The 71,048-nt window shown below is 42.4% G+C and overlaps 3 protein-coding genes and 3 long non-coding RNA genes across 8 annotated transcripts in view; 1 reads left to right on the forward strand and 5 right to left on the reverse strand.

Moving 5' to 3' along the window:
• LOC148673327 (uncharacterized) overlaps nucleotides 1-4,155 on the forward strand; it is a 6,264-nt gene extending 2,109 nt beyond the window's left edge. Inside the window, exons 1-2 of the long non-coding RNA XR_015936001.1 lie at nucleotides 1-346; nucleotides 692-4,155. The exon at nucleotides 1-346 is cut by the window's left edge and continues 2,109 nt beyond it. This is a non-coding gene — a long non-coding RNA (uncharacterized LOC148673327). The remainder of the gene's footprint in view (nucleotides 347-691) is intronic.
• A 6,791-nt stretch (nucleotides 4,156-10,946) lies between these two features.
• LOC148673328 (TOG array regulator of axonemal microtubules protein 1-like) lies at nucleotides 10,947-14,500 on the reverse strand. The gene is made up of 4 exons (XM_088629696.1): nucleotides 13,375-14,500; nucleotides 12,629-12,778; nucleotides 12,468-12,520; nucleotides 10,947-11,208 (listed from the first exon to the last, which is right to left on the reverse strand). The coding sequence occupies exons 1-3, from the start codon at nucleotides 13,578-13,580 to the stop codon at nucleotides 12,475-12,477; spliced, it is 402 nt and encodes a 133-aa protein (XP_088485822.1). The 5' UTR covers nucleotides 13,581-14,500; the 3' UTR covers nucleotides 10,947-11,208; nucleotides 12,468-12,474.
• Nucleotides 14,501-19,581: 5,081 nt separating this feature from the next.
• LOC148673329 (uncharacterized) lies at nucleotides 19,582-25,066 on the reverse strand. Its single transcript, XM_088630811.1, has 6 exons — nucleotides 24,958-25,066; nucleotides 22,460-22,571; nucleotides 21,459-21,561; nucleotides 20,944-21,044; nucleotides 20,420-20,569; nucleotides 19,582-19,757 (listed from the first exon to the last, which is right to left on the reverse strand). The coding sequence occupies exons 2-6, from the start codon at nucleotides 22,569-22,571 to the stop codon at nucleotides 19,582-19,584; spliced, it is 642 nt and encodes a 213-aa protein (XP_088486937.1). The 5' UTR covers nucleotides 24,958-25,066.
• A 1,116-nt stretch (nucleotides 25,067-26,182) lies between these two features.
• LOC148673330 (ribosome-releasing factor 2, mitochondrial-like) lies at nucleotides 26,183-28,884 on the reverse strand. Its single transcript, XM_088630844.1, has 4 exons — nucleotides 28,735-28,884; nucleotides 28,142-28,327; nucleotides 26,977-27,092; nucleotides 26,183-26,343 (listed from the first exon to the last, which is right to left on the reverse strand). Exons 1-4 carry the CDS (start codon nucleotides 28,856-28,858, stop codon nucleotides 26,215-26,217), a joined length of 555 nt encoding a protein of 184 aa, XP_088486970.1. The 5' UTR covers nucleotides 28,859-28,884; the 3' UTR covers nucleotides 26,183-26,214.
• Nucleotides 28,885-33,633: 4,749 nt separating this feature from the next.
• Nucleotides 33,634-35,059, reverse strand: LOC148673331 (uncharacterized). 2 transcript variants are annotated; one of them, XR_015936205.1, is made up of 3 exons: nucleotides 35,032-35,059; nucleotides 34,436-34,488; nucleotides 33,634-33,789 (listed from the first exon to the last, which is right to left on the reverse strand). It is a non-coding gene; the product is annotated as an uncharacterized LOC148673331 (long non-coding RNA). The 2 variants fall into 2 exon arrangements; XR_015936204.1 differs by lacking the exon at nucleotides 35,032-35,059 and adding an exon at nucleotides 34,597-34,846.
• Nucleotides 35,060-43,763: 8,704 nt separating this feature from the next.
• Nucleotides 43,764-47,018, reverse strand: LOC148673332 (uncharacterized). Of its 2 annotated transcripts, none has more exons than XR_015936206.1 (2): nucleotides 46,335-47,018; nucleotides 43,764-43,938 (listed from the first exon to the last, which is right to left on the reverse strand). It is a non-coding gene; the product is annotated as an uncharacterized LOC148673332 (long non-coding RNA). The 2 variants fall into 2 exon arrangements; XR_015936207.1 differs by lacking the exon at nucleotides 43,764-43,938 and adding an exon at nucleotides 44,641-44,711.
• Between the last annotated feature and the right edge of the window lie 24,030 nt (nucleotides 47,019-71,048).

Below are 71,048 nucleotides of genomic sequence, written 5' to 3' on the forward strand. Positions count from 1 at the left end.
GGCTTCAACTGACTGTGATCACTCAGTATGTTGATGGTATTCTGAGTGCTTCCCCTGACGAGGAAACCCACAAGTCTGAGTTGCTTCAGGTTTAGAGTGTCTAATATTAAGCAGTTATGATAAGGCCCTTTTGTGTCTAGCATTGTGTAATTTTAACAGGGCCTGGGTGCAATGTTTTTACGGGGTGAGCACAACTTTTAACAGATCTAATTAAGGGGGAAGTGCAGTACAAGGACAGGATTGCCTTGGTTCCAGCAGCAAAAGCCGCCTGTAATAATTTGAAACAAGCTCTCTTACAGGTGCTGAGACTGGGGTTTCCTCAGATGGACCAACCATTCCTTTGTATGTAAGTGTGGAAAATGGGTTCTGGGCAGCTGTGCTGACGCAGGAGCATGGAGGTAGGCACCATCCGGTGGGATACTATTATACCATTAGATGCTGTAGCCAAAGGGTGGGGGAGCGTGAAAATTTAAGAAAATGTAATACTGTTTACTGAAGGGTCTGGCGCATGAGGGAGAACAGAGAACAGGCTGAGCTGTTGCAACAGAATTCGAGGTGCTAACGACCGGAAAATGCCCCTCCACTGCCTCTGCGCAGCAAGCCAGTTTAGAGCACTGATGGAAGATTGTAAAAAGAAAGATGTTAAAGGGTTACTGTATATGTATATAATCTATGTATTTGTTGCATGTAGGCCACAATTCTGGATGGCTATGGAAAAATAGGATTCTCTCACCACGGCAGGGACTCCAGTTAAGAATACTGGGTTTGTCTCTGATCTCATTTGTAGTTTTACAGCTGCCAACTGAAGTAGCTGTAGTAAGGTGTAAATGACACAATAAATAATCCTGGGTCTGAGTCTGAGACCCCTGTGAAACCTCTATTGGGGAAAAGGGAGAATTCAGGTTGAGGCCTCTAATAGATGTGGTTAGAAAAAATGTGAAAAGAATGTGGGGTTGCATGATGATGGGATGTGGGGCCGTCAGCACACCAGATGCCCTGCATGCCCTCACAGCCTAATGCCATTTTGTAGCCAGAAATTCATGCTGGCGGATACCCAGGTGTATGACAAAGATGATCCCGTGGTGCGGACTGCCCTGCCCCTTGGATACTGATCTAGGGGCATACTACACTGGGAAGGTGTGCCAGGTTGTAATCGCATCACTAGGGGTGAGGTGGAAGTTACATTGCCCCCATCACCCACAGTCTGAAAGACCAACTAGGGAAATATCAACCGAAGGAACACCGTGAGTAGATGCTCTACCTGTGGTCCTGTGCAGTTTGAGGGCTGAAGCAAATGGAATTGTGAGACTGAGATCCCATTTGAGATAATCACGGGCAGCCAAAGAAACTCCCTGGAGGGCCAAGTTTGGCTAACGGACTGTTGAATTTACTGACTCTCTATTACAGTATTGTAGGTTTGTTAATTGAAGCATTGCACAGGGCTCGTGAACAGGTGCCGGACGCTTGGGGACCTCCAGTACAGGGAAGACATGACCGGATACTTGGCGAGTGGGTGTGGGTGAAGAAGAGATACCCTGCCAGACGTTGCAACCCTGCTGGGAGGGACCATAACAAGTGCCACTAACTACTGACTCTGCCATCTGAGCGACAGGATGAGATCGCTGGATCCACGCATTGCACTGTCACCGAGCCACTGCACCAGAGACTGAGTGAACAGAAAGAATAATGTTGTTACTGTTTCTGTGTCTGATGCTTCGTAAGGTGAACCAACAGTGTGCTTGTTAGGCCTGAGGAGCATTACTGGGGAATATGTATCAATACATTCCTGGTGTTGTCATATCTATCAGCCAAAAATGATAATCAGAGTTGGGTCAATATTGCTATTCCAAGATCCTGACGATAGATCTCCACATGGCTGAGGTCTGCGTTTGGGTCCTGGGATAGGACTTTATTTATTTGTAGGATTAGGATTGTTTTAAATGTATAATTGTAACTATCACTTGTACAAAAACATCAATCACATCTTGTTGTAACCGTGGAACGCACAATGTCATGGTAATGCATGCCCGTACATCTAGAAAGGAAAGATCTGCCCTGACATTGTATGTGTAAAAAATAGGCAGTACTGACGTATGCCATATTTTATAAGGGGGGAATGAAGTAAGAAACAAGATGTGAAGACGAGGTTTATTTTAAGTCCTTTCTGCATGAAGATTAGACTTCTAAGGCTGGAGTTTATGGCAGGAAGGGCGTTAACTGATAAGGATTCCAGATGCGAGCTAGGAAACTCCCTGGGGACTTAATCCCTGAACATTTGGCCAAAAGGCTGTAAACTGGCCAAACACATGACCTCCCCCCTTTACTATAATAACGAGTGACATCAGAAGTGGCAAGGAAGGGCTATATAAACTAAAAGTTTGTACCGACACTTGGAACAATACTTCTGTTTTGTTGTTTCTTGCGGGAAACAAGACTTCGGCTTTATTGTTCCTTGCATGCAGTAAACTCTTCTGTTTAACTTCATCTCGGGATCCAGAACCGTATTCTTTCTGTTAAAACACTACCTAGAAACATTTGGTTTAACCCATTTGGTTAGTAGGCAGCCAGCCTCCTGGCCAAAAGACAAGCAGTCTCGAACCCCAGTCATTTGAGTGAACTGAGGGGTAGCTGCAAGGTGGAGGTTTTAACAAGTTCTTTGGAAAATCCTTGAACAATTAAATACATTTTACAGTCACTGCCTGTGAAAACTGCCTAATACAGCATTAGAACAGAATAAGATGCTTGGAATAAAAGTTAAATTAATATAAAATACAGTTATATACTGTATACAGAGTACATATGCTGATGAAGACAATTACTAATTATGTTTGATGGTTCTTGATGTCTAAATTGTTTTTGATGTCTTGATGTGAAGCTAAAAGCTTTGGCAGAACGAAATGAAGTTCTATACAGTGAAAAAGAAAAAGCAAAAGAAGAAATAGAACGTCTCAAGAACGAATTAGGGAAATGCAGTAATGTGAATGTAACACCTAATTTATATCCAGATCTGAGACCTTTAAAAGGCAAAAATGAGGACTGGGACAGATATCCCGACTGGCCGTATCCAGAAGGGGGGTCGGATTGGGAAGACACTTCATATGATAGAGATAGAGACGGGTCCTGGCAACCCCCAGATCATAACGTTTTTACAGGGAAAAGACAAGAGTCTCCGAGCCCAGTTAGGGGTATAAGCAGGGCTGAGAGATCTAGTAGTGAAAGATCAGAAGACAAAGACGGTTACAAATCCAAACCTGAGGATATAGACCGATGGGCTAAAGAAGTGCCTCACCCTAAGTCAGGCATGCAGCAAACCTGGAGTGCACTTCAAGAATGAAAGGATACATATGGGATTAGACCTATAGAAGCGGCAATGATTTTGAGAAGAGTTGGTGAAAGAAAGGCAGGGCAGTTAAAACAGGTGTGTGAAAGAAAGAACCTGGGAGAAGGGTGGGAATTAGTGTGGAGATTTTTGAAAGAACATTACCCACCGAAAACTGATTGGAGAAAAGTAACAGCATGTCAGCAGAAGGAAAGTGAGGATGTTTCAGATTTTACAGAAAGGTTTATAATTCTATGGATAGAATACTCCGGGTTAGCAGATGAAAAGGAAGTGAATGAAGATACTTCCACAGTAATAAAACAAATTTGCTTGAGTAGGTTACTGTACCTGACAATCAAAAATGGTCAAAAATCCAAAGTTTGCAAATACACTTTCTGCATGATGATCTCACTTATTTTTGCATTTCAGTCTATATAAAATGATGTCTTGCGGTAAGATTTAGTGGCAATTGTAATACGAACCTTTACATGGAACAATATATGCCTATTGTATACTTTATTTCTGATGCAGGTTACAAAAAGAAGAAATAGTGCAAATTTAAAACAGATTCACATTAGATACATTTATTATACTCCAAGACTGCTACATTAAGTATTTCTGAGTGATCTGGAGTCATTTGGGTAACATTTTTAGCAGTGTTTTGATGCCGGGATTTTGAAACTTTTTCTATAAGTACCCGAGCTAGGGTTAGGGTTAGGGTTTAAACACTCCTGGAAATGTTTTAATGCATTTTCTGTGCTTTCAGATGCCTTTTAAATTCCAGGAAAGGTGTTTTTTTGTCTCCTCAACAAATAAATTTTCCCAATTTTGCAGTTTTTGCTTAGCCATGTACCTGTCAATCAAAAATGGTCAAAAATTCAAAGTTTGCAAACACACTTTCTGCATGATAATCTCACTTATTTTTGCATTTCAGCCTATATAAAATGATGCTTTGCGGTAAGATTTAGTGGCAATTGTAATACGAACCTTTACATGGAACAAAATATGCTTATTGTATACTTTATTTCTGATGCAGGTTATAAAAAGAAGAAATAGTGCAAATTTAAAACAGATTCACATTAGATACATTTATTATACTCCAAGACTGCTACAGTAAAACCTGATGTTGCCAAGCATGTGCAGCTACGTTCTCCTGACATTGCGGAGAGCGGAGACAGATTTGATTTAATAACTCGCGAAGCTAGGAAGATAGAGCAAAGCATGTATGCTAAAGTGCGAGCACTGCAAATGGGAGATATGGAAGCTCCCAAAGAGGAGAAAAAGGAACAGCCAGTGTGTCGCTATTGTAATAGACCGGGCCATTTTTATAAAGCCTGTAGACAATTGTTAAAAGCAAAAAGACAGAGTGACAGAGGGGGAAGGGGTCCCCCTCATAACCCTACTGATAGTGAGGGTCAGAAGGGGCTGATATCTCAATTAAAGAACATGTCAGAAGCTGAAACGAGAGCCTTGCGTGAAATAATAGATTTAAACTAATAAGCCCCTTTGTAGCCTTCCTAAGTTTATCTCAGGATTTAAATAAAAGTGAAATAATCTTACAGTGTGCAGTAACGGCGGGACACAGGAGCACATTTGTCCTGTTCTTCGACTAAAACAGCATAAAGATGTGATATAAAGTTTTCTAACGGGTAACAGGAGGCTACAGGAGTAGGGGGGCACGGGTTGTGTTTAAAGCAGATACAAGCTGTCACAGTATGCTTGGGAAAAGATGTACAGTTTCAACTACTGATGTGGGTGGGGGACACCCCAGACCTATTGGGCTAGGATGCCCTGCAGCATTTATAAGGAATTTCTGTATGAAATAGCATTTATGTGAACTACCTCAAAAGAGTTATGTGATATTGTGATTGTTTTACCTAATGAGGGAATCCATAAGGCCGGGCTACTCCAAGTATTAGATCTTCGGACGGAAAAAAGGGTATAAAACCAACTACATGATAAAGCCAGGGTGAATGCCTTCTCTGAGCGAGCTTGCCTGGTGACGAACTGGCTTAAGTGGGGTAGTGCAGTCTAAAGACAAAATTGCCTTGACCCCTGCAGTAGAAACTGTTTTTAATGTTTTGAAACAAGCTTTCTTGCAGGCACTGGCCCTGGACTGGATTCCCTCAGACGGATCATCTGTATGTAATCTGTGTGTGAGTGAAAGAAATGGGTTGTGAGCTGCTGTGCTGGCGCAGGAGCATGGAGGTAGCGTCTGGTGGGTTATTATTCAGGACCCCTCGATGCGGTGGCCAAGGGGCCATGTTTATGTGTTGTGCCTGTATAAACTGTAAATTGAAACTTGTAAATATGCTAAATGGAAAATTGTAGCGCTTTATATAGACTCTATATATACATTTGGTGTATGCCACAATTTTGGATGGTGGTGGAGGAATAGGGATTTCCTCAACACGGCAGGGACTCCAGTTAAGAATGTTGGGTTTGTCTCTGAACTGTTAGACGCTTTGCAGCTATTGACTGAAGTAGCTGTGGTAAAGTGTAAATCACATCATAAAGAAATGTTTCCAGTAACTCGAGGGAACAACTTTGCAGATGCAGCTGTCAGGTGAGCAGTCCTGGTAGAGCAGGAGTCTGAGACCTCTGTGAAACCTCTTCTGGTGAAAAGGGGACAGCTACAGGACATTCAGGCTGAGGCCTCTAAAGCAGAGAAATGGACATGGTTAGAAAAGAATGTGGGGCTGCAGGATGATTGGGTATGGTGCTGCCAGCACACTGGACGCCCTGCATGCCCTCACAGCCTAATGCCCTTTGTAGCCCGACAAAGGCACTCTGTCGGACACCCGGGTGTGAGACAAATGGTGTGCTGGTTACCCAAAACTGGGTGGGGACCTGATTTGAAGCAGTAGCCACTTCTGTGATATCTCGATGTGATGCTTATCAAAGGAACTCAACTACAGTTCAGGTGCGGGTGCAACAGCTCAAAAGGCCTGCTCCTGAGGAACCTTTCATGCACTGGCAAGTTGACAATTGTAAAGGGAAACCTGGGCTCTTATAATCTGTTTTCCCGTTGGGCAGTGCCCTGCCGCTTGTATTATGATGAAGGGACGCACTTCACAGGGAAAGTGTCAGGCTGTGGCTGCATTGTTTGGGGTGAGATGGACTGAGATCACCCTCAGTCTGCTGGAACAGTGGAACAAAGGAACAGAACTCTGAAAGATCGTCGAAACATCAGACTGAAGGAGCACCTTGGGTAGATGTTCTGCCTGCGGTTCTGTGTAGCCTGCGGGCTGGATCAAACAGAACTGTGTAACAGAGCCTGTTTGAATTCATCACGGGCCAACCAACGAACCTTCCTGGAGGGCCAAATCTGGCTAATGGATCACTGAATTTGCTAATTCTCTATTGTAGTATTGTAGATTGTTAATTGAAGCAGTGCATGAGGCTGGTGAACAGGTGCTGGACGTTTGGAGACCTCCAGTAGAGGGAAGACACGACCTGATACCTCGCGAGTGGTTGTGGGTGAGGAAGATGTACCCTGCCAGATGTTGCATCCCCGCTGGGGAGGGACCAAATCAAATGCAACTGACAACTGACTCTGCCATCTGAGTGACAGGATGAGATCGCTGGATCTACGCTTCGCACTGCCACCAAGCCACTGCACCAGAGACTGAATGAACATTAATTATTATGCTGTTACTGTTTCTGTGTTTGATGGGCTTCCTGAGGGGGGCCGACAGTGTGCCTGTTAAGTGTAAGGAGTTTTACTTTGATAAATGGGGATATTGAATCAATACTTTATCAATCAGCCACAAATAATAATCAGAGCTCATGTTGGGTTTGTATTGCTATAAAGGACTGAAGAATGAAGAGATGAGAGATGCCCAGGACGTGAGATAATAATATCATTTTCTTGATTTTGTATGTTTTTGCAAACTATGCAGTCTAGTGGCTTGACGTAGGCTTTGTGCTCAAATGTATATAAAGATGCTGCCTGTCCTTGGTCAGTAAGATTTTGGTAAGCTGTCTGTACGCCCAGAATATGAAAAGAACTAACTGTTGTCTAGTCCGCAACTTAGATATAATTAATTGGCAGGTGTTGCTGTTTCATCATTTGTTTAGAATATGTCATAGTAACTCTTTGTGTTTTAAGGTATAAAGGACCATCTTCAGCTACTTATTTTTTAAGTCTGGTGGTTGCAAGCCGGACTTCCATATGCATATGAATAAAGAGACTTCTGCTTCACAGACACCTGAACTTTGTCATTTGTTTGACACTACAGCCTCTTACTCACGTCCTCAATGTAGGGTTGACTGTTGTGTTGGACTGCCTGCCCACAGGTAATTTAGCCTATTTGGTAATTAGTGGCTCATTTGAAACCAGGGTATTGGATTGGATCTGACAACATAGCTGGTTAGCTTGATCCAGACTCCTACAACCTTTTGCATAAAGATGGGCCTCCTGTTCTTGGTTTTAAATGCACTTCCATCTAGCTGCCATTTCTCTCCTTTGGTTCAGTTGGTGAACTCCATCCTATTCAAAGACAACTGCAGCACAGCCCATCACACTGATTTACAAGTTGCGACACTGACAGACTCTAAATCTTAATCGCTACATACTGAACCTTACAAATACAGATTTTCTGTCCCAATTTCAAACAAATCTCATGGAGAAAATACATAGGAGCCTTTTTAAGAAAAACACCCTACCTCTGTGGGCAAAGGAGATACTTGAATTAAAGAAATGAAAGTGGAATGTTTGAGTAAATAAAAAGCAACACAGTAGAAGCAAGTCATGTCATAAGCAATAACAAGAACTAATGTAAATGTTTTGGTTTAAACATTCTCTACAAATTTGTTTCTTAGAAGATACCCTCTATGTACCCAACATAAGAAATGCTCAACATTTCAAAAACAATATTAATAACTGCATCACCTGTTTTATTTTTAAAGTGTAAGTGAGTTGGAAAATATGATTTAAAAGCATGGTCTGACAGGCATCACTGAAATGGACGCAACAAAAATTAAAATAATAATATGGTAATAGCCAGATTAGACTGAAAGCAACTCACCAAATTGAGGCTCAGAAATTACACCAACAAATTGTTATGACTTTAAAAACATCACATCTCTGCCTAGGTTACACATTTGTTGACACAGAGTCTACAAACACTCTATCATCATGATCCAGAGTCCCACTGATTACATTAGATTAGTTAAAACCTGCATTCCCATCTGATATTATCATTCCTCTGTGGGCTAACTATCACATAATGCATAAGGTTGTGTTGATGCATGGAAATTTGACCAATTGGTATGGGATGTCTGTGTTTTTAAATTATTCTTCAGAGCCAGTCCTTGTTATCAGTAGTGACATCTTAACCAATGGTGCAGCCGACTCACATGTGGGGATTCTGGACACTCTGCGGGGGTCTGGCAGCAGAAGGGGACACCACTATCAGCCTGTCCTCCTCAGGCTCAGCAGGCCCGTTACAATAGGTCAGTTGCTGTCTCACTACACTCACATCTGAGGTCACCCCTGCAAAACAAGGTTAACATTTCTCAACACCCTTCACTTATCAAAACCCACAGCAGCATACGCACTGACACACGCACCAACCTTAACACAATGAGGGCAAATGCAAGAACTGACTGAGAAGGAAAATAGGCTGTAACAAACAGTTCTTTCCGGACCCTATGCGGACGACACAGTCCGACGGAGTGGGGAAACACTAGGGAAACGTCATGCAGGAAAATGGGGCTGAAGACAGGGGGGCGTGTCCAAGGTGCGCTGGTGCACGGGGGAGGTGTGGCCGAGGCGAACAATCCAAAAGAGAAGTCCTTAGGGAATATCCAAAAACACACGAGAAAGTCCAAAACCAGGAGATCCATCAGAACAAGGAATAAAAACCACGAAGGCCGGGTCGGAACCGGCGGACGGGGAACAGGAATGGGAACAGATTAAAACCTTAACGGGACCAGGCGCTTCCAGGTCCCGGACTCGCACGATATGGAAATCAGATGCAGAGTCCGGATGAGCGTCAGCGCCTGGCTTTTAAGGTGGGCTGGGAATAGGGAACAGGTGCAGAGAATAAAGTCTTAAGTAAAGGGGCTGGAGCACCCTTAAGGAGGGGGAACTAATTTCGTGACAGTACCCCCCTCCTTTTCAGGGCTGCTCAGAAGCCCTAAGAAAAAAAAGGGGAGAAAAAAAAAACGATGGAGTCCAGGCTGCCAGGGTGCCGTCCGCGGGGTCCAGGTGTTGGCTCTGCATTCTGTAACGAACAGTTCTTTCCGGACCCTATGCGGACGACACAGTCCGACGGAGTGGGGAAACACTGGGGAAACGTCATGCAGGAAAACGGGGCTGAAGACAGGGGGGCGTGTCCAAGGTGCGCTGGTGCACGGGGTGTGGCCGAGGCGAACAATCCCAGAGAGTAATCCTTAGAGTATCCAAAAACACAGGAGTAAGTCCAAAACCAGGAGATCCATCAAAAGAAGGGAATTAAAACCACGAAGGCCGGGTCGGAACCGGCGGACAGGGAACAGGAACGGGACCCGAGATTAAAACCTTAACGGGACCAGGCGCTTCCAGGTCCCGGACTCGCACGATATGGAAATCAGATGCAGAGCCCGGATGAGCGTCAGCGCCTGGCTTTTAAGGTGGGCTGGGAATAGGGAGCAGGTGCATAGAATAAAGTCACAAGTGAAAGGGCTGGAGCACCCTTAAGGAGGGGGGACTATAATCGTGACATAGGCAAGGTCTTTATCTTCTTTATCTTTTTAACTCTAAATGAGTCCCAGCAGACAGAAAGTTTCAATCTCTACTGTGCTTTACTGTTCAAACCTAGAGGTACTAATGGAGACAGTGGAGAAAAGTGAAAAAAATGATAAACACTGCTTTGTCATCTTTACAGATGTAGTGTGCTCTCTGAAGGCACCAGTTCTGTAGGGTTTGGGCATTTACGGGGATTTACTGATGAAGCGCTAGTTCACTTTATTTAATTTAGAAGAAGGTGGAGGAGCTGCCACTGCGATGAATGTTTCAGTGAGGAGGAGTGGGAGATTTTTTTCTTTTTGTATTGCTTCTTGACTAAAAAAAATTGCAAATCTGTTATTTCGGCGTAGCACTATCAACGCTCCACCATCATATTTATTCCCGTACTGCCCATTCCCCCGCTTCGGAAATGTTAGGTTTGAGCAACTTCTCATCAACACACGACACTGTGCTCACTCATGTCTCCCACCACAACAGAATGACGCGTGAGGACTCCTCAGCTTTTGAGGTGAGAACGGTTGCAAGCTGACCCTTGTGACCCACAAAGTTCCGCATTTGAACATAAAAGTGTCTCCTGTTGGAAGAGGTACTGATGTTTGCAGCCCTAGCAACACTCCATGTTAAAATATGTCCCGTTAAATTCAGTTCAACCATGATCTAAGACTCCACGGTGGAAGTAAGACTGAAAGAAAAAGGCGCTAGCTTTCTTGGGGTAATTTTTAATGCTTCTGAATTTTAAATTTTTATTGATGTGTGTAAAATGTTACTTTGTTCAGTACATCTTAACTTATCCATAACAATCACCTATCCTACTCTTAGTCAGAGGTTTTGTACATAGGTTTTGTTTAGTGTGCTTCCAAGGTTATATCCTGCAGCAAAATGGATGACAACACATGAAAGGAAATGCAGGTTTATTCAACACCTTCTTAAAAGACAAAGCCCATTTTGTATTTTGTTTGAGCCTGGTGCTTTCAAGAGTGAAACAGTTTCTTGTACTTCTTGGTTCAAACAAGTTTGGCTGAAGGCTTCATGCCACTCCTGTCATTCGGCTGAGAAGGGTGTTCTGATCATGGGCAGTCGTGGCTTTGTAGCTGGACAGTTCCAGTGTGAAGGTGGCAGTGCTAGATGGCAAAGAGCGAAGGATGGTGGAGTAACCCTGTGAGAAAGATGAACAAAAGAAAAATCATTTTTGTAAAGAAATGCTCACTCCCATCACACTCCATTGTTTCCTGATGAATATTTTGTTAAACATGTTTTTAAACAACAAAGCCCATATTGTAATGAAACCTGAAGGACAGACAAGCTTAAATGTTCTATAAAAAATATTTATTCTGTCACTAAGAACCCTGTCTTTTGCCCCATCTATTTTTCGATAAATTTGAATAGATTAAGACTAAATACAGCAATAAACATTTAATAAAGCATTTGATATTTGAGTAGTATTTTTAAATCAAATTGAAAGAAACCAAACTGATTTTGTTGTTAGCATATTGGTTTAACAAAGCCAATTGTAAAAAACAGCACAACACTTCTTCTAACCTCTATGTATTGTGCCCTGGGCTGCTCAGAATATTTAACAATTGCATCTTTAACTTCTGTCTTGAAATAAGCAATGACTTTTCTTTCTACATATATTTCTCTTATGTTTTCTTATATCGGTTTATTCATTTTGGGGACTACTTTCTAGAAATCAGCCTTCCATCAAGGGCGCTTGCTTCCAGTGCACTTAGTCAACAGCTCACATCCAGCTTTTTGTGAACTTTCTGATTTTATTCTCTGTGGAAGTCTAATAGACACAAAAGTGGGAGAGTTGGTAAAGGTGGAAGTTGGCACCAGGATAGACAATGGCTGGGTGATCATGTACATGAAGCATACGGAATACAATACGTCCATCAATCAGTCAAGCAACATCACTGGGAGCCTCAAGCTCCAGCCCATCTACATTTAATTAAGGGTGTACCAGAACAGGCCTGCCACAGTACTTTCATTTTTCATCTTTCACACAATTCAGTTATTGCTTTAATTCATTCACTGATTATGAATAACAGACATTTAAAAAAATAAAGTAGTTTTTAATTAGTGAGCGATACCTTTAAATACATTGGAAGCTAAACATATTCCAGATTAGTACTATGAATGTAAAAGGATAACCTAAAAAATGCATTGGTAGAAATGTATTACAATATTTAATACTCTATAACTTTCTAAAGCACATACTAAATGTAATATTCATTTTAATAAAATAAACAGTCTGACTATTAATGATGTATATTGTCCCCTATTAAGTGTTTGTGAATGTAGATTGTGATTTTATACATTTTAGACCTACATTTTCAATTAAAAGGAAATGAAATGTTTCTGTTTTAAAATTAGAGCTGTACTGTAAAATACAGGACCGCAGAACACAGACAGTACCTTTTGCTCAAAGTCGGTGCTTCAGGGAAGACAGCAACCGCTGTCCAAAGTGTCTGAAATGACAAATCTTTGCATGAGACTCATTGCACCACGGAGTTGCAAAGCTGGCTCCTTGAAGCATATCACCATCTTACCCGTCTAGGAAAAGAGCAAGCTTGTACCTGGTTTCCTGGGAGGCATCTTGTGCCAGCCGAGTGGCAGCAGGCAGGATGCGGTTGGTGATATCCCTGGGGAGGTTATGTGCACCCATCCTCTCCACCAGGTCTGCCAGGTGATGAGCCATACACGCCCTCACTCTGGAGTTCAGGTGACTGTGCACACAGAACATTGTATTGTATATTACTGAGCTGTTACTTTGATTGAAACCATATCAACCTGTCACCTAACCATTGGCAATGTGGACCTCATTTTCCAATGCTTAACCAGATTTCTTTTAAAATGATAAAAAATTATATTTAACCGTCTAATGTTGTTTTTATATTTTTTTAAGTACTGTATGTTAGCATTGTATGGCAGCATGGTGGCGCAGTGGTTAGCATTGCTGCCACGCAGTGTCCAATGGGTTCAATTTCGGACCTGGGGTGCTATCTGCTTGTGTGTTCTCATGTGTTTCTGGTGTGAGTGTGCACGTGTCTGTGTCTGTGTGTCTGTCCTGTGACGGACTGGTGACAAGTCCAAGGTTTGGGCTGATTTACACCCGCTGTTTGCAGAAATCGGCTCCAGCTACCCTATGACCCTAAATTGGAGAAAGTGGTTAGAAAACGAATGGATATTAACATTGTAGTAAACATTCTTTATTACATGCTTTGATTTCAAGCTCCATGAAACGTAAATGACCCTTCACAGCTCCTGAAGTCAGACCCTAAGATTCTGGGTATTATTCTATTCTGTATATTTCTGCCCTCACCTCAGACCTCCATTCAGCAGCGCGTTGACTGCACGAGCAGGGGTACAGCTCTGCACCATGCAGTCCAGTGTGCTGTCTACACTTTGTCGGATGAATGTGTTTGATTCTCCGGCTTTCTCTAGCAGCACCTTCACTGTGTTCCCCAGTTCCGGGTCCATCCTTCTCTTCAGGAAGGTGAACACGTCTCCCAGACACACCACTGCCATCCTAGACACAGCTGATCGCAAGTTCTTCACCTGGGGAAAGGCAAACCACCGTCAGCACTGCAGAGCCTCGTCTGTGCCCCTCTCTTGAACCATTCTATATGAATGGTTCAGAATGGATACAAAAACAGTGAAAAGCAATCATACAAATGAACAATTAATATTTTGGAGAGATCACACCTCCTGCACGAGCGCCAGGGAAACATCGTGCAGTCTGCTGATCAGGATGGCAGGGTGATGCTGGGACAGACGCCTTATAAAGCTCAGTCCATCAACCTTCCTCTCCCTGAATTCAGTGAACGGAAAGAAATACATCAACCAGGACAAGGAAAGAGGTCTAACTGTATAGAGCTATGGGCAACAAGGTCTGTATTTTCACTAGTCAGAATTGTATTCATAGAAAACGGAATAGGTGGATGCTGATTGTACTGCTTTATGCCTACCAGTCGTCAGAGGCCAGAAACTGAAGGCTCTGGGTGAGGGCCAGCTCGGGCCTAGAGAAGGATTGCAGCCCAGGCTGCTCTGGACCATCTCTAGTCTTCCCTTTAAGGGCAGGGGACAGCTCATCTAAAGGTCACAACAGAGTGGGGAAACGTTCTGTGATCAGTTTGGTCACCACTGATTTGACAAAAGCAGATCGTGAAAGGCTTCTGCCTCGGGGCATCAGTAAAAAAGCTCTAGAAGAAGGAAAAAAACCTGACCTTGAAAGAAAGTGGTGGAAGAAAGTGAGAAAGAAAATCAGTGCAGATGTGTGGGAGATGCTGATCTGACCTGCGATATGGGGGGTACTCTTCAGAGGGGGAAAAGAGATGTTATCCCTCTCCTCTGCAGATCCATCCCCCCCTATCATGCGCAGGCGTTTTTTAAGACTCCCCACGCTCCTCCACCGGTCCTGGACGTGCCCCATCTTGTGTGTCTGTAATAACAGAAAAGCACAAGTTAACCCTGGGGAATCCTGGCCCGGCTCAGTTTTGAGACCAGCTGGACTAATCCTGGTAAACTTTTTTACTTTGAGTCCTCTGAAATATTTACTGTTGGACCCCATGACATAAATTGTTTCACAGCACTGAATTGTGATTCATAGTATTCATATACATTTACTTGTACTTGCTCCACCTAAAAAAACAGTACTGATGTATTGTCAGTATCAGTGTCAGTGCCAGTATTAGCAAATTAGAAAAAGAAATTGCAATTGTGTAGCCAGCAATAAAATCACCCTGGGAACAGGATAGTGAAAGGAAAGGAAAGGATAGTGTTTAGAGTAATCAACTGCTCAGATCTCAGCTAAAACTAAATTGCACAAGAATATATCATCTGTAGCATAAACAACTTGGATTGTAAAAAAAAAATCATACAAATTGACAGAACAGATATGATTTAATTTACTTACGTTTTCTAAAAAGAGAAGAACAAAACATTTTTGTAACTACTTGTCACCCTCAGGACTTGGTTGCTGTTGTGTATATTTTTGGGGGAGTACAGTATAAAAAAAAATTCTACTATAAAAAAAAATTATTATACATACGCATACAGTATATTCAGAGTCTAATCCCAATCATTAAAGACACAAACACAATTTAAAGACATTTCCATAAATTCTATATATATTTTTCTACTGCGTCTTATAAATATTATTATTGGATGCCAGTAGAGTTGTGTTCATAACATTTATTTCACTAGGGACAACAACATCCAAGAACTGAATGTTTTGTGAATGCTAGCAATACCTACCTAGAAAAATTTGGTTTAACCCATCTGGTTAATAGGCAGCCTCCTGGCCATAAGACAAGCAGTCTCGAACCCCAGTCATTTGAGTGAACCGAGGGGTAGCTGCAAGGTGGAGATGGGGTGTAGGAGGAATGTTTGAGATAAATGCGAAGGGAGGTGTTGGAGTTCAGTATACTGTATGTAGCTAGTTTTATAATGCTGGTGATTAGGAACAGCTGTGTGAGATTGACTTGTCATTGTTATCCCTCCCGAACGTCTGTTAATATCTTCCATAGTTTGCTAAAACTAAGGTTGCTGCTGGAAGAGGTGTTAGTGGGGCCAGCAGGGGGCACTCACCCTGTAGTCCAAGTGGGTCCTAATGCCCCAGTATAGTGATGGGGACACTATACTGTAAACAGGCGTCGTCCCTCGGATGAGACGTAAAACCGAGGTCCTGACTCTCTGTGGTCATTAAAAATCCCAGGGCGTTTCTCGAAAAGAGTAAGGGTGTAACCCCGGCGTCCTGGCCAAATTTCCCATTGGCCCATACCAATCATGGCCTCCTAATAATCACCATCTATGAATTGCCTTCATTACTCTCTGCTCTTCTCCCCACTGATAGCTGATGTGTGGTGAGCGTTCTGGGGCACTATGGTTGCCGTCGCATCATCCAGGTGGATGCTGCACATTGGTGGTGGTGGAGGGGAGACCCCATTACCTGTAAAGAGCTTTGAGTGGAGTGTCCAGAAAAGCGCTATATAAGTGTAAGCAATTATTATTATTATTATTATTATTTTTATTATTATATCTGGCAAGCCTTTTTGCATTTTATTTTGAGTTTCCCCTATATTTTGCTGCCGTAACATAACTTACAGCCATATGACGGCAACTCTATAATGCTGCTGATATAATTAAGTACAGTACATAGATGAAAGTGCCATGCAAGGGATTTGATAGGTGTTTTCTAAAAGCAAGCTAAAGGCTTTCACAAGTTATCCACCAGAGTCTACAAAAATGTAAAAATGTTTTAATTTCTGAGATAAATAACTGCGTCTGATCATTGTAAGCAATCTGGCCGGTCCCAAAATGATCAAATCCCTCAAATACCAAATATACTATAGATGGAAAAAGAAACATATTAGTCCTGTATCATTATTATTTCCTATATAGTGAACCCCTGAAGACATTTTTGCTGTTTGTTATTATTGGGTCAATTCATTTCCAGGCTGTATTTTTTATATCTAAATACTCTAATATTCTATTCCAGAATACTGTCTATATAGGGCTTCAAATACTGTTGTTGTGAATATTAGGTCAGTACGTAGACAGGACTTGATCAAAATATATTGTAGTTACACTTGTGTGCTATGGCATTACAGTATACAGAGTACATATGCTGATGGAGACATTATTACTAATCTTGATTGTTTTTGATGTCTAAATTGTTTTTGATGTCTTGATGTGAAGTGTTTATAAATAAATATACTGTAGAAGGTATTATAAAAAACTAGGACATTGGTGAAACACAAAAATGAAAGACCTACAGAGCATTTTTTGAAACTCAAAAGTTTTGTTTGTAAAAAACTCAAAACAAAAGCAAAGAGAAATAAAGGCCTCTTACTAACCTCCTGGACCTGGGGGTAACTGTTCTGTTGGACTGCCTGCCCATAGACTCGCGCCAGGGGCTCGACACTTGTGTTGCCAGTGCTGATACCTTGCCCAGGGCACGACATCAGGCTCTGATGAGAAGCAACACGAGTGGAGCTCCCCAACACTCCTATAGAGGCAAAGTGACCAAAGCAATGTTTTAGTGAGTTGGAATATATGATTTAATTACATGGTCTGATAGGCATCACTGAAATGGACACAACAATATTAAAGTAATAATGTGATAATAGCCAGATTAGACTTAAAGCAACACACCAAATTGAGGCTCAGAAATTATACCAACAAATTGTTATGACTTAAAAAACATCACATCTCTCCCAAAGTTACACATTTGTTGACACAGAGTCTATCACAGTCTATCATCATGATCCAGAGTCACATTGACTACATTAGATTAGTTAAAGCTTGCATTCCCATCTGATATTATCATTCCTCTGTGGGCTAACTATCACATAATGCATCACATAACGCATAATTTAACAAAGAATCAAAGCTTAATAGTTAATTTTCCTCTGTTTTCCTCAGAAAATAATAATAGGAGAAGAAATCACGTACAGTAGGTTGTGTTCATGCATGGGAATTTGACCAATTGGAATGGGATGTCTGTGTTTGAAAATTATCCTTCGGAGCCAGTCCTTGTTATCATTAGTGACATCTTAACCAATGGTGCAGCCGACTCACGTCTGGGGATTCTGGACACTCTGCGGGGCACTCGGGCCGGGGGTTTGGCAGCAGGAGGGGACACCACTATCAGCCTGTCCTCCTCAGGCTCACCAGGCCCTGCAAAACAAAGTCCGCATTTCTCAACACCCTTCACCTGTCAAAACCCACATCAGCAGATACACTGACACTCATGCCGAAGTACAAATGCCAAAATCAACTGAGAAAAATGTGGGCAGGTGTTATTCTTTATTTCTTTATCTCTAAATAAGACCCAGTAGGCAGCAATAATGAACAGCTACTGTGTAGGAAATGCAGTAATCTAGTCTAGAAAAGAAAAAACTGAAACAGACTGCCCCATTCAAAACCTAAGCTGTAATGTTTAATTACTGTTCAGTTTTGCCCAGTCTCACGGCTGGTTTCTCAGCACACAATCAAACACACAAGCAAACACATTCAAACAAATGACAGGCCAGCAGCTCCAGCTGTCAGCACCTTGGTTGGGGCTGTCCTCCACTCTGGAAGCAGCCATCAGCTTTCTGGAGGGGATTCCAGCCAAGCGAGGCCTTGCTGCTAAAGGAGGGGAGTTATCGGACCTGCAGGGAAGACACAGAGACATAGAGGAGAAAAGTGAAAAAAATAATAACGATCAGCACTGCTCTGACAGTTATCTTTACAGAGCTGGAACAGAGCTGTCAATTTTGTGATCCCCAACCCCACAGGCAAGAATGTTGTGATGTCCACCGCGCCCTCCACAAAGTTTTATCTGTACAAAAAACATTGTAAATATAGGACACTCTCTGTCAGTGAGACATTAAAAGATCACCATGTTCACAGCCCTGCTATGGAGCATGTAAAAGCCACTAAAGAAAAAGATGCCAGCATGATCCACAAGCAGACAACTTCATCATTCTGAATATGTTAACTAACTCAAACCTGAAGAAGGCTCCACAGCCGAAACTTTGTGTTTTCTTTCTTCTCTTTTCAGCATGGAATAAATCTATTAGTTGTTCCTTTGAAGCCTACGCATGCTGACGCAGCTGAACTATGTTAACTGTTGCTTTTAGTATATTTTGGGTTTTTTTGTCTCAGCTTTTTTTGTAGGCGTTGTTATTTGTAAAGGTGGCGTGTGTCTGTGGGCCATGAGCTGTTGTGGACTGACCCGGCTTTGATGCCATCGAGGAAGTTGTGTGGGGGTGAGCTGAGCAAGTCTTGCTCCTCTGCCACAGTGTACTGCAGGAACCTGAGGGAGTTCGGCCTCTGAAGAACACAAAAGACACAAGCCTTTAACATTCCTTCTCAGTTCCTAACCCAGCTGGGCTCTCACTGCCAGTGCATTCGCACAGCTTATTGTACTTTTTGTGCAAAGCAAAATAGAAAAGACTTGGGAATGAAACCTTGAAACCTCCTGAAGAACATAACCAAATAAAACTACACAAGCAAGCTCTTATCCCTTCCTTTTTCTGCACATTTAAATGATGATATGTGGGTTAGAAAGGCCCTGGTGTGTTCTGACCTCCTCGTAGTCCACTGCCTCCTCTTCTCCATAAACCTGCAGGTTATTTTCCGTTGGGCGCCCTGTCTGGCCGGCCTTTCCGGAGTCCCTGGGCATGCCCTGGTCCCTGTCGGGCAAGGGCTTTGTGCCTCTAGAGATCGGGGGCACGGGTTTAATCCCACTGAATACACAGCGGCAGGTTGTGGAGCACATCTGAGAGGCTCTGAGGAGCTCTGGGAAGGTCCTTCCCTGGGCTTCACCTGAAGAACACAGACAGGGCTTACACATACTGTCTGAACATAACGTTCTGAGAGGAAACTATATTTCCACTTCACCTTTAAGAAGAATAAAGGGTGAGGACTGCTTGTCTACTGTGAAGGCTGTAGTGGTTAGTCAGGATGGCAGTCTTCCTAACAAGTTGCCATTGTTGCTAAAACACTACATCAAGTCCCCTGCTCTTTCACCACATGGAAGTCAAGTTGTGCAAATCAACCTGACTGTAACCACTACCAGTCTTCCACCTCTCTCTCTGTCAGAAGGGTTGGTGGGGCTCAGGAACTGCATGTCCGAGTCCTCTCCACCACTGTTCTGTGACATCCTCAGGAGCCCTTTCTTCCCTGAAACCTGGGGCTGGCAAGGCTCTGGGATAACTGGGTGGGGGAAGCAGAGTTGCTGGGGTTAACAAAAACAAAACCCACCTGTATTCTGGCCAGAATCTACTGCAAATGAGTTTGCTTACTCTGAAGGAGCTCCTTGGGGTTTTCTCGGTGAATCTGGAGATATCATCACCTTGTGAGCTTTTGTCACCTGATGATCTACTGCCTTACAGAACCAAAACTTCACACCCAATACTCAAAACTCTGTCACGCCATCTGTTGGTGTGTTGGTACAGCTGGAACTGTAATGTGTACAGTAATGTGAACTGGCATGGCCACACCTCAGAGTTCAATAAATCCTGGGTTGTGCTGTTATCTCTAGCGCGGCTTGATTTGTGCCCATTGTCTACAGATCAGTTCACAAGTCCTTGAGAGTTCTAAAGGTCTTTGAAACAGATTAGTTGTTATTAGTTATAATAACATTTCTTTTCAATGCTGCTGGAGAATCCTGGATCATGGATAAAAAGGTAAGTTTTTTTTATATACAGTTACGAAGGTCGGATGTCAGAAAGAAATAGTATCAAGTCTGTAATAAATCCCTCTTTACAGGCCATGAGAGAGTTTTTGTTACCAGTGAGCTTTTGTACAGTATGTAACTCTGGTACCAGTCCCTGTTATCATTAGTGACATCTTAACCAATGGTGCTGCCGACTCACATGTGGGGATTCTGGACACTCTGCGGGGCACTCGGCCCGGGGGTCTGGCAGCAGGAGGGGACACCACTATCAGCCTGTCCTCCTCAGGCTCAGCAGGCCCGTTAGAATAGATCAGTTGCTGTCCCACTTCACTCACATCTGAGGTCACCCCTGCAAAACAAGGTCAAAATTTCTCAACACCCTTCAGAAATGTCACCCTTTTCACCAATCTCACAACACCACAGCCCACAGTAGCAGACACACTGACACTCGCACCACCCTCAACACAAGGAGGGCAAATGCAAGAACCGACCAAGAAGGAAAATAGGCAAGTTCTTTATTTCTTTATCTCTTTAACTCTAAATGAGTCCCAGCAGACAGGAAGTTTCAACCTCTACTGTCCTGTATTGCTCAAACCTAGAGCTGTACTGATTAGGTTACTTTCCATTTTGCCCAGTCCCACAGATGGTTACTCAGCACACACTCATACACACAACCAAACACATTCAAACAAATGACAGGCCAGCAGCTCCAGCTGTCAGCACCTTGGTTGGGGCTGTACTCCACTCTCGAAGCAGCCATCAGCCTTCTGGAGGGGACTCCAGCCAAGCGAGGCCTTGCTACTGATGAAGGGGAGTTATCGGACCTGCAGGCAAGACACAAATGGAGACAGTGGAGAAAAGTGAAAAAATGATAAACACTGCTCTGTCATCTTTACAGAGTTCGAGCAGTGTTGTCAACTGTGTTCACTCCCTTGCCAAGTTCACAGTCCTGCTTTGAAGCACATAAAACCACAAAAGATGCAAGCTTGGACAACAACAAGCTAATTTTATCAACACTCTTCACTCCAGCCCCCACAAAAAAACAGAAAAGATGTTTCTAAAAGTAGTAGGCTACCTGTGTGGCAGTAAGCAAAAACTGAGTAACAAGTTTGGAAAACGAGCTTCAGTGCACTGTTTATGAAAGCCACAACCGTCTTGAGTTGTAAAGGCAGCATTTTAATTGCTCTGAATGTGTCTGCAATGTGTACATTTCTGAGGGCCGTGTGTCATGGACAGACCTGGGTTGGGCGTTCGGCGGCACAGGCTTGATTCCATTGGAGAAGCAGCGAGAACGCACAAGCGTGGCTTTAGTTAGCACAGGGCAATTCTCAAGGGCTTCACCTGAAGGACACAGTAGGAAAGGCATTCATGAAAAATAAAAAAAGCAACTAGATCACATTTATTTTCTAACCACTTTATTTAATTTAGTGTTGCAGATAGCACGCCAGGAAGTGAGCCAGTGCTCACCACTGTACCACCAGCTGGAAGGAAAACTAAAAGATACTCCAGAAGCAGGGTTGAGAAACATTGCTTTAATACTGATCAGTTACAAATATCAGTCTCTGAAGAGGAATAATCTTACTCCCTAGCTTGCTGCCAAGTTCAGAACAAGCTGCTACTGTATTTTGCCATGACAGAGTTTGGGACAGGGGAGAAGAAATAGAGGCAGCAGAGGGCAGATGCATTGAAAAGCCAGGAATCAACAAAACAGGTGACCACACAAACACCAATAATGGGAATCAGTGCACTTTGGCAAAGCAGGTTAATCCCATCAAAGCTCTGTTAATTTAGTCTTAATTTCAATTTATCTTGATCACATCCTCAGCTCTGACAGGGACAGCAGAAAATCTTTTTGTTCAGCAACTGCTAATCATGCAAGACCTCTCAATGTGCCTGGTGTTTCATGCATATAGCACTGCACACGCACAACCCACTTCACCTCCTCCAGCCCTGCCAACATACTGCATGTTACTGACACAGACTACTCCCTACCAGGAGCACATGTCTTTTTCCTCACACAAGGAGGGAAATGTACTTCACTTTCTTTTACCACACCATGGACAGAAATGTTTGGAATGATTTTGGTGGAGTTAATGCAAGCCTAAATTACTCCTTTTTCTCTGGATTCAGAATTAGCTAAAGAATTCAAAATAGACTGTATACACACTGATAACTACAGTTCTCAACTCATTACTCAGCCTGAAATTAATAGTCTAGAAAGTATAAATCAGGTACTTACCAATGCGTTTGGCACGTTTGGCATTTTTCTGACTTATATTCATTGTTCTAGTGAACTGCAGGTCTTTCTCAGAGGAGCCACTCAGGTGGGGAGACCAGGGATCTCTGTCCATCTGAGAGGCAGGAACAATGAAGTTCTTAGTGCTTGTTAATCCTCAATGTCTGATTTCCAGAAAAACAGCAGTTTTTGTAGCAAATGCATGTTTTACTAATTTACATATTTTATCATTTCCATGTACTGTAATTGAATCTGAATATCCTTAAATATTTGATGTAGAAAGAGTGCAAGAGACATTTAAAACATGTAGATCAGTTTTAGCTACCATGTTGACAGACAGCTGATATAGTGATAATTTGTATTCAATTTAAGTACAGTTCTCAGCTCATCATCTCTACTTTCATTTCTTTTGAGAACATGAACCTGAGGACTCAAGAACAGTAGTAGCTTATGTAATCTCCTTCTCTTCCAAGGAGTCCAAACAGTAAAATCCTGTTTGCTTCAATAAAATGTCCAAATTTGGACAGTGATATCACTGGATCCAGTCTACTTACTTAACACAGTTTTCATTACAAACTATTCTGATTTGCTACTTTAAAAATGACAAGTATTAAAACTGACACTCAAGCAAAACTCCTCAAAGAGTTGTGATGTGTTATCTGTACTCAACTCAAGCATTACAATAGTAACATCGCATATTGACAGATGTAATGGAATGTATAAATCAAACACGAAAAATATGGGATTACAAACATTCAGACCTGTATAGACTGTCCTAAATCTCTTCTTAATGATTTCATAAACCAAAATGCAGCAAACTCTAAGCAGGCAGTTCTATTCTATAATTTACAACTGGAGAAACAGTAATAGGGGGCTGTACTTACTGCTAATATTATCTATTTGCTGATTTGTACTTGCAGAGTTTATAAGCAGCATGTTTATAAAAGATGAATGTTAATGCAACTCAGCTCCTTGATGATTTAAAAAAATTATTAGACATACAGATTGTAATCTGAAGAACAAAGAGAAGCCACCCCTAACTGTATATAGATCCCATTTCTAGCTGCTACTTCAAGGAGCCCAGATTGGGCCTTAAGACACCTAACTAGGAATCCTGTTAAAAGCACCCACAGCTCTCCAAAGTAACAAGCAGCCCAGCCATTTTATTGAAGCATCAATACCACAGCATGTTTCAAGAATTAATTCTCTTTTAGTTTCAAGTTGTGGCTCTTTTGCTACAAAAACTGCTTGACCCTATCTATCTACACTCCTTGGATTTTTAAAAACTAGAATATCTCTCACATCTTTCATTTTTATGGATTCACCAATCGACTGAACTATAAAAGTCTGAACATTTAATTACCTAATGTAAGTTTAGAGGTATGGTGAATACAAATGAATGCAGTATTATAAATGAGATTTTACTACTGTTGCAAACCTTATGTATTGCTTCAATGCTGAAGGGAGTAAGCTACACACTTCTTGTTTTATACCCAAACATTTTGTTTGTAATTTTATTGTTCTAATTAACATGAAAAAATCATCATAAACACCCAGATGCCTATAGTACAATCCTGTCTGGCGATTGATATTACCTATGTGATATGTATACCGATTATTAATCTTTATTTTACATAGCAGTTTTCAGAAAACATTCTTTCTTAGGAAAGTGCACATTTAGGAGAGATCATTGTACCAAATAAATCAATATACAGAAGACAACATGCAGAATACATCATAAGATCTATGTGACTGCCAGGGTCTTAAGGTCAGATCTGAAAACAGACTACAAGGTGAGACTACTAGAAAGCCTTATCATGCACTGTTCATAATCTGGTAGAGAGGACAAAAACTTGGCAATATCAGAAGAAAAGACAGTGTGATCAGGGAATTAATTTATTGGGACCATAAAACATAAGAAGAAAAAAAGGTACTTTGAAGTCTGAAAGAAATTCAGTAGAGATACGGATTGTGCATACAGAGTATGTACTGTATTTCATGACATGGGTGACGTTTTGTAGAAGAACTGGCACAAGAAGAAATAGACAGAACTGGCTACTAGATGTTTAACGGGAAAGATTTATTTTCTTAATACGATGTGTGGTTCTGGTGTAAAAAAAACAGCTCCTGGAAATGTACTCAGTAGTGCAGAATCAGACTTACAGTAGGTGAATGAAGTAAGCACACATCCAAAAGTAACAAGCCCAGTGCTCGAATTCACACCCCACTCTTACTCGTTATCGTTTTCGGATATGTTTGTTTTTCCATTTATAAAAATGTCGGCTTTAAAAAAACCTTTCTATTGCTCCTTTCTCCAGCTAACGATTCTTGTGTTACACGCACGTGATATTAATTTACTTTTAAAATATTACACCAGACTATTTCTAACTATTTCTAACTAATAGAAAAATAGTGAAACACTAATGTTATACCAGATAAAGTCTCAGTGAAAGCAACTTCTCTTAAAGGGTACTGTAACTACTCCTAAAATCTATAGGTACCTTTCTGCTTTGCTGCGGTATTCCTAATCCGATAAAGTTTTGCTGCAATAGTTTGCCACTCTCTTGACCATTACTACCGGGCGTGCAATACGTTTTTTTTTATATATGCCCTGACGAAGAGAATGAGCTAAAGCAATAACCTACAGTATGAGAAACTACGATCATTTTAACCCCTTGAGCAATCCGTCACTCTCTCAGTAATAATGCAATTGTGAGTTCAGAGATGACGCGCTGATCGCTGCGTAGCGCTTTACAGATTGAGCACGTGACCTATATAAGACGCGATCTGCGAAAATGACGTTCAGGTTAATTGAAAACAAATGCTCGGGTGAAAAAAATATTTTGCAACTTTGGAATTTGGAAAATGCAATTCCAATTACAAAATCCGACCTCGTTCATCTTTTTTGTGGAGCTAGAGTCGCGTTTTGAGATGAAGAAGGTGGAGGAGCTGCCACTGCGGTGAATGTTTCAGTGAGGAGGAGTGGGAGATTGTTCTTCTTTGTATTGCTTCTTGACTAAAAAAAAAGTTGCAAATCTGTTATCTCGGTGTAACACTATCGATGCTCCACCCTCGAGATTATTCCCGTACTTCAGTTCCACCCCTTCGGAAACGTTAGGTTTGAGCAACTTGCTCATCAACACTGTGCTCACTCATGTCTCCCACCGCAACAGAATGACGCGTGAGGACTCCTTTGCTTTTGAGGCGAGTACGGTTGCCAGCCGACCCTTGTGACCCAGAAAGTCCCGCATTTGAACATTAAAGTGTCTCCTGTTGGAAGAGGTACTGATATTTGCAGCCCTAGCAACACTCCATGTTAAAATATGTCCCGTTAAACTCAGTTCAACCATGACCTAAGACTCCACTGTGGAAATAAGACTGAAAGAAGAAGGCACTAGCTTTCTTGGGGTCGTTTTTAATGCTTCTGCATTTTAATTTTTTATTGATGTGTGTAAAATGTTACTTTGTTCAGTACATCTTAATTTATCCATAACAATCACCTATTCTACTCTTAGAGCTTTTGTACATAATTTATTAAGAGAATTGTAGCTGGTAATTCCAAACTTTGAAGTCAGTTTAGTGTGTTTCCAAAGTTATATCCTGCAGCAAAATGGATGACAACACATGAAAGGAAATGCAGGTCTTTTCAACCCCTTCTTAAAAGACAAAGCCCAGTTTACATTTTGTATGAGCCTGATGCTTTCAAGAGTTAAACAGTTTCTTGTACTCCTTGTTTCAAACATGTTTGGCTGAAGGCTTCATGCCACTCCTGTCATTCGGCTGAGAAGGGTGTTCTGATCATGGGCAGTCATGGCTTCGTAGCTGGACAGTTCCAGTGTGAAGGTGGCAGTGCCAGATGTCAGAGCGCAAAGGACTGTGAAGTAACCCTGTGAGAAAGATGAACAAAAGAAAAGTCATTTTTGTAAAGAAATGCTCACTCCCATCACACTCCATTGTTTCCTGATGAATACTTTGTTAAATATGTTTTTAAACAACAATGCCCATATTGTAATGAAACCTGAAGGACAAACAAGCTTAAATGTTCTATAAAAAATATAAACATTTATTCTGTCACTAAAAACCCAGTCTTCTGGCCCGTCTATTCATCGATAAATTTGAATAGATTAAGACTAAATTGCAGCAATAAACATTTAATATAGCATTTGATATTTGAGTTGTATTTTTAAATCAAATTGAAAGAAAACAAACTGATTTTGTTGTTAGCATATTGGTCTAACAAAGCCAATTGTAAAAAACAGCACAACACTTCTAACCTCTATGTATTGTGCCCTGGGCTACTCAGAACATTTAACAATTGCATCTTTAACTTCTGTCTTGCAATAAGCAATGACTTTTCTTTCTACATATATTTCTCTCATGTTTTCTTTCATCGGTTTATTCATTTAGGGGACTACTTTCTAGAAATGAGCCTTCCATCATGATTTCAAACGGGTTGAAGAAATTGTATTGTGCTGCATGATTATCCTAGTCTTCATCTTTTCCTTTTGAGCAAATGTTACCTTGTGCATACAGCGAGACACACAGGCTGAGACCATGGCCATTGATGTCCCAGGCTGTATGCTGACAGAGTAAACTGTAGTGACCACATCCTGCACCGGGAACCCCAGCAGTGGACCTGGAATTACTTTGAATGGCATTGGAGAATCAGGAAATGGCTGCATATGTAGAAAGCACATGGACAAACATGTAAAATTGCAGCTTTTTAGAAGCTTTTTTGACAGTGCACCTACACATCCACATCATCATTTGATGATGATGATGTTATCCGGTCAGTCGGATCCGACTCTCGGCGATTCTATAGGCCATCTCTCGCCACGCTTTCCGGTCTTGGACTTTCCCTTTCAGCTGTTCTATAGCTTAACCAGTGTCCGTTTTGTTGGCGTCGAGCCACCGCGTTCTTTGGTGGCCTCGTCTTCTTGTTTCACTGACCATTCCAAGCATATTTGCTTTCTCCAATTGCCGGAGTCTGGTGATCTTTCCCTAAGCAAGATTTCTGGCTTGATGCGCTCCAGAACCTCTTTATTGGTGACCCTTGCTGTCCATGGTATCCGTAACAGTCTTCTCTAGCACCAATAGCTTGAAAGCATCCATCCTCTTTCGGTCAGCTTTTTTCAGGGTCTAGCTTTCACACCCATACATCATCATTTAACACTACCTAATTCAAGCTGAGTAGTTCAGAACCTCTCTTCAGCTGTGTATACACCATAAATATGAAATACTCCTTACCTTAGTTAATTAGACAGCATAACATATGAAAGTATAATTCTAGAGGACTTATACAATTTACAGAATGTACATCACTATTTCAAACACGTCAGTAAAAATTGACACCCTAGCACCAGAACTTGATCTCCACTACTGACTCTTAAGAAGTTAAATGAAAAGTTGTTCAAAACAAAAGATATGTAAACAACCAGAGTTTATGCAAACTGTAGTGCTTAAAAACAATGCTTCAAGGTGAGCCTTCACATACATGACTTTATTATTGCAATATCAAATGAGATAAACATTTTTTGGACATTTTGTCAAGCTATAGTACACATCCTCTATATTGGAAACCATTCTTGGTATCAGAATCTGAAACTGACCCAAATAATGGTGCTTCAATAACCAAAGAAAACTGCCTGTCACTGATAGCCCAAATCCATTTAAGAGCCCCGTTACCTTGGAGATAAGCACTTTGTATTCCATTCTCCACTGCCTCTTTCACATCCAAAGGAAGCTGCTCTTCCACACTGTCCTCAAAGCTGATGGCAGGGGCAGCAGTGGAGCTACCCTCTGCGCAGGGGCTCACTCCCAGCTCAACTGTCACCAGGTGTCTCTTGTCTCCAATGCTTCTGTCCAATGTGTCTGACAAAGGGAGAACGACGACACTCAGGAATAGTTTCAGAACAGCAGGCTCTGCAGCAGATTAGAACGGGTCAAGCTTCTGTAGAGGGTAGGGAAATGAAAGAAAAAAACGAAAGCATTTTCTACTAACAGACACAGAAAAAAGAAACAATCCATACTTTCATAAATATTGGCTGGAATGCACACCAGGCAGAAATGCTGACATGTGATTTGAGACACCTAAAAAACCTGCAGTCATTTTGTAGAACACACATCCTATATCCTTGTGAAGAGGAATTGTGACATGTTATCAATGATGAGCCCTCTAAGAAACTGATGTCCACTGATATACTGTACAGCACAAGCAATTGTTACCTGTCAAAGTGAAGATATTACTGGCATATTGTGCCGAGGTGTGAATGTGATACCTGTGGTGGAAACCGACTGCAAGATGGTTTCCCTGTAGGCCACCTGTAGTGGTCCAAGGTGAGTCTCAATGCCATATTCTCTTCTTATTCGATCATGAATGATCTCAATGTGTAGCTCCCCCATTCCACACAGTACAGTCTTTGAAAGAATAAGGCAAATTAATTTGACAAAACAGTAGAAATTAGGTGCTGAATTACAACAGTTAGCTGTACCAAGGTGCTATTGCTTGCGTTGTAACAACTTTGGAGTCTGCAGGGCACTTGTGTCCTGCTAATGCCTTGCTTTCTAATGCCTTAGCCCTTCCTTAACAACATCAAAAGACTATGGTCGAAAATTAGTTTATGTTTACTAAATAACTAGGCATGAACTCCCATCTCTTCTCACTTATGGTCATAACTGGATCTAAATCCCACTTAGGCTCATATAGATAATAAATTAATTCTTCTGCACACCCAATCACACATTATACAAGGATAGCATACACCCCTGAGTAAGGGCCCCTTAACCCCCACTGCTCCAGGGGTGCTTTATACTGTAAATGGCTGACACTGTGCTTGAGCCTCAAGCTTCTCTCCCAGTCCGTGTCTCATGGAGAGCAAGTTGGAGTATGCAAAAAGACAAATCCGTTATACAAGAAGTTGAATATGGCCAATAAAGTGATCTTTTCTTATAAATGGCCAACCATAACTGAGTTTCCTTGAGTGGAACATAAAACTGAGTTTGTTAGATGCCCATCTTTTACTGTATCATTGAATTCTGCATAAATTAATCATTCAGGTTTATCTGAGCTATAGAAAGACAGACAACTCCACACTAGACATATCAAAGGAAGGTGTGCACATTATCTTTACTCTTTTTCTACAAGCTGAAAACATGGGAAAATAATGCCTTAACTTTCAGGCCAGTCAGGGCATGCTCCAAGTCATCCAGAACAGCCAAAACAAAGCCTTTTAGCTGGGTCTGAATGCACCTTAAACCCAAACTCTGCTCACTTTATTAGTAGAGGGCAACACAAAAAATGTATGTAAATTTGATTAAAAGACAGCATTTAATGAATGTCATTGCTGAGTATTTAGTGTCAGGGAACCAATCAGCAGAATAAGAGGATCCTTATGCAGAACCACAAATCCTGTATAATGTGGAGTAGCACAGGGACAAATCCAAACACATAATCCAGGGACTTAGTCAATTGGAGAAGCACTGAGTCCAGTAACTAGGGAAATCCCAGAAAGACAATCCAAAAAACAAAATCCAAAGAGAATGGTCAAAAAGGCAGGAGCAAAGATTAGGAACCAGCAGATCAATCAAAAAATTTAGAAACACACAAGAGGATACTTTGGGAGGCTTCTCAATAGGGAGCATAAATTGGCGTGAGGGAACTTTAAATACTAAAGGGAAAGGGACGTGGTTGGATAATTGGTCTGGGAGTGAGAATTTATGGAACCTGGTGCATGTGGGAATGTGATGGGTTCAATTAGGAATGAGATTGTGAAACAGTGGGTTTGGGAATGTAATGGCCTTTGTGAGGGAGAGTGTGGGGTGTGACATTTAGCATGTCCTCTTTTTGAGACCTAAAACATCGGTCTGACTGGGATTTATTAAATTCCAAAAATTTTCATTTTTTGGATTTTGTTTTGCTTGTTACTCAGACTGTGAAAGAAACATAGGTCTACATATTTTTATTAGTTCCATGTATTACCGGTAGATGTTTTGAACTTACACGCAGCGTAGCTTGAAAAGGTTTTTGTGTGTGTGTGGCTTTTTATGATAGATACTTTATTGATCCCGTGAGGGAAATTGCAGTGCAACAGCAGCTTTACACAGTCAACACAGCCACAGTGTAACAAATGATACAATAATAATAATAGTACAATACATACAATACAATCAGTACAGTGAGGGTGCACTAAAAGAGCTACTCACAGTCCGGACACACAAAGAACAAACTAGAACAGAACAGTAAGCAGAAAAATTGTATCACACATATGAATATACAGTAAATATAGATGTAAATATAGATAAAGATATAAATATAAATGTATTGCACGGGTCCCTGGCATGTATTGCACAAAAAACGGATGTAAACGGGAAAAGAAAAGAAAAAGAACAGATGTAGCAGTAGATGTGTAGATGCGTTCAGTCCAGAAACAGATCACTGTCAATGTTGCCTCTGCTCAGACACAAGGTGGATGCATTGTACAGTCTTATAGCAGAAGGCAAGAATGACCTCCTGTAGCGCTCCCTGTCGCACCGTGGATGAATCAGTCTATTGCTGAACGTGCTCTTCATTTCTACAAGCCTGTCATAGAGGGGATGGGAGATGTTGTCCATGACAACATGATTCTCCTCTCAGCCACTACCTCCAAGGGGTCCAAGTCAGACCGTATTACAGAGCTTGCTCTCCTGATGAGCTTGTTCAGCCTTTTAGAATCCACTGCTCTAATCCCAGGGCCCCAGCATACCACTGCGTAGAAAATGGCGCTCGCTACCACTGACTGATAGAACATATGTAGCATCTTACTACATACATTGAAGGACCTGAGCTTCCTCAAGAAGTAAAGTCAGCTCTGTCCCTTCTTATAGATGGCCTCGATGTTCTTAGACCATTCCAGTCTATCGTCGATGTGCACTCCCAGGTACTTGTATGAGTCCACCATCTCCACGCCACTCCCATGGATGTAGACAGGAGTAGGTTTGACCTTTTTCCTCCTGAAATCTACCACCAGTTCCTTTGTCTTTGTTACATTCAGTTCCAAGTGGTTCACCCCAGACCACTCCACAAAGCTGCTGACCAGTCCTCTGTACTCCTCCTCCTGCTCACCCTTGATACATCCCACAATTGTAGAGTCATCTGAGAACTTCTGCAGGTGGCATGACTTTGAGTTGTGCTTAAAGTCCGAAGTATAGAAGGGTGAAGAGGAATGGAGAAAGAACTGTCCCTTGAGGTGCCCCTGTGTTACTCACTACCTGTTCAGACACACAGTTCTGAAGTCTCACAGACTGTGGTCTGCCTGTCAGGTAGTCAGTGATCCACGAGGTCATGGAGGGATCGACTTGCATCTCCTCCACCTTCCTCCTTAGAAGTAAGGGCTGGATGGTATTGAGGGCACTGGAGAAGTCGAAAAACATGATCCTTACAGTGTTGCCAGCCCTGTCCAGGTGTGAGTAGGCCCTTTGCAGCATGTAGATGATCGCATCCTCCACACCAACTCTGGGCTGGTAGGCGAACTGTAGGGTTTCTCATGGCCATGAGAAATAGCAATGTTTAATTTGTTTCATTATATTTCAAAATGTTTCGTTAAAATTTATCATTTTTGCAACCAATGAGGACTTCTCCTAAGTTATGATGTCTTCATTTTTTCCTCAGATGTGAAGACTTCTGTTGTTTTAAAAGGAAAAAAAAACTTTACATTTAAAATAGGGTTATATTTTAGTTTTTTCCATGTTTGCCAATATGGAAGAGAAATAGCAACCCTGCAACTGTTCCATAGTTCAGTAAGAAGTTTAAAAATAACTAGAGTTTAAATTGATTTTTTGGTAAGAAAAAGTAATAAAGATTCATTACATTGGAGGCATGTGTCAAGTGTCGATTCATTAAAAAAATGAAAAACTTTCACAACCCAAAGCAAGGCTGGGAAAGGTCAGAGGACTTGCCTCGTGTGTAAAACACTTAGTTGCAGCATTCTAGGTATTGTCGTTTAAATGCTATTGGCTTATGAGCAGCATCCCACTGCATAGTGCCACTTTAAATAAAACCAAGAAAAAAGATTCACACCACAAGGCTTTGTCTGTCTGTCAGCAGTATTGTGTACAGTATATAGTTGACTCTTACCTGAATGAAAACAGGACATAAAGAAAGGGTTTCAGAAATCCAAGCTTTATTCCCTGCTTATAGGCTAGATAACTGGAGACTACTTTGAGTTTGTTTCAATGATGTTTTGACTTCCTGTGGTCATATGCGGGTTGTTTGCACGAACCCATATTGACCAGTATTTCTCGCAGTGTGAATGTATGCACACAGCGGTCCCGCAGTGTTCCAGTTAGTTACGCACTATGGTAACAGTCAGGTATACCTTAAAACTCTGGGCTTTATTCCATAAAATACATGTACATTCCATGCAAAATGCAAGGGTTTGATAAGTGTTATCAATTTCTTGCAAACATTTTCTTTGAGGGCATTTTTGACAACATTCTCCCTCAGGGCAATGCAGTGTATATAACCCAAGCTATAGATCTGCGTTAGGGTTAGGGTTAGGGTTCAGATTGCTTCAGAGTTTCCACAATCTTTCACTCATTTACATGCAAAATATCCTTCACTCAATCAAAATATACTCCTGAAGGGACCACACATCCAAGCCAAACTGAAGAGAACATACTGTATCAACAATGGTAAGATTCTGTTTTTGGACAAGTATACTGTGATTGGAAAGTTTGTGTTGAATGGTGTTTACACAAGAGATCTATTGAATCAGTCAAAAGAAAATAGCCAGATACTTTCTGGGATTGAAAGGAATTTCCTATGCTGTCAGGTTAAAAGAACTCTCGGAAGGACCCATTCAAGTATTCCAAATCTTCAAAGGCATTGATAGACAGAGTTAACGCCATAGACATCTTCATAATAAACAGTAAATCAAACTTGGGAGTAAAAGTAGAAACTAAAAAGGAAGTGCAACTTCAACTTCAGCAACTTAACTTAGACTGTCGTTAGTGGCAGAAATTAGTTCAAGAAATAACTATAACATTACAATACATACAGTACAGAAAGGGTGGGGAATAAATGTAAGTACAGCAATACCACTGCATTTATGTTTCCATGATGTGCTTGAACAAGTACTGAGCCAACATTCTAAGGCATATGAGCCACAGGCAATACATAAAGAATGGAGAAGCAAGGTCAATTATGATTTCAAAATAACGACTTTATTAAGCACTTGAAACCACCAAGAAACAGCAGAGAATAGTATAAACACAAATAACACAAGATCTGTCTTTTCTGATGTCTTCACTGTGATGTTTCATTCTCCACCATTACGTCTCTTCTTCCACTTGGAAGTCTAACAGACACAAAGGTGGGAGAGTTGGTAAAGGTGGAAGTTGGCACCAGGATAGACAGACGGGCTGGGTGATCATGTGCATGAAGCATACAGAATACAATACGTCCATCAATCAGTCAAGCAACATCACTGGGAGCCTCAAGCTCCAGCCCACCTGCATTTAATTAAGGGTGTACCAGAACAGGCCTGCCACAGTACTTTCATTTTTCATCTTTCACACAATTCAGTAATGACTTTAATTCATTCACTGATTATGAATAACATACATTGACAAAAATAAAGTAGTTTTTAATTAGTAAGCGATACCTTTAAATACATTGGAAGCTAAAAATATTCCAGATTAGTTTTTTGTGCTAAGTACTATAAATGTAAAAAGAATAACCTAAAAAATGCATTGGTAGAAATGTATTACAATATTTAATCATCTGCAAGTTTCTAGAGCACATACTACATGTAATATTCATTTTAATAAATTAAACAGTCCGGCTGTTAATGATGTATATTGTCCCCTATTAAGTGTTTGTGAATGTAGATTGTGATTTTATAAATTTTAGACCTACATTTTCAATTTAAAGGAAATGAAATGTTTCTGTTTTAAAATTAGAGCTGTACTGTAAAATACAGGACCGCAGATCACAGACAGTACCTTTTGCTCAAAGTCGGTGCTTCAGGGAAGACAGCAACCGCTGTCCAAAGTGTCTGAAATGACAAATCTTTGCATGAGACTCATTGCACCACGGAGTTGCAAAGCTGGCTCCTTGAAGGAAATCACCATCTTACCCGTCTAGGAAAAGAGCAAGCTTGTACCTGGTTTCCTGGGAGGCGTCTTGTGCCAGCCGAGTGGCAGCAGGCAGGATGCAGCTGGTGAGTTCCCTGGGGAGGTTACGTGCGCCCATCCTCTCCACCAGGACCTGGGGTGCTATCTGCTTGTGTGTTCTCATGTGTTTCTGGTGTGAGTGTGCACGTGTCCGTGTCTGTGTGTCTGTCCTGTGACGGACTGGTGACAAGTCCAAGGTTTGGCCTGATTTACACCCACTGTTTGCAGAAATAGGCTCCAGCTAACTCATCACCATAAACTGAAGAAAGTGGTTAGAAAATGAATGGATATTAGCATTGTAGTAAACATTCTTTAGTACATGCTTTGATTTAAAGCTCCGTGAAACGTAAATGACCCTTCACAGCTCCTGAAGTCAGACCCTAAGATTCTGGGTATTATTCTATTCTGTATATTTCTGCCCTCACCTCAGACCTCCATTCAGCAGTGCGTTGACTGCACGAGCAGGGGTACATGAAGGATGAATGTGTTGGATTCTCCGGCTTTGTGCAGCAGCACCTTAACTGTGTTGCCCAGTTCCGGGTCCATCCCTCTCTGCAGGAAGGTGAACATGTCTTTCAGACACACCACTGCCATCCTAGACACAGCTGATCGCAAGTTCTTCACCTGGGGAAAGGCAAACCACCGTCAGCACTGCAGAGCCTCGTCTGTACCCCTCTCTTGAACCATTCTCTATAAATGGTTCAGAATGGATACAAAAACAGTAAAAAGCAATCATACAAATGAACAATTAATATTTTGGAGAGATCACACCTCCTGCACGAGCGCCTGGGAGACATTGTGCAGTCTGCTCTTCAGGATGGCGGGGTGATGCTGGAACAGACGCCTTATGAAGGTCAGTCCGTCAACCTTCCTCTCCCTTAATTCAGTGAAAGGAAAGAAATATATCAACCAGGACAAAGAAAGAGGTCTAACTGTATAGAGCTATGGGCAGCAAGGTCTATATTTTCACTAGTCAGAACTGTATTCAAGAAAGCGGAATAGTTGGATGCTGATTGTACTGCTTTATGCATACCAGTCGTCAGAGGCCAGAAACTGAAGGCTCTGGGTGAGGGCCAGCTCGGAGATGCTGATCTGACCTGCGATATGGGGGGTACTCTTCAGAGGCAGAAAGAGACGTTGTAGCGGTGAGGCTTAATAATAAGGCAGAATTAAGTGTTCTGAGCCTTCCCAAATGAGGCCCCATTTCTCTGTTCATCTCTGTGGTGCAGCCACAGAGAAACTATTCATGCAACATGTTTTCTTTTGATAAGGACAGCTCCCAAAGGGGGATGCACTTAGCTAAGCCTGGCTATCATGATCAATGGTCATCCATTGGCGCCTATCTGTCTAGGGAGTGCCAGTTGGACATCTGGACTGCATTACTAAGTGTCAGGACTAAGTGACTCATATCTCACCTTGATCAACCAATCAGGGACTGGTAGGGCCGAGTAACCCACGTGGGACTCTGATGCCCATGGAACTTTCAGCCAATCAATGAGCTGAAGTTCCTCCAGGTAAAAACAGGCAACACAAAGAGCCTGAGAGATTCAACAAGATTCAGATTCAGATTCAACAAGATTCAGATTCAGATTCTAAAGGGAATTCAAAGGAGAATTCCAGGGCAGGACGGCCCAGGAGCAGAAGGCTCCCAAGGGCAGGACATTCTCGCAGGGCGCCTCCTGACCATCCTGAGACTCAGCCCGGACAACCACGGAACGGCCAGTGTGTCCGAGTGCCAGAACTTTCCTTTGTTCTAAGAGTCTAGAGTGGAGGTTGCCAGAGAGTAGCCAGCAGCAGGCCTCGTGAACAGGTTGGAACTGTGGAAAGCTGAATCACTGTTCAGAACTAGCTCTTCATCAGGAACGAACCGGTCCTCTTCCTGACTTGCTGGGACTCACAGTCATCTTTTCTCCTGTGCACAAACTTTGCTAGTTAATGCCAACAATGAGCACGGAGCCAGAGAGCGCGGATTGGACAGCAACAGCCTGCAACTGTTTCTTTGTGCCCGCAGGAGATCTGAATCCCCAAAGATTGGATGAGTATTCAACTTCAATGCATTACAGCTCGAGAATTCAATTGTTATCCCAACCAGTTGATATCAATTTAATTCCTAAGAGTTATGTACTTGTTTGAGTATCTAATGTAGAAGTTATAACCAAGTTCATTTATGAAACGGTCTTAATGAATGATATACTGAACGTATGTCCTCTTGATATGTATAACTCTTTGTAACTGACCGAATATACCTTTTGTATTCTGATAACCCTCTCGATAAGATCTGTTAGGTTTATATGCATATTCTATGTATTAATAAATGTATCCTCGTGTATTAGTACCTGTGTGTGCGCGTTGTTTGAGTTATGTCGCATGGTTGGATTCTAAAGCCATCAAAAGAATCAACTTTGTGATTTACTGCTACAATTAATAATTGTCTCAGTAAATGCCCAAACCCTACAGAACTGGTGCCTTCAGAGAGCCACTATGATTACATATTTGGCGTCCCTGAACCGGTTTTCCCTACATTATTTGGCGTCCCTGGGTCGGTTTAATCTACAACGTTATCCCTCTCCTCTGCAGATCCATCCCCCCCTATCATGCGCAGGCGTTTCTTAAGACTCCCCACGCTCCTCCACTGGTCCTGGACGTGCCCCATCTTGTGTGTCTGTAATAACAGAAAAGCACAAGTTAACCCTGGGGAATCCTGGCCCGGCTCAGTTTTGAGACCAGCTGGACTAGTCCTGGTAAACTTTTTTACTTTGAGTCCTCTGAAATATTTACTGTTGGACCCCATGACATAAATTGTTTCACAGCACTGAATTGTGATTCATAGTATTCATATACATATACTTGCATTTTATTTTGATTTTCCTCTATATTTTGCTGCTGTAACATAACTTACAGCCATATGACAGCAACTCTATAATGCTGCTGATATAATTAAGTACAGTACATAGATGAAAGTGCCATGCAAGGGATTTGATAGGTGTTTTCTAAAAGCAAGCTAAAGGCTTTCACAAGTTATCCACCAGAGTCTACAAAAAATGTAAAAATGTTTAGATAAATAACGGTGCCTGATCATTGAAGGAAATCTGGCTGGTCCCAAAATGATCAAATCCCTCAAATACCACTGATGCAAATACCACTGTAGATGGAAATAGAACATATTAGTCCTGTTTCATTGTTATTTCCTATATACTGAACCCCAAGGTCTACAAAAAAATTAAAAATGTTTTAATTTCTGAGATTTCTGAGATAAATAACTGTGCCTGATCATTGTAAGCAATCTGGCTGGTCCCAAAATGATCAAATCCCTCAAATACCAAATATATTATAGATGGAAAAAGAAACATATTAGTCCTGTATCATTGTTATTTCCTATATAGTGAACCCCTGAACAGATTTTTGCTGTTTGTTATTATTGGGTCAATTCCTTTCCAGGCTGTATTTTTACATCTAAAATACTCTAATATTCTATTCCAGAATACTGTCTGTATAGGGCTTCAAATACTGTTGTTGTGAATATTAGGTCAGTACGTAGACAGGACTTGATCATAATATACTGTAGTTACACTTGTGTGCTATGGCATTACAGTATGCAGAGTACACACGTATGCTGATGGAGACATTATTACTAATCTTGATTGTTTTTGATGTCTTGATGTGAAGTGTTTATAAATAAATATACTTTAGAAGGTATTATAAAAAACTAGGACATTGATGAAACACAAAAATGAAAGACCTACAGAGCATTTTCAAACTCAAAAGTTTTGTTTGTAAAAAACTCAAAACAAAAGCAAAGAGAAATAAAGGCCTCTTACTCACCTCCTCGACGTAGGGGTGACTGTTGTGTTGGACTGCCTTTCCATAGACTCGCGCCAGGGGCTCGACACTTGTGTTGCCAGTGCTGGTGCATCAGGCTCTGCTGAGAAGCAACTCGAGTGGAGCTCCCCAACACTCCTATAGAGACAAAGTGACCAAAGCACTGGCCCTGAGACTTAGACCTGCACTGAGCTCTTGAGAACCTATGAACAGATTTCAAAACTGACATTAATAACTGCATCACCTGTTTTATTTTTAAAGTGTTAGTGAGTTGGAATGTATGATTTAATTACAATGCCTGACAGGCATCACTGAAATGGACGCAACAATATTAAAATAATAATGTGATAATAGCCAGATTCGACTGAAAGCAACTCACCAAATTGAGGCTCAGAAATTACACCAACAAATTGGTATGACTTTAAAAATATCACAACTCTGCCTATGTTACAAATGTGTTGACTACAAAAACTCTATCATCATGATCCAGAGTCCCATTGACTACATTAGATTAGTTAAAGCCTGCATTCCCATCTGATATTATCATTCCTCTGTGGGCTAACTATCACATAATGCATCACATAATGCATAATTTAACAAAGAATCAAGGCTTAATAGTTAATTTTCCTTTGTTTTTCCTCAGAAAAACTAATTATCCTTCAGAGCCAGTCCTTGTTATCATTATTGACATCTTAACCAATGGTGCAGCCGACTCACGTCTGGGGATTCTGGACACTCTGCGGGGCACTCGGCCCGGGGGTGTGGCAGCAGGAGGGGACACCACTATCAACCTGTCCTCCTCAGGCTCACCAGACCCATTAGAATAGGTCAGCCACTACTCCACTACACTCACATCCGAGGTCACCCCTGCAAAACAAAGTCCGCATTTCTCAACACCCTTCACCTTTCAAAACCCAGCAGACACACTGACACTCATGCCGAAGTACAAATGACAAAATCAACTGAGAAAAATGTGGGCAGGTGTTATTCTTTATTTCTTTATCTCTAAATAAGACCCAGTAGGCAGCAATAATGAACAGCTACTGTGTTTTCTGTGGACAAAGACAGTTTTTTCACTGATGAAAATGACTAGGAAATGCAGTAATCTAGTCTAGAAAAGAAAAAACTGAAACAGACTGTGCCCCATTCAAAACCCAAGCTGTAATGTTTAATTACTGTTCAGTTTTGCCCAGTCTCACAGCTGGTTTCTCAGCACACACTCATACACACAAGCAAACACATTCAAACAAATGACAAGACAGCAGCTCCAGCTGTCAGCACCTTCGGTGGGGCTGTCCTCCACTCTGGAAGCAGCCATCAGCTTTCTGGAGGGGATTCCATCCAAGCGAGACCTTGCTACTAAAGGAGGGGAGTAATCGGACCTGCAGGGAAGACACAGAGACAGAGGAGAAAAGTGAAAAAATAATAACAATCAGCACTGCTCTGACAGTTATCTTTACAGAGCTGGAACAGAGCTGTCAATTTTGAGATCCCCAACCCCACAGGCAAGAATGTTGTGATGTCCACCACTGGTGTGTTCTGACTTCCTCATAGTCCACTGCCTCCTCTTCTCCATAAAGCTGAAGGTTACTTTCCATTGGGCGCTCCAAGGGGCGCCCTGTCTGGCTTGCCTTTCCTGAGTCCCTGGGCATACCCTAGGCCCTGTCGGGCAAGGGCTTGGTGCCTCGAGAGATCGGGGGCACGGGTTTGATTCCATTGAAGACACAGCGGCAGGTTGTGGAGCACATCTGAGAGGCTCTGAGGAGCTCTGGGAAGGTCCTTCCCTGGGCTTCCCCTGAAAAACACAGACAGGGCTTACACATACTGTCTGTACATAACGTTCTGAGAGGAAACTATATTTCCACTTGACCTTTAAGAAGAATAAAGGGTGAGGACTGCTTGTCTATTGTGAAGACTGTAGTGGTTAGTCAGGATGGCAGTCTTCCTAACAAGTTGCCATTGTTGCTAAAACACTACATCAAGTCCCCTGCTCTTTCACCACATGGAGGTCAAGATTGTGCAAACCAACTTGACTGTAACCACTACCAGTCTTCATAATAGGCAATCAGTCCTCAGTCTGATACTTAACAGTAATCAATAGTACTACTATCACCAAAATTGGAATCAAAACTGCAGTTGTCAAAAATCATCCAAACTACCATTATCAATGTTCCTCAATTTTTATGATCACTTAATAAAAACTGAGCAAGATGAAAGAAAGGAGAAAGAAAAGGAATGGATGTGTATCCTTCCCTGCAGTGTTCTGGGAACTGGGGCAGAGGGATCTGCACAGAAGACTGCTCTCCTTCCTGCTGGATCAGGTGCTGGACATGCCAACATTAGGGTCCACATTCCTGCAAGCTGGCTGAGAGCCCAGACCCCCAGCAGCTCCTGGGGCTGTGAGAAATGTACGCTCTACGCTGGAATGTCCGCAGAGAGGGCAGGAAGTCTTTGTAGGCACATTGTCCCCACCATGGACGGGAGCTGTCAAAACCAGCCAAACATAGCTCATTCCTTGGTTTTCCCAAACATTGAAAGATGTTAAGGATTAATATAATTAACTAGCATAGCATTATCATTACCAGCCCAAGCATCATTTGTATATCATTAGACATCAAGTATCAAGTATACCATTAGACAGCCCAAGCCTTAGCTGTTAACTAATGCATATGCGTGGAACTGTGTATCCAAAATCCATTGGGAGTTTTAATGCTATGACTAAAGTTCTGTTGAGAAATAAAAAAAAAACATTTAACAGCTTGTGAGATATCAAATCCTTTTTCATCTAAAAGTCCAGTTACATCTATGAGCCAAAGACACAACCAAAGCACAGGCAATCTGGTGGGAAGAGAAGAAATGTCAATAGCAGGAAGCAGCACTCCCCGAATCAGTTTCTGCTGTGACTCTTGGGCTACTCATCAAGGATTTGCTTTTTGCTTTGAAAATTTCACAGCCTCTCACTTCTTTGTGAAAAAAAAAAATTTGCAAGATTTAATAACCGGCCTGAGAAATTGGGACTGCAGATCCCCTTTCAGGCCTGACCCTCCTCTGTGAGCACACCTCTCTCTCTGTCGGAAGGGTTGGTGGGGCTCAGGAACTGCATGTCCGAGTCCTCTCCACCACTGTTCTGTGACATCCTCAGGAGCCCTTTCTTCCCTGAAACCTGGGGTTGGTAAGGCTCTGGGATAACTGGGTGGGGAAAGAGAGTTGCTGGGGTTAACAAAAAACTAAAACCACCTGTATTCTGGCCAGAATCTACTGCAAATGAGTTTGCTTACTCTGAAGGAGCTCCTTGGGGTTTTCTCTGTAAATCTGGAGATATCATCACCTTGTGAGCTTTTGTCACCTGATGATCTACTGCCTCACAGAACCAAAACGTCGCACCCAATACTCTAAAACTCTGGCACGCTATCTGTTGCTGTGTTGCTAAAGCTGGAGTTGAAATGTGAACAGTAATGTGTACTGGCATATCCACTCCTAAGAGTTCAATAAATCCTGGGTTGTGCTGCTATCTCTAGCGTGGCTTGATTTGTGCCCATTGTCTACAGATCACTTCACATGTCCGCAAGAGTTCACATTACAGTTCTGAAGGTCTTTGAAACTGATTTGTTGCAACCCCCTCTGATAGGGCAGTTATCTTAAGGGAATTTTCTTTTTCAAGAACCAATTTTGATCAATTCTCAATTCATTCATCCATCCATCCACTTTCTAAACACTTTATCCAATACAAGGTCATGAGGGAGGGAGCCGGAGTCACAGGGCACACAGACACAAACACAGACATGCTCATATACTCACATCAAAGCCACTTGTTCCAGAAGCCAATTAACCTACCACCATGTCTTTGGACTGTGGGAGGAAACTGGAATACCTGGAAACCCATAAAAACTAGTGCTGCACGGCAGCAATGCCAACCACTGAGCCAACATGCCACCCATTAATAACTCACCAAAATCAGAACGATCCTCAAAATAAATAAAACAATACAATGATCCCCAAGGCCAGTCTTACTATCCTCTAAACTTTTACCAAAGGACTCCAAAAAACATTCAAGAAAACGAATGTTAGAAACATAATGTTTTTACCACATCAGCAGCAGCAGAAGAGCCTTTTCTTGATGTAAGGCAGTTTAAAAAGACAGAGCAGAACCAAGTATACAGTAATACAATTTTTTTCCCCTGATCCTGGAGAATCCTGTATCATGGATAAAAAGGTAAGTTTATTTTCGTTTTGTACAGTTATGAAGGTGGGATGTTAGAAAGGAATAGTGTCAAGTCTGTAATAAATCCCTCTTCACAGGCCATTAGAGAGTTTTTGTTACCACTGAGGTTTTGCATGCAACTCTGGTACCAGTCCCTATTATCATTAGCGACATCTTAACCAATGGTGCAGCCGACTCACATGTGGGGATTCTGGAAACTCTGCGGGGCACACGGCCCGGGGGTCTGGCAGCAGGTGGGGACACCACTATCAGCCTGTCCTCCTCAGGCTCAGCAGGCCCGTTACAATAGGTCAGCCACTGCCCCACTACACTCACATGTGAGGTCACCCCTACAAAACAAGGTCAAAATATCTCAACACCCTTCAGAACTGTCACCTTTTTCACCAATCTCACAACACCACAGCCCACAGTAGCAGACACACTGACACACACACCAACCTCAACACAAGGAGGGCAAATGCAAGAACTGACTGAGAAGAATAATTGGCAAGGTCTTTATCTTATTTATCTCTTTAACTCTGAGTCCCAGCAGACAGGAGGTTTCAATCTCTACTGTGCTCTACTGTAAAGCACAGAAACTTACTTTCAGTTTTGCCCAGTCTCACAGCTGGTTTCTCAGCACACACTCATACACACAAGCAAACTCATTCAAACAAATGACAGACCAGCAGCTCCAGCTGTCAGCACCTTGGTTGGGGCTGTCCTCCACTCTGAAAGCAGCCATCAGCCTTCTGGAGGGGATTACAGCCAAGCGAGGTCTTGCTACTAAAGGAGGGGAGTTATCGGACCTGCAGACAAGACACAAATGGAGACACAGTGGAGAAAAGTGAAAAAATGATAAGCACTGCTGTCATCTTTACAGAGTTGGAGCAGTGTTGTCGACTCTGTTCACTCCCTTGCCAAGTTCACAATCCTGCTTTGAAGCACATCAAACCACAAAAGATGCCAGCTTGAACAACAACCTAACTTTATCAACACTCTCCACTCCAGCCCCCACAAAAAAACAGAAAAGATGTTCATAAAAGTAGGAGGCTACCTGTGTGGCAGTAAGCAAAAACAAAGCTACAAGTTTGGAAAACGAGCTTCAGTGCACTGTTTATGAAAGCCACAACCGTCTTGAGCTGTAAGGGCAGCATTTTAATTGCTCTGAATGTGTACATTTCTGAGGGCCGTGTGTCATGGACAGGCCTGGGTTGGGCGTTCGGCGGCACAGGCTTGATTCCATTGGAGAAACAGCGAGAACGCACAAGCGTGGCTTTAGTTAGCACAGGGCAATTCTCACGGGCTTCACCTGAAGGACACAGTAGGAAAGGCATTCCTAAAAAATTATAAAAGCAACTAGATCACATTTATTTTCTAAACACTTTATTTAATTCAGTGTTGCAGATAGCACACCAGGAAGTGAGCCAAGAGCCCCAGTGCTGCAAGACAGCAATGCTCATCAATGTACCACCATGCTGCCCATCAGATCTACACACTTATCTAGGAATCCCAGTGCAATAGCAATCTACATATAGTTATTCCTAATTACTGTATATCCCAATGCAGACTTGATCAGTTATTTGGAACTAAACTATGGAAGAACCCTGGAAAATTCTACTGAAGTTTCTACAGATTTTAACTCAGTAAAAACTCATCCCCAGTACTGGAATAGGACCATGCCAGCTGAGCTCTTCGTTAAGGTAATTCAAAAGTAGTTGGATACCATCAATGCTCAGTTTTTGAGTTTCACACCTGCCTTCTTTCAAGTAATTGACTGAATGAAGTGACTGGACCTTTTGAGATTAAATTCACATTGCAGTCTACAGTATGATACAATGATTGAAATCACCTGGTTTAAGTCTTTGACAAAGTGGCATCACCAAATACTAATTAACAGAGCATCGATGGGATTAACCTGCTTTGCCAAAGTGCACTGATTCCCATTATTGGTGTTTGTGCAGTCACCTATTATGTTGATTCCTGGCTTTTCAATGCATCTGTCCTCTGCTGCTTCTATTTCTTCTCCCCTGTCCCAAACCCTCTCATGGTAAAACAGCAGCTTCTTCTGATCTCGCCATCAAGCTAGAGAGTAAGATTGTTCCTCTTTAGAGACTGATATTTACTGATCGGTCTATTAAAGCAATGCTTCTCAACCCTGCTTCTGGGGTGTCTTACTTTTCTTTCTGGCTGATCTCTAAATGATTGAGGCTGAATGATTCTTTTTATTTAGTGATTTGACCTTTTCAACCTGTTTCTACTTTTAAACTTTGGTTTCAAAGACTCTGCTATGGCCATGTTATGCAAACAAAAACAACTGACAAATAAAATTCCACCTACTCTGCCCTCAGTTTTCTTATGAAGTGGTAGTTGCCTTATTTGTGTCTAAGCATCTCTTAACAGGAGAAAAAATGATGGTATGATGTTAAAAACATTTTTTTACGGTAGATTTCTGGCAACCACAGCTGCCAGTTTTTTACCGTAAATTTTACAGGATGTTTTTTACAGTGCATCGATGAAAAAACGGAGTTTTTAAAAAAGAGAATTAGCTCACTGATAGTTTCATGTGGAGGCTGTGAACATTTTCACATGTCGTGGTCTTTAAAATGCATTTGGTTTGAAGGCTTTCTGCGTTTCCCTTCCAAAGATATGGACAGAAGAATATTCTAGCTTGGTCAAAAAATGGCTTAAAAACGACATAGTGAAGGGTGTGAAAACAGCCACATGTATTTTGTACGCACACAAGTGTTTTCGTAACTTTAGGAGTTATCGTGAAAAGGCTACAGTCGTGCCAATTGTAATCGCTTTTATTTTTAAAGACATTTTAGAAAAGTGTCATCTCTGTGACCCAGTGGTGAAGAGCGGCCTGTTCTGCCAAATCCACTAGATGGCGCTACCTCTTAGCTCGCGGTTCCTGTCAGTTGAGTTCAGCGTTCTGCGCATGGGCAGTAGGGACTAAGAGGCAGTGAGCGACCGTTAAAAAGCACCCGAAATGACTCGAGAGAGTTGTAACGGTAAATACGGTGTTGTTTCCCTATTTGCACCCTAATTGAGTATTAATCGGTATTTCATAGGGTTGAGACAAGATTGGCAAGAGGGGTATTAGATTTTAACGGAGTACACTGAGGCGGTAGCCAGTTTTTAGTCAACTTCTCGGGCTAGGGATATCTGTTTATTGATTTGTAAGTAATGGGTTTCACATGCTCCTTGTATTTTCTGTTCCTTCATTCTTTACAGAGACTTACAGATTCTTTTATTTTTATTTTTTAAAACTAAGAACAGATCAGACCACATACTCACCTAGAAAAAAAGAACCCCCAAATTATATTTGTGTCCTGTGCTAATTATTCTTTGCCAGACTACGTCTATACAAAAAAGTTGCATTTAATACCACTCGATATTAATATATTTACAGAGGTAAGCTTTCGGATCGTGTCGTTTCTTTTTTTAAAAGACAAACGCAAGATTTTTTCAAATAGCTCCACACATTTTCTCATATGCACGTATTCTCCAATATCATCACAACAAAACCATAAAGTTTATTCCACAGATATGACACTTTTGTGCAGTAAACCAATAAATTAAAGAACTAGCAGAACCCCAATAAAAACACCCGGCCAGCACAACATGTCGATATCATACCTTTTTACCAACAAAACCGCAAAAGCAAAAAACAGCAAAAATATATATATATCCCATTTTTTTTACCTTATTCTGAAGCATGATGTATATCCAAAATAACCCAGACTAGCTTATCTCCAAACCTGGAGGCTATTGAACGTTATTGACTTTGTAGTAAATGTGTGAAGAAGGACCGCGAGAAATAAGGCGATCTGATTGGTAAAAAGCGCTGTCAGTCATTGTATTTTCAGCCATTCAGAGGCCTTAGGGGGTAAGACTTCCCCTAGAAGCCTCAGGCTTCATTCCGCCTGCCTATTCGCTGTCAATCATTGACTCAGAAGGGCTAATCAATCAGTTTTTTATCAGTTTCTTCTCAGTGCTCCTTTTTTTCTAACTGGAAGTGAACTCTGAGGTTTTCTTCATTACATAACAGCAGATAAAGGCTCTTTAGCAGTGTCTAATGTTTTTTATTCTTATTATTTTCAATATTTTTATGATTTTTTATTATAGGCCTGAAATTTAATTCCAGGTCCAGTCTTCTCAAAACATGATGTCGAATTTTTTCTTATTGATCAATTTGTCCCAGATTTTTATCCAAGCTAGTAGTCATCCAGAACAAGGTTTTCAAATCATTCCCAGGGCCCTGACAGGCCTAGAATTGAAAATTCTGACCTCTGAATACCAACAAAAAAAACATTTTTGCCTGCTGTTTTTGTTTTTTTTTCATATGTTTGTCTGCAGAGTGGACACATTAAGAAATATAAGAGATTTGTTCACACTCAAAGCCAAGGGGGTTGTTTTCAATTTAAGACCCGAACCAGGCTCTTGCTATGTTCTGCTGCAGAGATATAACAAATGTTTAAGGATGAGGAAATTCCAGGCAGAAATTGGCTAAATGTGTCAATGGTTAGAACTGGTTCAGATCAAAGATCAAGCACAGATCAAACAGCAGGATCTCACACACTGGGACTGATCTGTGATCTGTGATGTGGTTGAGTGTGAATTGTGGTTCTCTAGCAGGCACAGTCTGTGCTGTGCTGAAAAAAAACTCTTAAGCATAGTGTAGTTTTTGTTAACAAGTTTATCAGTGAAAAGGCCACGGGCATTTTTCCTCCCACCTATGTTCTCAGAGTAGAATAGAATTTATTATTAGCACAATTTATTACAGTGTTAAATTTAATATTATTGATTACTAATAGTTTATGCTAACACCTAACTTTCTTAACGCAAGAAATACTGCTCAATACGGCCGTATATCACTATAGGAAGCATAACACCGTAGCCTCCAATTACCCAGACCACAAAACAAACAAATAAATGTTAAATGAAATGTCAAAAGAAAACTGAGGACATAAAGAAAGGGTTTCAGAAATCAAACAAAGCTTTATTCCTTTTGCCCAAATCGGGAGACATTAGAGGCTTGCCACACCCGGACTGTTACAGTAACACATTAGCAAGTTAAAGCAATTACGTTGAAAAGCTGGGTGTAATAATTGTTTTCTTCCTTGATCTTCTGATCTCCAAGGCAGTTTTTTCCGCAGCGAATGTGGATTCCGTCTGGTATTGCCAGATTGTGAAAAATAAAAGTATTTTATGAAACACACGTTTGCGATTTTAATCAAGATGGGGGTAAGGGAGTCTTCTCTATGACACTCTCCCGTATAAAATTAACGTGAAACAAAACAAAAACTAAAAATAAGATACAGGTACAATCGCCAGACATTCACAGCATGTAAATGTTTTATGATATGTCTATGTTAGGAATGTCTGTCGATTGTATCTTATTTTGAGTTTTTGGTCAGACCACAGCCAGGACCCGCCGGGCCCCACAGCCCCATCTGCACACACCCCCACAAACCCACCCGCACACACCCCTTCTCCTGCACCTCGCCGCGCCCGGCCACCACTGCGTCACACAGCTGCCAGCGCACCTCACCGCGCCCGGCCACCACTGCGTCACACCACACAGACGGTGTGACGTGAAAGATGGTGACGTCACCGTGCAGGGGAGCAGACACACTCTCTAGTCAGGCGTACAGTATGTGTTAAATATATTTAGATCTTTGAATTAATATTATTATTGATTTCTTTAGCCTCACAGCATTGTCCAATAATACGCTTCTTATGTCTAATTTTTAGTTAAGCAGGATTTGAGCTACAGACCATAAAAAAACAGGATTCACTTTTTTCACATATTGATGATAACGATATCGGTAACAGTCTGAAACTATCCATTGTTGTTAATAAATGACTTAGATTCGAACATGTTGTGATATTTAGAAATATAAAAAAGTCCATAGAGTGTCCATAATATTGCTATTTTCGTTTTTCAAGGTAATGTTTGATAAAAGTAAACTCATTGAGATAGCTGGGTTATTTTGCTTATAAGTCAGGCACTTAAACCATCACGCTACTGAGACAGTCACAAGTGGTGAAACAGCCGTACACATCAATAGATATGTGTATATACTACTGTGCTACAGTACATGAATATAATTATATTATTAATTTCTTTATATATGCGATTCCATATTATATTCCCTATTAATCAAATTCTAAAAGTATGCTTCTGTTTACTCTGGTATCGAGCGTATTCACAGAAAAGCTTAAAACTATCACTTTTCTCACAAAGTACTGAATACTGTATAAACGTACAGTAACATGGTCAGAAGGAGCAAGGAGCAAATAAAAACGTTTCCAAAATAACCTCATGTAAGACTTTGATTCTTAAAATGTTTAGGGAGAAATGGAATACTGGTGTGCATTTTTTCTTTCAAATACCAAGACCATCCATATACAGTACAGTTTACATACAGTAATATTTTTGTTCCTAAATTAATATCTTTAATGAGCATGTGAAAGGCATGGTGAATCGGAGATTCTCAAGAATTACTTTGTATGATTGGAAACAAATGTGTGATTGGATCAATGAAATGCTGTGGCGTTATTTTTTGTCAAAGAAAAAACTAGTTTTTAGATTTACAAAGAATGTGGAGCAGCTTGTCCAAGGTCATTCATTATTAATACTATGAGTAATATCTTCTGTAAAGACTTTGATGGCGAAAGCTCAAACGCTGTACATGAGAGGTTGAGCTTTATTAGCTCCACCTGGCGGTAATTCCGGACACTAATATCTTACTTGCGGTATTATACGATAACCCGTGTTATTCCGGGACATGGGTTTAAAAATCACAGGCATATTAACAAATAAAGCTATAATGTATTAGTTGTTTTTGACTTTTTGGCCACTAAACCTAAACGTACGTTCCTTCAGCACTCCATTCAATATGAAATTTCCAAAGAAAGAATTCCTTTCAAAAATTAATTTCACCATTCCTGACTGACTCATTTGATTTTGGCAGTGCTGTATTTTCTTTTCAGAACAATAGTTTGATTCAATGAAGCAAATTTTCCAGTCAAATGAGTGGAATATTGAGAAAAATGTATTTGAGAAATATTTGAACCCTAACCCTAACTAGCAAAATCCGAAGCTAGGGTTAGGGTTTTATCGCCCAACATGCAGCAGTTCGAAAGAACCTGATTTAACTTTCAAACTCTTGCCATGGGCTTTAAAGTCACAGGCATATTAACAAATTAAGCCAAAATGTATTAGTTGTTTCTTTTAGGCCACGTAAGCCTCAACTTACATTCATTACGTTAAGGGGTGGAATGGGCAGTACAGGAATGATTACGATGGTGGAGCATCGATAGTGTTATGCCAAAATAACAGATTTGCAACTTTTATTTAGTCAAGAAGCAGTACAAAAAAAAAAAATCTCCCACTCCTCCTAACTGAAAGGTTCATCGCAGTGGCAGCTCCTCCACCTTCTTCATCTCAAAACGCGACTCTAACTCCACAAAAAAGATTAACAAGGTCGGATCTTGTAATTGAAATTGCATTTTCTAAATTCCCAGGTTGCAAATTTATTTTAATTTGTATTAATAATCTATACTCTCCGAGTAAAATATTTTTTTCACCCAAGCATTTGTTTTCAATTAACCTGAATGTCATTTTCACAGATTGTGTCTTATATAGGTCACGTGCTCAATCTGTAAAATGCCACACAGCAATCAGCGTGTCATCTCTGAACTCACAATTGCATTATTACTGAGAGAGGGACGCATTGCTCAAGGGGTTAAATTGATCATAGTTTCTCATATGTTATTACTTTAGCTAATGTAGGGTGCTGAAAAAAACATGCGTGGCAGCGACAGAGTTTTATTTTTGTGCGGTTACTGCGCATCTGCAACCCTGCAACCTGGTAAAGGTCAGGCGAAGCCTATTTTCTAAATTAGACTCAGACAGGTCTAAATAGACAGGTTTTCTGCACTGTGTAACCAAAGTGGTAAAAAATACTGTTTTTTACATTGGGTGTCAGCAGAAATCTCTGTCGATTTTCCGTTAAGACCAGGTTCAGTAAAACATCATGCAAACGGTGCCCTTTTAAGAGCTCCCATTTTACTATCCTGAAAGCAGCTAATTCATTTGATAAAAATCGATGTGTATATCAATAGAGATGTAAATTTGTACAGTTCAAGATTTGTAAAAACTCGTGGGAAGGCATGGGGGTGTAGCGACGCTTTCCAGCACGTGGTGAACCGAAGCGACAGCCAGTAAGAGATGGGAGTCGCAAAAGCATCGTTGGCCGGGGAAAGGAGCAACAGAAACGTTTTTTTTAAAGGTGACATTTTATAAATGGAAATACAAACATATCCAAAAACGATAACGAGTAAGAGTGGGGTGTGAATTCGAGCACTGGTCTTGTTACTTTTGTATGTGTGCTTACTTCATTCACCTACTATAAGTCTGTTTCTGCACTGCTGAGTACATTTCCAGGAGCCGGTTGTTTTACACCAGAACCACACATCATATTAAGAAAATAAGTATTTCCCACAAGACTGACACAGAACACTATACTGAATATCTAGTAGTTCAAAACAGCAGCCAGTTCTGTCTAGGGCCTGTTCTAGAAAACATGTCATGAAATATATACTCTGTATGCACAATCCATATCTCTACTGAATTTCTTCATGACTTCAAAATAGCTTTTTTCCTTCTTATGTTTTATGGTCCCAATGAATTAATTCTCTAATCACACTGTCTTTTCTTCTGATATTGCCAAGTTTTTGTCCTCTACCAGATTATGAACAGTGCATGAAAACGCTTTCTAGTAGTCTCACCTTGTAGTCTGTTTTCAGATCTGACCTTAAGACCCTGGCAGTCACATAGATCTTATGATGTATTCTGCATGTTGTCTTCTGTATATTGATTTATTTGGTAAAATTATCTCTCCTGAATGTGCACTTTCCTAAGAAACAATGTTTTCTGAAAACTGCTATGTAAAATAAAGATCAATTATTGATCATCTCTTTAAAAAAATAAAACTGTAGACTAAATTTGTAACTAGCACAGTTCTTTATATCAAGAGTGTCAGACTCAATTTCTTCAGGGCCTTGAGTCTTCTAATGTTCCACATGTTCTCTCAGTTATATGCTATATAGATTATACTGTTAATGCAGCTTCACAGTTATCATCACTTCCATTCAAATAGTCATTATTTAATCACACTGATTAGGCCTTTTTGTTTTTATTAGAATTTCTGAAATATTTCGACATATACTGTTTTTCCACCATCTCTAGCTCAAATACATACTCAAAAATCTTGAAATTAAGCTGCCAGTATTAGACAAGTCCAAAGTGGTTCATGGAGGAAATGGAAACATATCCTATATCCTATACAAATTGATCATGCTAGTGATTCCAATACTTATTTTTGATAGATTTTTAATGCCTTGGTATACATATCACATGGGCAATATCAATCGCCAGACAGGATTGTACTATAGGCATCTGGGTGTTTATGTTGATTCTTTAATGGTCAAATTAGAACAATAAAATTACAAACGGAATGTTTGGGTACACCGTATAACATGAAGTGTGTAGCTTACTCCCTTCAGCATTGAGACTATACATAAGGTTTCCAACACTAGTAAAATCTCATTTATAATACTGCATTCATTTGTATTCACCATACCTCTAAAATTACATTAGGTAATTAAATATTCAGACATTTATAGTTCTGTGGATTGGTGAATGATAAAAATGAAAAAACAAAACAAAAACAAAAGTAGTGTGAGATATTCCTTTTTATAAAAAACAAAGTGTAGATAGGATCAATCAGTTTTTTGTAGCAAAGAGCCACAACTTGAAACTAAAAGAGAATTAATTCTTGAAAGATGCCGTGGTATTGATGCTTCAGTAAAATGGCTGGGCTGCTTGTTACTTTGGAGAGCTGTGGGTGCTTTCAACAGGATTCCTAGTAGGTGTCTTAAGGCCCAATCTGGGCTCCTTGAAGTAGCAGCTAGAAATTGGATCTATATACAGTTAGGGGTGGCTTCTCTTGTTCTTCAGATTACAATCTGTATGTTTCATATTGTTTTATAATCATCAAGGAGTTGACTTGAATTAGCACTCATCTTTTATAAGCATGCTGCCTATAAACTCTGCAATTACAAATCAGCAAATAGACAACGTTAGCAGTAAGTACAGCCCCCTATTTCTGTGTCTCCAGTTGTAAATTATGGAATAGAACTGCCTCCTTAGAGTTTTCTGCATTTTGGTTTATACAATCATTAAGAAGAGATTTAGAACAGTCCATACAGGTCTGATTGTTTGTAATCCCATATTTTTCATGTTTGATTTATACAGTACATTTCATTACATCTGTCAGTATGCGATGTTACTGTTGTAATGCTTGAGTTGAGTACTGATAACACATCACAACACTTCAAGGAGTTTTGATTGAGTGCCAGTTTTAGTACTCGTCATTTTTAATGTAGTAAATCAGAATAGTTTGTAATGAAAACTGTGTTAAGTAAGTAGACTGGAACCAGTGATCTCTCTGTCTTAATTTTGACATTTTATTGAAATAAACAGGAGCTTACTGTTTGGAATCGGTGGAAGAAAAGAATATTGCATAAGCTTCTAATGTTCTGCATTCAGTCCTTAGGTTAATGTTCTCCAATGAACTAAAAGAGGGATTGATGAGTCCAAGAACTGTTCTTAAATTAAACTGAAATGATCACTATATCAGCTAACTGTCAACATGTTTACTAAAAATGATCTACAGATTTAAATATCTCTTGCAGTCTTTCTACATAAAATATGTAAGGATATTATTAAGGTTCAATTACAGTACATGGAAAAGATAAGATATGGAAATGAGTAAAACATGCGTTTGCTACAAAAACTATGCAGGTTTTCTGGAAATCAAACATTAAGCATTAACAAGCACTGAGAACTTCATTGTTCCTGCCTCTCAGATGGACAGAGATCCCTGGTCTCCCCAACTGAGTGGCTCCTCTGAGAAAGACCTGCAGTTCACTAGAACAATGAATATAAGTCAGGAAAATGCAAAACGTGCCAAACACTTTGGTAAGTACCTGATTTATGCTTCCTAGACTTTTAATTTCAAGATGAGTGATGAGTTGAGATCTGTAGTTATCACTGTGTGTACAGTCTGTTTTGAATTCTTTAGCTAATTCTGAACCCAGAGAAAAAAGAGTAATTTAGGTTCACAATTACTCCACCAAAATCATTCCAAACATTTCTGACCATGGTGTGGTAAAGGAAAGTGAAGTACATTTCCCTCCTTGTGTGAGAAAAAAGACATGTGCTCCTGGTAGGGAGTAGTCTGTGTCAGTAACATGCTGTATGTTGGCAGGGCTTGAGGAGATGAAGTGGGCTGTGCGTGTGCAGTGCTACAGTATATGTATGAAACACCAGGCACATTGAGAGCTCCTGCATGATTAGCAGTTGCTATAAAAAAAGATTTTCTGCTGTCCCTGTCAGAGCTGAGGACATGATCAAGATAAATTGGAATCAGGACTTTATTAACAGAGCTTTGATGGGATTAACCTGCTTTGCCAAAGTGCACTGATTCCCATTATTGGTGTTTGTGTGGTCACCTATTGTGTTGATTCTTGGCTTTTCAATGCATCTGTCCTCTGCTGCTTCTATTTCTTCTCCCCTGTCCCAAACCCTCTCATGGCAAAACAACAGCTTGTTCTGATCTCGTCATCAAGCTAGAGAGTAAGAATATTCCTCTTCAGAGACTGATATTTACTGATAGGTCTATTAAAGTAATGCTTCTCAACCCTGCTTCTGGAGTGTCTTTTACTTTTCATTCTGGCTGATCTCTATGTGATTGAGGCTGAATGATTCTTTATATTTGGTGATTTGACCTTTTCAACCTGTTTCTACTTTTAGACTTTGGTTTCAAAGACTCTGCTATGGACATGTTATGCAAAAATAAAAACTGACAAATAAAATTCCACCTACTCTGCCCTCAGTTTTCTTATTAAGTGGTAGTTGTCTTATTTGTGTCTTAGCATCTCTTAACAGGAGACAAAATGATGGTATGATGTTAATTAGTATTTGGTGATGCCACTTTGTCAAAGACTTAAACCAGGTGATTTCAATCATTGTATCATACTGTAGACTGCAATGTGAATTTAATCTCAAAAGGTCCAATCACTTCATTCAGTCCATTACTTGAAAGAAGACAGGTGTGAAACTCAAAAACTGAGCATTGATGGTATCCAACTACTTTTGAATTAGCTTAATCAAGACCTCAGCTGGCATGGTGGTTTTCCAGTACTGGGGATGAGTTTTTACTGAGTTAAAATCTGTAGAAACTTCAGTAGAATTTTCCAGGGTTCTTCCATAGTTTAGTTCAAAAATAACTGATCAAGTCTGCATTGGGATATACAGTAATTAGGAATAACTATATGTAGATCGCTATTGCACTGGGGTTCCTAGATAAGTGTGTAGATCTGATGGGCAGCAAGGTGGTACAGTGATGAGCATTGCTGTCTTGCAGCACTAGGGCTCTTGGCTCACTTCCTGATGTGCTATCTGCAACACTAAATTAAATAAAGTGGTTAGAAAATAAATGTGATCTAGTTGCTTTTATAATTTTTTAGGAATGCCTTTCCTACTGTGTCCTTCAGGTGAAGCCCGTGAGAATTGCCCTGTGCTAACTAAAGCCACGCTTGTGCGTTCTCGCTGTTTCTCCAATGGAATCAAGCCCGTGCCGCCGAACGCCCAACCCAGGTCTGTCCATGACACACGGCCCTCAGAAATGTACACATCTCAGACACATTCAGAGCAATTAAAATGCTGCCCTTAGACGGTTTTCACTTTTCTCCAACTATGCAGTACATATAGGTGGACTTAAAGGAGTTAGATAATCAGTTTTTGTATTTATATACAATTAGTTGTAAGAGTTGAAACAGCAGTTGAATTTATTTGAATGGCTTGTAATCAGATGTGCAGAAAGTGCATGCACAGTAGGATAAAAGAAGCAAGGACCTGCCCTGTGGTTCAACTGACAGGGACGAACAGTGAAACATGTATCACCCAGCTAAGAGCTTTGTCTGGGGAGAATAAACAGTCTTGTGAGGGATCTGTTTACCTAAAGATTAGATCCTGTAAATCCCTCATAGCCTCCCTAAGTCTGTCCCAGTCCAGTGCTTGAAGGGGTTAAACCTAAAGTGAACTGTTAATGGTGTGTTGGATGTTATGCAGCATTACAAGGAATGACTATCCAGAGCAGGGTATCATGTGGCTTCAACTGACTGTGATCACTCAGTATGTTGATGGTATTCTGAGTGCTTCCCCTGACGAGGAAACCCACAAGTCTGAGTTGCTTCAGGTTTAGAGTGTCTAATATTAAGCAGTTATGATAAGGCCCTTTTGTGACTAGCATTGTGTAATTTTAACAGGGCCTGGGTGCAACGTTTTTACGGGGTGAGCACAACTTTTAACAGATCTACTTAAGGGGGGAGTGCAGTACAAGGACAGGATTGCCTTGGTTCCAGCAGCAAAACCCGCCTGTAATAATTTGAAACAAGCTCTCTTACAGGTGCTGAGTGTCACGGAACCTATACGTGGTGTAGCGGTGAGGCTTAATAATAATGCAGAATTAAGTGTTTCTGAGCTTTCCCAAATTAGGCCTCATTTCTCTGTTCATCTCTGTGGTGCAGCCACAGAGAAACCATTCATGCAAGGTGATTTAAGGTCCAAGGACAGCTCCCAAAGGGGGATGCACTTAGCTAAGCCTGGCTATCATGATCAATGGTCACCCATTGGCGCCTATCTGTCTAGGGAGTGCGAGTTGGACATCTGGATTGCATTCCTAAGTGTCAGGACTAAGTGACTCATATCTCACCTTGATCAACCAATCAGGGACTGGTAGGGCCGAGTAACCCACGTGGGACTCTGATGCCCATGGAACTTTCAGCCAATCAATGAGCTGAAGTTCCTCCAGGTAAAAACAGGCAACACAGAGAGCCTGAGAGATTCAGAAAGGGAGATTCAGAAGGGATTCTGGAGAGGATTCTGTGGACTGTTCTAAAGGGAATTCAAAGGAGAATTCCAGGGCAGGACGGCCCAGGAGCAGAAGGCTCCCAAGGGCAGGACATCCTCGCAGCGCGCATCCTGACCATCCTGAGACTCAGCCCGGACAACCACGGAACGGCCAGTGTGTCCGAGTGCCAGAACTTTCCTTTGTTCTAAGAGTCTAGAGTGGATGTTGCCAGAGAGTAACCAGCAGCAGGCCTCGTGAACAGGTCGGAACTGTGGACAGCTGAATCACTATTCAGAACTAGCTCTTCATTAGGAACGAACCGGTCCTCTTCCTGACTTGCTGGGACCCACAGTCATCTTTTCTCCTGTGCACAAACTTTGCTAGTTAAAGCCAACACTAACTAGCCGGTCAGTGAGCATCAGCAACGCACCGTCGCGAGCCGCACAGCACAGCCTGGCACCGAGCCAGAGAGCGCGGATTGGACAGCAACAGCCTGCAACTGTTTCTTTGTGCCCGCAGGAGATCTGAATCCCCAAAGATTGGATGAGTATTCAACTTCAATGCATTACAGCTCAAGAATTCAATTGTTATCCCAACCAGTTGATATCAATTTAATTCCTAAGAGTTATGTACTTGTTTCGAGTATCTAATGTAGAAGTTATAACCAAGTTCATTTATGAAACGGTCTTAATGAATGATATACTGAACGTATGTCCTCTTGATATGTGTAACACTTTGTAACTGATTGAATATATATCTTTTGTATTCTGATAACCCTCTCGATAAGATCTGTTAGTTTAAGGCATATTCTATGTATTAATAAATGTATCCTCGTGTATTAGTACCTGTGTGTGTGCGTTGTTTGAGTTATGTCGCATGGTTGGACTCTAAAGCCATCAAAAGAATCAACTTTGTGATTTACTGCTACAATTAATAATTGTCTCAGTAAATGCCCAAACCCTACAGAACTGGTGCCTTCAGAGAGCCACTACATTACATTTTGGCTATGGCAACGTTACATATTTGGCGTCCCTGAACCGGCTATGAATCACCACATTTATTTGGCGTCCCTGGCACGGGCGTGGCAAGACTGAAATGAGTCAACCAAGCGAATAATTCATATAAAACGCCGCGGGTTTCATACACGACAATACAGTGTGCTGAAAGCCGAAAAAAAAAAAAAGTTCCCCTTGCTCTTTAAGCAGTGCTTGATTGTTTTGTGATCTTTTGCAATCTACCGGGTTGATTGCGTACTTGATCTTGTGGTTTTCTGTGGTAAAACTGTAATTTCGTACTTAAAAGTAATACTCTTTAAGTTTAACGATGGTTGCTAAAAGGTCTGAATTCGAGTCGCTATTAAGCACTCTCTCTAGCAGCGACAGGTCTGACCATGATCTCTTCCATATCTCCGTCAGCGGAGAAGCTAGAATAAATCTCCATTCTCTGAGAGAGCTAGCGAAGGACATAGAGAGATTTGACCCGGCAGTGTCAGAGAATAATATCGAGAGTTATATTCAAGACCTCAGGTATACCCTGCAGTACCTGCCAAACGCCACAGAACAGGAGAAAGTGTTTCTGGTCAGGAAAACTACCAGCAGAGCTGTACATGAGTGGATGGCTAGGCAGATGAAAGAAGTCTGTAATGATTTTGAGCAGCTGTGTCAAGCACTTATCGAAGAATACAGTGCGTTTATTGACCCGACTGCTGCGATAGCCGCCGCTCTTAACATTAAGCACGAGAGAGCAGAGTCCCCTCGCGAATATTACGAGAGACTTAGACGAACTTATTTTGCAGGGCGAAATGATGAGGGTTGCGAAGAGAACACACATTTCAAGGGTTTATTCATTGCGAATCTCCACCCGTCAGTCAGAAAGATGATCTTAATGCATATAGATGCCCAGACCATGAAAATGACTGATATTAAGAGATTCGTGCAGAAAGCCTGGGAGTATGATGTCCAAAGTCGCTCTGAGCAAAAAGCTGTTAAAGCGACTGTGTTCGCCGTCAGAGCCAGCAGGGTTAACTCCCTCCTGCTCGAAGGAGCACAGGCTCCTGAGCTGGCTAAGCCCCGTTCCAAAGCAGGCACACAGGACCGCACCCAGCGTCCTAAGTGCCATGAGAACACCGGGGCAGGGAAAGGGCTAGAAAAGGCTGAACAAAAGAATTCAGTAGCCGCCCGCCTGGCCAGGCTTGAACAAGCTTTATTAGGACAGGGACAACCGCTCCCCAAGGCTGCCGGAAGCGTGAATGAGCTGATACTCTCCACTGGAGGAGGCGGAGACCCGCCCCCTCTCCCTCCCTCAGTCTATCTGATTGAGCGGAAGAGTTCCTGCCTGGATGAATTCAGCCACTCCCAAGTGAGTGCTGACTCCACCCCTGAAGTCACAGAGCAGGCAGTAAAACACAGAGGAAAAGCAAGAAGCTTTTACCTCAAGGCTGCCATGGGAGATGTCTTACACAGTGAGACACTGATTGACACTGAGGTTGAGAGGTGTTTGATGTCACACGGCAAGCTCAAACGGGTAGAAAAAGAAAAGGGCATGCGACTCAGAGAGGAACCTTTGGTGGATCACCAGAAAGGCAAAGTGTGGAAACAGGTCAAGGCTCCTAAGTCTTCTGTACAGAAGGAAAGGGGGGCCAAGAGGCAGACTGTGCTCACACAGTGCCCACCGAACACAGAAGCCTATGTGAAGATTCCTTCTGTTCCCTCTGGACAAGAAATAAAAATATTTCCTTGTTCCCCGGATATACAGGGAAGTCGTGTCCCGGCTGAGGTCCCAACAGCCTCCATGCCACAGGAGCGGTGCTCCAAGCAGCCGCCTGATCCACCAGGTAAAGCACACACCTTTTATGTCCCTAAAGAGGAGCAGATCTCCCCACCTGGCGATGAAAAGGAGCTTTCCCTGTGCACCCTGGCACCCAAGAGGGGTCAGGACCACCACCCTGCAGTGGTGGAAGGGATCCAGATGGCAGGAGAGCAGGTTGGTGATGTAGCCCTCACCCTTAGCCCTGAGAGGTCCTCTATTAGTGAGGATCTGCTTGAGCAGCTGTCACAGGGCCACCGCCAGGTGCCCCTGGTGCAACATTCACAGGTTAGACAGGAGGTCCAGCTGGACGCTGAGACTACTGCGCTGTGGACACACCTGATCCCAGATGCTGATTCCCTCTGCTTTGACCCAGGGAACCTGCAGTCAGGTAACATTATTTCTCACGACTACCAGGTAGTGAGTGAGACTGACCTGATTGTTCCTGCCTCAATGGCAGGGTTTCCAACACACCCAGTCCCCCAGAAGGGACAGGGAATGAAAGCCGAGCCGGTTTTCTTACAGCCACCAGCTCAGTCTGTCAGTCTGAGTCTGACCAACAGTGGTTCAGCCAGACTGGAGCTGGATGGTCAAGTCACCCGCCTGCCAGTGCAGGACATCGCAAAGAGAGGTGTCAGAATCCCCGCCTGCACTGACATGGGCCTGGTGAGTGATAGTAAGTTCAAAGACAGTGAACTAGCTATCCCAGTGCTGGGGCAGCTCCCTGAACCCCTAGCGAGGGAAGGGGGGAGCGAGCAGGTGTCCTACACCTACCCCCAGCAAACGATTGTAAACATGCCGATAGAGGAATTCCTCAATCAGGAAGTGTGCAGGGTGGACCTGAACAGTGAGAATAGGGTAACAATCCCAGATCACTCAGGTGCTCCAGATGACCACTCAGCCGAGGGTCAGGCATGCTCCACCACTGCACCGCCCCCTGCAGGGTTCCTAGAGCACAGGCATGAACAAATCGAAAAAGCAAATGCCCTGGAAAAGGAGGAGCAGCATCAGCAGCTGCGTCAGATCTCCACAGATTTCCAGGATGTTGGTGCCCAAGATGCCACATGGCATACTGAGAAAGACACCATGTACACGCTGCGCCAGCTTAGAAAGGCAACAGTCACTCAGAAGGAGATGACTGGGATCAGCCACCCGAAAAGACTTTTGGGAGGACTGAGTGCTGCCGCCACTGTTGCACGTTTGCTATTTCTGGTAGGCTTGTGTGCTACTGGCACTCTCACCCTGACTGCCCCAAGAAGGCAGGTGTCAGAGATGCCAGAGGGTAGTGACAGACTGTATCAACAGCAGCAAAAGTTGGAAAGCTTAGGGGAAACCCTACAGGCAACTTCCTATGCAACAGGGTTAAATCTTATTCCCCAACCAGTGGACATGATTGTTGGTGTTATACAGTGGGTTTATGCTTGTGTGCAACAGGCCAGAATGTTGACACAAGACCTGTTAAGGGAGTTTAGTGCCACTGTGGCCAGTCTAGCCATGGCACAATTCCCAACCCACTTGATTCCACTCTTCTCAGTAGAGGAGTATGTGACATTAACCCCATCGCTCATAGCTCACCCAGAAGGCAATCCAAGATTGAATTTGGTTCCAAATCTTGAGATGGGTATGGCTACCAAAGCTATCCATTGGCTGTGTCTAAACGATTCACCAATGAAGGGTGTAAAGCTACTAACGAGCAGAGGGAGGTTAATGAACCCCACGAAGAGCAGGTGGGAAGTAAATGGCTGGTCAGCACACCACATTTAACTGACACTATGACTTGTGACAGGCATGATACAGCTACCGCAATGCAGCTACCTAATCAAACAGTTTCCTGCAAGTTCCCGAGGAGGCCACAGTGTTCTTGAACTTAATACTGTACGGTCTGGAACCAGACAATTTAAGACCAAACTTGAGGTCGTGGATGCCTTCAGGTGCCACACTAAGGAATTGGATAGAAATCCAAGAAACAGTAAGCCCTGAAGAGGTACAGGTAGTTAGTTTGCTTTAATGGAACAAACCTCCAAATCACCCTAGCAGATACCCAACACAGGTGTTGTGGTTTATCGGGGGGCTGGGAACAGGAACTGTTGTTATTGTAACACTACTGCCGGGAAGCTGGATCATGACTGACAGTGTACTCTGAATGCTGTACTCTCACATCAAGATGTACTCTGGGTAGCACGAATGAGTCAAAGGTAGCATGTCAAAAGAAAGGAAGTGACTTCTCCCCAAATATCTACCACAGAGGTATCAGATATTGACAGTGAACTTCCTGATGTGTAATTCCTAGACTGAGATAATGTCTCCTACCGTGTTTATACATACTCCAGATGTTATTCATCCTGTTTGTATCCAATGCTGGTTCCGGTATGAATTCTCGAGGAGTAATGTAGACATTTAAGGTTAATGTTCTAATGGCAAGGGACATCACTTAACTCTGTTTTGTTTTGAAGGCAACAATGCCTCGGGACCTCGTGGCCTTCAAAAAGGGGGGATATGTAGCGGTGAGGCTTAATAATAATGCAGAATTAAGTGTTTCTGAGCTTTCCCAAATTAGGCCTCATTTCTCTGTTCATCTCTGTGGTGCAGCCACAGAGAAACCATTCATGCAAGGTGATTTAAGGTCCAAGGACAGCTCCCAAAGGGGGATGCACTTAGCTAAGCCTGGCTATCATGATCAATGGTCACCCATTGGCGCCTATCTGTCTAGGGAGTGCGAGTTGGACATCTGGATTGCATTCCTAAGTGTCAGGACTAAGTGACTCATATCTCACCTTGATCAACCAATCAGGGACTGGTAGGGCCGAGTAACCCACGTGGGACTCTGATGCCCATGGAACTTTCAGCCAATCAATGAGCTGAAGTTCCTCCAGGTAAAAACAGGCAACACAGAGAGCCTGAGAGATTCAGAAAGGGAGATTCAGAAGGGATTCTGGAGAGGATTCTGTGGACTGTTCTAAAGGGAATTCAAAGGAGAATTCCAGGGCAGGACGGCCCAGGAGCAGAAGGCTCCCAAGGGCAGGACATCCTCGCAGCGCGCATCCTGACCATCCTGAGACTCAGCCCGGACAACCACGGAACGGCCAGTGTGTCCGAGTGCCAGAACTTTCCTTTGTTCTAAGAGTCTAGAGTGGATGTTGCCAGAGAGTAACCAGCAGCAGGCCTCGTGAACAGGTCGGAACTGTGGACAGCTGAATCACTATTCAGAACTAGCTCTTCATTAGGAACGAACCGGTCCTCTTCCTGACTTGCTGGGACCCACAGTCATCTTTTCTCCTGTGCACAAACTTTGCTAGTTAAAGCCAACACTAACTAGCCGGTCAGTGAGCATCAGCAACGCACCGTCGCGAGCCGCACAGCACAGCCTGGCACCGAGCCAGAGAGCGCGGATTGGACAGCAACAGCCTGCAACTGTTTCTTTGTGCCCGCAGGAGATCTGAATCCCCAAAGATTGGATGAGTATTCAACTTCAATGCATTACAGCTCAAGAATTCAATTGTTATCCCAACCAGTTGATATCAATTTAATTCCTAAGAGTTATGTACTTGTTTCGAGTATCTAATGTAGAAGTTATAACCAAGTTCATTTATGAAACGGTCTTAATGAATGATATACTGAACGTATGTCCTCTTGATATGTGTAACACTTTGTAACTGATTGAATATATATCTTTTGTATTCTGATAACCCTCTCGATAAGATCTGTTAGTTTAAGGCATATTCTATGTATTAATAAATGTATCCTCGTGTATTAGTACCTGTGTGTGTGCGTTGTTTGAGTTATGTCGCATGGTTGGACTCTAAAGCCATCAAAAGAATCAACTTTGTGATTTACTGCTACAATTAATAATTGTCTCAGTAAATGCCCAAACCCTACAGAACTGGTGCCTTCAGAGAGCCACTACATTACATTTTGGCTATGGCAACGTTACATATTTGGCGTCCCTGAACGGCTATGAACCGGTTTTCTCTACAGTGGAATAGGAGGATCCTTGTGCGTGACCAGAATCCCACAGGACGCAGAGTAGCAAAGGGACAATCCAAAAGACAAAATCCAAAGGCTGGGTCGATAAGGGAGGCAGAGGGTCCGGTAACGAGAGACTTCCAAAAACAATCCAAAAGTCAAAATCCAGAAGGCGAGGTCAAGAGGCGGAAGCAGAAGATTCGTAACGGGAGATCAGTCAAAAAGTTTGGAAACGCGCACTGGAGAATACTATGAAGGCTTCTCAATAGTGAGCGTGGGAAGGTGTGCGAAGGGGGTTTAAATACTGAAAGGAAAGGGGTGTGATTGGATGATTGGTTAGGGAGTGAGAATTTGAGGAATCTAGTGCATGTGAGAATGTGCTGGGTTCAATCAGGGATGAGATTAGGAAGCGGAGGTTCCGGGAATGTGACGTCGTTTGCGAGGGAGAGTGTGGGGCGTGACAGTACCCCCCCCTTTAGGGTCGGCTCCTGACGACCCCAGAGAGCGAGTACGAATGAAGTCATCGATGAGGCTGCGATCCAAAATATCTTTCTCACAGACCCAGGAACGTTCCTCAGGACCATAGCCCTCCCAGTCGACTAGAAATTGTCAGCGGCCTCGGAGCCAGCGGGCATCCAAGTGAAGTCTGAAGACGTGAAGAATGAAGAGGTCAGCCATGTCTTGAGCAGATGGAAGGGCAGGAAGAGGAATGAAATGAGCCGACTTCGAGAATCTATCTACCACGACCATAATGGTAGTTTTGCCTTGACTCTCAGGAAGATCCGTAAGAAAGTCCACTGAGATGTGGGACCAAGGTCTTCTAGGGGTTGGGAGTGGTTGGAGTAAACCGGGCTTCTTAAGACGGGAGGATTTGGACATGGCACAGATGGGACAGGCCTGCACGTACCCAGTAACATCAGTCCTCATAGAAGGCCACCAGAAATGTCTAGAGATAAATTCCAAGGTACGTTTGACACCGGGCTGACCTGCAAATAGTGAGTCATGACCCCAGCGAAGAGCAGTGGAGCGTATGGTATCAGGAACAAAGAGTCTGTCTGGAGGACATTGGGGGGGAACGGTTTGGTTATGAAGTGCACGTTTGATTTGGTTCTCCAGGTCCCATCTAATAGCAGCCACGATTCTCTCAAGGGGGTATAATAGGTTCAGGAGGGTCCAAAAACCCAGGAGGATCATGGAGGCGAGACAGGACGTCAGCCTTTATGTTCTTGGATCCCGGTGTATAAGTAATGAAAAAATGGAACCTAGAAAAGAAAAGTGACCAGCGGGCCTGCTGTGGATTCAAACGTTTGGCAGTTTGTAGGTAAGAGAGATTTTTATGATCCGTAAGAATAGTAAAAGGGTGTAGGACCCCCTCCAACCAGTGTCTCCATTCCTCCAGGGCGAGTTTGATAGCCAGTAGTTCTCGGTCTCCAACATCATAATTAGTCTTGGCCTGGGACAATTTTTTGGAGAAAAAGGCGCAGTGGTGGAGGATACCCTTCTCTCCATGACGTTGAGATAATATGGCACCGACTCCGTTGGCTGAGGCATCCACCTCGAGAATGAATGGAAGGTTGGGGTCTGGCGGAGGAGGGGGGCTGTGGTGAACAGTCTCTTGAGATGAAGGAAAGCTTGGTCTGCCTCGGGAGTCCATTTCCCTTGATGAGGACCTTTTCGGGTCAGAGCTGTAATGGGGGAGACAACAGAGTTGAAATTCCTAATAAAACGGTGGTAAAAATTGGGAAATCCCAGGAAGCGTTGAATTTGTTTTAAATTCTGGAGGGTTGGCCAGTTCTGTATGGATTCAGTCTTGGCAGGGTCAATTTCAATGCCCAGGGGTGAGAGGATGTAGCCAAGGAAGTGGATTCTGGTAACATGGAAAGTACACTTTTCCAATTTGGCGTAGAGTTTGTTCTGAATCAAACGATGAAGAACCTCGCGCACATGAGAGTAATGCTCCTGGGGACTACGGGAAAAGATTCGAATATCATCCAGGTATACCAGGGCATATTTGTGCAAGATATCCCTAAAGATGTCGTTCATGAACCCCTGAAAGACAGCAGGAGCGTTAACCAGTCCAAACGGCATTACTTGGTATTCATAATGACCGTGGGTATTAATGAATGCCGTCTTCCATTCGTCACCCTCCCGCATGCAGATCAAATTATAAGCACCGCGGAGATCCAATTTAGAAAAAATAGTGGCGCCCCAGAGTGATTCCAAAGCCGATGAAATCAGAGGAAGGGGATAACTGTTCTTGATAGTTATGTTGTTCAGACCGCGATAATCAATGCAGGGTCTGAGAGAGCCATCTTTCTTTTTAACAAAGAAGAAACCGGCGCAGGCAGGTGAGGAAGAGGGGCGGATGAAACCAGATTCCAAGGACTCCTGGATATAATCTTCCATAGCCTGAGTCTCCTGGTTGAAGAGTGAATAGACATGGCCCTTAGGGGGTAGAACCCCTGGAATTAGGTCTATAGGACAGTCAGATGGGCGATGGGGGGGAAGGGATAGGGCCTTCTGTTTACTGAAGGCAAGGTGTAGATCTGAGTACTGGGAAGGAATATTGGGGAGGTTATCTTGAGATATACAGGAGACGGAAACTTTCTGAGGAAGCTGACAACAATGCGAAAGGCAATGGGAACCCCAGGCTGTGAGTTCCCTTTGTGACCAGGAGATGTGTGGGTTGTGAATCTGTAACCAAGGGAAACTAAGAACCAATGGGTGAGAAGGGGATTGAATGAAAAAGAACTGAATGGCTTCCTGGTGGGTGGCGCCGATGCGAAGAGTGAGGGGAGGGGTCTGCCACTTCACCAGACCAGGGGAGAGGGGGGAACCATCAAGAGTGAGGAGCCGAATGGGCTGGGTGACTGGCAAACGGGGAATATTCCAGGACGAAGCGAGTCCAGAGTCTAGGAAGTTCTCAGAGTCTAGGAAGAGAGAGGTCTGTCCAGTAGTCCATGACAGGGTGGCTGGGAGAAAGAGTCCGGATCTGGGAGAGGAAGAAGTGACACTGGCCATAACAGCGGGTGGATAGGAGCGAGGAGGGCGACCTGGGCAGGTGGCTCGGAGGTGATCAGGGGAACCGCAGTAAAGGCATAGCCCCTCACGAAGTCGGCAATCTCTCTCCTCAGAGGTCAGTCTATGGAAGGAAGGCAGTTGGAAGGGTGTAGGAGGGGTTCGATTGTCCGACCTTCGCTGTTGAAGCCTGACCTCTAGTTCAAAAACTCGAGAAATGAAGGAGTCAATTGATGGGAAGTCCAGGGGCAGGTGCACAACGTGATCCTTGAGTTCATCAGATAAACCGAGGCGGAAGTAGTGAATCAGGGCATTGTGATCCCAAGCGAGTTGAGCAGCCAGAAAACGGAATTTGGAAGAGTAGTCCTGAAGAGCGAGATCCTTGAGTCAGGGAAATGAGGCGTGCAACAATGAGGTGGCGAGAGTGCAACTGCCCAAAGGCAGATTGTAGAGCTGTCTGAAAAAGGTGGAAGTTGGCAGTCTCAGGAGCGTTTCGAGAGAGGAGATGTCCAGCCCATTCCAGAGCTCGTCCAGAGAGGCAAGATACCATAAAAGCAATTCTTTCTCCATCGGTGGGGAAGCAGTCTGGGCGGATGTGGAAACCCATCTGACATTGAGTCAGAAAGCCCTGACAGCTGGAGGAGTCACCATCAAATTTTTCCGGGGGGGGAGGGGGTAGAAGATTAATTTGTGTTTGAAGTGGGGGTGAAGGGGCAGGAGCTGCAGGTGGGGGAGACGGTGGAAGTGCGAAGTGGTCAGCTAGTTGCTGGACTGCCATAGTTAGCAGGTCCAGGTTCCGGGAGTGTTCGTGGAGAATAGAAAGTTGACTCTGGTCTGCTGGATCCATTTTAATATGGCTCACTATTCTGTCACGGAACCTATACGTGGAATAGGAGGATCCTTGTGCGTGACCGGAATCCCACAGGACGCAGAGCAGCAAAGGGACAATCCAAAAGACAAAATCCAAAGGGAGGCAGAGGGTCCGGTAACGAGAGATATCCAAAAACAATCCAAAAGTCAAAATCCAGAAGGCGAGGTCAAGAGGCAGAAGCAGAAGATTCGTAACAGGAGATCAGTCAAAAAGTTTGGAAACGCGCACTGGAGAATACTATGAAGGCTTCTCAATAGTGAGCATGGGAAGGTGTGCGAAGGGGGTTTAAATACTGAAAGGAAAGGGGTGTGATTGGATGATTGGTTAGGGAGTGAGAATTTGAGGAATCTGGTGCATGTGAGAATGTGCTGGGTTCAATCAGGGATGAGATTGGGAAGCAGAGGTTCCGGGAATGTGACGTCGTTTGCGAGGGAGAGTGTGGGGCGTGACACTGAGACTGGGGTTTCCTCGGATGGCCCAACCATTCCTTTGTATGTAAGTGTGGAAAATGGGTTCTGGGCAGCTGTGCTGACACAGGAGCATGGAGGTAGGCACCATCCGGTAGGATACTATTATACCATTAGATGCTGTAGCCAAAGGGTGGGGGAGCGTGAAAATTTAAGAAAATGTAATACTGTTTACTGATGGGTCTGGCGCATGAGGGAGAACAGAGAACAGGCTGAGCTGTTGCAACAGAATTCGAGGTGCTAACGACCGGAAAATGCCCCTCCACTGCCTCAGTGCAGCAAGCCAGTTTAGAGCACTGATGGAAGATTGTAAAAAGAAAGATGTTAAAGGGTTACTGTATATGTATATAATCTATGTATTTGTTGCATGTAGGCCACAATTCTGGATGGCTATGGAAAAATAGGATTCTCTTACCACGGCAGGGACTCCAGTTAACAATACTGGGTTTGTCTCTGATCTCATTTGTAGTTTTACAGCTGCCAACTGAAGTAGCTGTAGTAAGGTGTAAATGACACAATAAATAATCCTGGGTCTGAGTCTGAGACCCCTGTGAAACCTCTATTGGGGAAAAGGGAGAATTCAGGTTGAGGCCTCTAATAGATTTGGTTAGAAATAATGTGAAAAGAATGTGGGGTTGCATGATGATGGGATGTGGGGCCGTCAGCACACCAGATGCCCTGCATGCCCTCACAGCCTAATGCCGTTTTGTAGCCAGAAATTCATGCTGGCGGATACCCAGGTGTATGACAAAGATGATCCCGTGGTGCGGACTGCCCTGCCCCTTGGATACTGATCTAGGGGCATACTACACTGGGAAGGTGTGCCAGGTTGTAATCGCCTCACTAGGGGTGAGGTGGAAGTTACATTTCCCCCATCACCCACAGTCTGAAAGACCAACTAGGGAAATATCAACTGAAGGAACACCGTGGGTAGATGCTCTACCTGTGGTCCTGTGCAGTTTGAGGGCTGGAGCAAATGGAATTGTGAGCCTGAGATCCCATTTGAGATCCTCATGGGCAGCCAAAGAAACTCCCTGGAGGGCCAAGTTTGGCTAACGGACTGTTGAATGTACTAACTCTCTATTACAGTATTGTAGGTTTGTTAATTGAAGCAGTGCACAGGGCTCGTGAACAGGTGCCGGACGCTTGGGGACCTCCAGTAGAGGGAAGACATGACCGGATACCTGGCGAGTGGGTGTGGGTGAAGAAGAGATACCCTGCCAGACGTTGCAACCCTGCTGGGAGGGACCATAACAAGTGCCACTAACTACTGACTCTGCCATCTGAGTGACAGGATGAGATCGCTGGATCTACGCATTGCACTGTCACCGAGCCACTGAACCAGAGACTGAGTGAACAGAAAGAATAATGTTGTTACTGTTTCTGTGTCTGATGCTTCGTAAGGTGAACCAACAGTGTGCTTGTTAGGCCTGAGGAGCATTACTGGGGAATATGTATCAATATATTCCTGGTGTTGTCATATCTATCAGCCAAAAATGATAATCAGAGTTGGGTCAATATTGCTATTCCAAGATCCTGACGATAGATCTCCACATGGCTGAGGTCTGCGTTTGGGTCCTGGGATAGGACTTAATTTATTTGTAGGATTAGGATTGTTTTATATGTATAATTGTAACTATCACTTGTACAAAAACATCAATCACATCTTGTTGTAACCGTGGAACGCACAATGTCATGGTAATGCATGCCCGTACATCTAGAAAGGAAAGATCTGCCCTGACATTGTATGTGTAAAAAATAGGCAGTACTGACGTATGCCATATTTTATAAGGGGGGAATGAAGTAAGAAACAAAATGTGAAGACGAGGTTTATTTTAAGTCCTTTCTGCATGAAGATTAGACTTCTAAGGCTGGAGTTTATGGCAGGAAGGGGGTTAACTGATAAGGATTCCAGATGCGAGCTAGGAAACTCCCTGGGGACTTAATCCCTGAACATTTGGCCAAAAGGCTGTAAACTGGCCAAACACATGACCTCCCCCCTTTACTATAATAACGAGTGACATCAGAAGTGGCAAGGAAGGGCTATATAAACTAAAAGTTTGTACCGACACTTGTTCCGACACTTGGAACAATACTTCGGTTTTGTTGTTTCTTGCGGGAAACAAGACTTCGGCTTTATTGTTCCTTGCATGCAGTAAACTCTTCTGTTTAACTTCATCTCGGGATCCAGAACCGTATTCTTTCTGTTAAAACACTACCTAGAAAAATTTGGTTTAACCCATTTGGTTAGTAGGCAGCCAGCCTCCTGGCCAAAAGACAAGCAGTCTCGAACCCCAGTCATTTGAGTGAACCGAGGGGTAGCTGCAAGGGGGAGGTTTTAACAAGTTGTTTGGAAAATCCTTGAACAATTAAAAACATTTTACAGTCACTGCCTGTGAAAACTGCCTAATACAGCATTAGAACAGAAGAAGATGCTTGGAATAAAAGTTAAATCAATATAAAATACAGTTATATACTGTATACAGAGTACATATGCTGATGAAGACAATTACTAATTATGTTTGATGGTTCTTGATGTCTAAATTGTTTTTGATGTCTTGATGTGAAGCTAAAAGCTTTGGCAGAACGAAATGAAGTTCTATACAGTGAAAAAGAAAAAGCAAAAGAAGAAATAGAACGTCTCAAGAACGAATTTGGGAAATGCAGTAATGTGAATGTAACACCTAAATTATATCCAGATCTGAGACCTTCAAAAGGCAAAAATGAGGACTGGGACAGATATCCCGACTGGCCGTATCCAGAAGGGGGGTCGGATTGGGAAGACACTTCATATGATAGAGATAGAGACGGGTCCTGGCAACCCCCAGGTCATAACGTTTTTACAGGGAAAAGACAAGAGTCTCCGAGCCCAGTTAGGGGTATAAGCAGGGCTGAGAGATCTAGTAGTGAAAGATCAGAAGACAAAGACGGGTACAAATCCAAACCTGAGGATAGAGACCGATGGGCTAAAGAAGTGCCTCACCCTAAGTCAGGCATGTAGCAAACCTGGAGTGCACTTCAAGACTGAAAGGATACATATGGGATTAGACCTATAGAAGCGGCAATGATTTTGAGAAGAGTTGGTGAAAGAAAGGCAGGGCAGTTAAAACAGGTGTGTGAAAGAAAGAACCTGGGAGAAGGGTGGGAATTAGTGTGGAGATTTTTGAAAGAACATTACCCACCGAAAACTGATTGGAGAAAAGTAACAGCATGTCAGCAGAAGGAAAGTGAGGATGTTTCAGATTTTACAGAAAGGTTTATAATTCTATGGATAGAATACTCCTGGTTACCAGATGAAAAGGAAGTG

This window comes from Lepisosteus platostomus, chromosome 4 (assembly GCF_059453375.1).
Source record: "Lepisosteus platostomus isolate fLepPlt1 chromosome 4, fLepPlt1.hap1, whole genome shotgun sequence".
NCBI classification, from domain to species: Eukaryota; Metazoa; Chordata; class Actinopteri; order Semionotiformes; family Lepisosteidae; genus Lepisosteus; species Lepisosteus platostomus.

Coding starts and splice junctions, on each gene's coding strand:
- LOC148673328 (XM_088629696.1), bottom strand. CDS start 13,580: ATGGCAGTGGTGTGTCTGGGAGACGTGTTCACCTTCCTGAAGAGAAGG. Junction 12,779..13,374: donor CTGCTGAATGGAGGTCTGAG/GTGAGGGCAGAA, acceptor CTGTGTGCACAG/TCACCTGAACTCCAGAGTGA. Junction 12,521..12,628: donor GATGCCTCCCAGGAAACCAG/GTACAAGCTTGC, acceptor TTGTCATTTCAG/ACACTTTGGACAGCGGTTGC.
- LOC148673329 (XM_088630811.1), bottom strand. CDS start 22,571: ATGGACAGAGATCCCTGGTCTCCCCACCTGAGTGGCTCCTCTGAGAAA. Junction 21,045..21,458: donor CCGCCGAACGCCCAACCCAG/GTCTGTCCATGA, acceptor TCTTGCCTGCAG/GTCCGATAACTCCCCTTCAT. Junction 19,758..20,419: donor AGTGTCCAGAATCCCCACAT/GTGAGTCGGCAG, acceptor TCCCCCACCCAG/TTATCCCAGAGCCTTGCCAG.
- LOC148673330 (XM_088630844.1), bottom strand. CDS start 28,858: ATGGGGGAGCTACACATTGAGATCATTCATGATCGAATAAGAAGAGAA. Junction 28,328..28,734: donor GCAGTCGGTTTCCACCACAG/GTATCACATTCA, acceptor TCCCTTTGTCAG/ACACATTGGACAGAAGCATT. Junction 27,093..28,141: donor ACAAAGTGCTTATCTCCAAG/GTAACGGGGCTC, acceptor AAGTAATTCCAG/GTCCACTGCTGGGGTTCCCG.